The 71,505-nt window shown below is 43.2% G+C and overlaps 4 protein-coding genes across 4 annotated transcripts; 1 reads left to right on the top strand and 3 right to left on the bottom strand.

Annotated features, from left to right (window-relative positions):
* Window positions 1-5,055: 5,055 nt before the first annotated feature.
* LOC118361596 (metalloreductase STEAP2-like) lies at window positions 5,056-14,629 on the bottom strand. The gene is made up of 6 exons (XM_035741649.2): window positions 14,429-14,629; window positions 12,808-13,244; window positions 12,569-12,727; window positions 10,576-11,103; window positions 6,854-7,018; window positions 5,056-6,576 (listed from the first exon to the last, which is right to left on the bottom strand). The coding sequence occupies exons 2-6, from the start codon at window positions 13,195-13,197 to the stop codon at window positions 6,292-6,294; spliced, it is 1,527 nt and encodes a 508-aa protein (XP_035597542.1). The 5' UTR covers window positions 13,198-13,244; window positions 14,429-14,629; the 3' UTR covers window positions 5,056-6,291.
* Window positions 14,630-15,211: 582 nt separating this feature from the next.
* On the bottom strand, window positions 15,212-28,953 carry LOC118361597 (STEAP family member 1B-like). Its single transcript, XM_035741651.2, has 6 exons — window positions 28,882-28,953; window positions 26,487-26,605; window positions 25,419-25,776; window positions 23,038-23,204; window positions 16,560-16,724; window positions 15,212-16,273 (listed from the first exon to the last, which is right to left on the bottom strand). The coding sequence occupies exons 2-6, from the start codon at window positions 26,595-26,597 to the stop codon at window positions 16,010-16,012; spliced, it is 1,065 nt and encodes a 354-aa protein (XP_035597544.1). The 5' UTR covers window positions 26,598-26,605; window positions 28,882-28,953; the 3' UTR covers window positions 15,212-16,009.
* Window positions 28,954-29,425: 472 nt separating this feature from the next.
* LOC118361598 (uncharacterized) lies at window positions 29,426-35,642 on the top strand. Its single transcript, XM_035741652.2, has 6 exons — window positions 29,426-29,778; window positions 30,375-30,552; window positions 31,249-31,357; window positions 32,234-32,353; window positions 32,542-32,620; window positions 32,712-35,642. The coding sequence occupies exons 2-6, from the start codon at window positions 30,404-30,406 to the stop codon at window positions 32,801-32,803; spliced, it is 549 nt and encodes a 182-aa protein (XP_035597545.1). The 5' UTR covers window positions 29,426-29,778; window positions 30,375-30,403; the 3' UTR covers window positions 32,804-35,642.
* Window positions 35,643-52,315: 16,673 nt separating this feature from the next.
* Window positions 52,316-55,572, bottom strand: dtx3la (deltex E3 ubiquitin ligase 3L a). Its single transcript, XM_035741655.2, has 5 exons — window positions 55,352-55,572; window positions 55,120-55,202; window positions 54,857-55,011; window positions 52,983-53,194; window positions 52,316-52,657 (listed from the first exon to the last, which is right to left on the bottom strand). Exons 2-5 carry the CDS (start codon window positions 55,193-55,195, stop codon window positions 52,588-52,590), a joined length of 513 nt encoding a protein of 170 aa, XP_035597548.1. The 5' UTR covers window positions 55,196-55,202; window positions 55,352-55,572; the 3' UTR covers window positions 52,316-52,587.
* Between the last annotated feature and the right edge of the window lie 15,933 nt (window positions 55,573-71,505).

Below are 71,505 nucleotides of genomic sequence, written 5' to 3' on the forward strand. Positions count from 1 at the left end.
TATATTGTGTTACCTTTGAGCACATTAGTCTCACGTCCATAAAGCACACTTTAATAATCCTCATAAGATCTTAATTAGTGCAGTAGCAGGGGGGTCAGCCCTTCCTACTCATCACCAGGCTGTTCGGAGCAGCTGCCACCCTCCCACTCCTCTGCCTGATCAACTGTCACAGTGATTCTGTCACACATAGCAACAGCCTTTCAAATGCCACTCCCTCCCACTGCAGTATAGTCTGATGGCTTGGTCACAAAGTGACAAACATCCTGTTTTGAAGATTAGCATCCAACAGATATCCATAATATTCCATGCTTGATTGTCTGCGCATACATTTTAATGGGTGTTTTGCTTGCTATTGCTCTCACTGCCTATAGGGTCAAAAAGCACAAAGGTCTATGTCTATTGTTGAAATGAACACTTTCCATGAGTGATGCTTTTGTGTCTAGAAGGGACAATGTACCCTTGGATGTCCTCTCTGAGGCTGTCTTTTTGACATGCTCTCTCCCCCTTTCTCTCCATCTCTCTCTCCCCATCTCTTTGTCTTTCTTTTTCTCTCTGTATCCGGGGGCCTCTCCTTTACACGCTCTGATTGCCTTTATTGGCAGTTGTTCAGAAGTGGGATGCAGGCAAGTTTCTTGATGCCCTGCATGATAAAGATGGATCTGCACATAACATTAGGCAAAGCAGTTTTATTTTCATTAAGAGGATGGGCAAAAGATCAGAACAAAAACACCCTCCATGGCCAAAATGGACCCTGCTTGAGGGGGTATAGTGGGGTCCGCTAAATGTAGTTTGCTGTAACAAGAACTCAATTGCACAACAAACTACAGTTGGTTTAGATGTAGAGAGAAGAGAAATGTTTTTTTTTTTTTAAGTAGTTAAATATTGAGAAAGACACCGTGAGAGTGACAGACAGACATAATGGATGCCAAGATGAGTGTGAGCTAGAAAACAAAATCAGAGGAACAAGACAAAGAGGGAGTTGTCAGTTGAGTACAGGAGGAAGGCTGTCCTCTACATTGTGTGGGCTGATGGTACAAACTGTGTCATGGCATAGTGAGTGATGAGAGCGGGAGGGAAACAGTGAAAAAACAACGCTCCAACCACCCACAGCTAAACAGAGAGGAGCAGGGGTTGTTGCAGACTCACCACGCACTTCAACAAGATGGGAAATGAAGTCAGGCTGTAAAGAGTGATCTGGCGATGGAGAAAGAGAGTGAAAAAGGGAGAGAGGGGGGGGGGGAGAGGGAGAGAGAGAGAGAGAGAGAGAGAGAGAGAGAGAGAGAGAGAGAGAGAGAGAGAGAGAGAGAGAGAGAGAGAGAGAGAGAGAGAGAGAGAGAGAGACAGACAGACTGGAAGAGAGAAAACAGACCCACCACAGACAGACAGACAGACAGACAGACAGACAGACAGACAGACAGACAGACAGACAGACAGACAGACAGACAGACAGACAGACAGACAGGGAAAGGGAGGAGGATTGAGTACAACAATACCAAAGATGCTCTATAAAATGTGTGGCACTACGCTGATAGTAGATTTAGTAACTAGATTAAGTAATTAGAGGACTAATCTGCCTTCTCTTTTCTACGTGGACAGTAGGTGAGAAATGCTATACGGCCAGCCATCGATAATAAAGAGAGCCACTGTTCAGAATAGTGTCCTTCCACCCACAGTCACTCTACAGTGAAATAGTTGTTTGCAGTCAAAGACCGCAAATCAACATCCACAAAGCACAGCAAGGTCTGATCATTTAAAATGAAGTATAAAGTTTTGCATTGTTTTGCTAATGTATTTGGTATGGCAGTCCACAATATGACCAGTCAACAGGGCATTGATGGCGTCCATTTGAGCTAAGTGTCCAATAGGTACCGCTTCAGCCAGGGAAACAGTGTTTGTATCAGAAGAATGCAACCCTTTGTTTTGTACTGACCACAAACGTTCCTGTCATTGCACTTGATCATTGGGCTTGCTATCAGGAAAAAGTAGGAAAAAGTATTGTTCAGGTAGTTAGGGCAGGGGTTTCGGGTCAGAGGTCAGATCTCAATATAGTTATTAAAAAATATTATAATAATTACAACAGATTTTTGTATGAATATTGCTAGCAACAACAGATTAAACACATTTTGGACAAGGGATCCATTGAATGGGTTTAGGGTGCAATATAATGCAACATTATTCATCCACAATGTATGTTCTTAACGCCTTAGATGGACATGGGCCGGGAGGCTCACAGGGATATTGTTATCCACAGTACTCTATCAATGCTACATTTTTTATTGTATTCCCCCAAAATTTCGTTTTTTTACTTAAAAGCACTGTAATTTAAGCCTAAAAACGTTCTGCGCCATAGCAAAATGAGCAGAATTGCAAGAAATTAGCTTTAAAACTGCTAAATGATCTCGCTGCCCCAGGCAGCATGGCTAGAATTGCAGGAAATTAGCTTTCAATTGTTTAGAATTGCTCGAGACTTGAGTCAAGCCATGCACTGCAGAGCTCATATTAAAACTGCTTATATGCTATTTTTAGCGCACTCCTGGGTTAGGGCTTGGCAAGAAGAATATATATATAAAAATATAAAAAAAGTTTGTTTTCAGAGTTCCATTGAAACGCAGCATCTTGTTATTTCATTGTAACGTTGAGCACCCATCCAGGCTTTCATTGTGGGCCCATTATTGTCGTTATTAGGGGTTTGTGTTGCTAACCTGCGGCGGAGGATAAGAGGAGGCCCATCTCTTGTTGTTTGTTGATCACAAGCATTAATTAAGACTAATCTCTTCCCCCGTCTCTGCGTGGCGACAGGAAGCATATTTGTGTCCATGGCAACCCGCTCGATCCAACCCGCTCTCCCAAATCGTGACACAGTGTAGAAGTGCGGCCCCTCTAGTGTGTGTGTGTGTGTGTGTGTGTGTGTGTGTGTGTGTGTGTGTGTGTGTGTGTGTGTCTCCTCTACCCACAGACTCGTCCTCATTATTTGTAGAGGAATTATGGGACAAATGGAAATAGAAAAGTAGCATTCACTATGGGGCTGGTATAGCTAAAGCACAATGACATGACAATGTCTCGTACAGCCAGCCCACTTCACATGAGGAGCTGCTCCACTAGGACTGAGAGAACACTGCAGGTGTGTGGTGGATGAGTTGGAGAGCTGGTTGTCGAATTGTTGATGGTGACGATCAAAGGTATTACAAACAAACAGCCTCTGATCGTAGACTTTAGGCTTGTACAACTGCTAGCAGGGGGTTGAGGTCAAGCGCACTTGACACCATGACCAGAATCATATAGTTATTGTCCCAAATGGCACCCAATTTCCTTTAAAGTGCATTACACATTAAACAACAGTAGTGCAAAGTAGTGCACTATATAGGGAATAGGGGTCCATTGGGACAGATGTATATGCTTGGTCCATGACCTACATTCACCATTCCTTTATGTTAAGATGCAGGCTATGAATAGCATGCATACAAAACATATTATCACAATCATTAGCCGTAGCTGCTTTTAGAGGGGCATTTGTTTCCACTGCTGTCCAGTAGAATTTACCAGCCTCTAAAGATAAGCTGCTTTTCAGGCATAATTCAAAAGGAGATGGAATTAAGCATGTGTGCGAGACGCTCTAAGCGGGGACAGGATAGCTGGTATCAATAAATTGACTGCTTTCTGTGAGAAACCAGTTAGAGATAACTTGTTTAGAGGGTGGGAATCCATGAGAGGTATCAAGTCCATCAATGTTGTTAGGCACTGACCCCTAGTGGTTAAGGTGAAGTACTGGCCTGAGTGCATGCAACGCTCCTCTCTGCGCTCCTCTCCGTCTCCTCTTTTCTCTTCAGAGTAGGTAGTTATTCATCAATATATTAAACAATTGGCAACATTTTGTAATACACGGCAGAAGACAGTGAATACAGAGAAATACACAGTAAATCATATTTATACTGAACAAAAATATAAATGCAACATGCAGCAATTTCAAATGTTTTACTGAGTTACAGTTCAAATAAGGAAATCAGTCTATTGAAATACATTCATTAGGCCCTAATCTATGGATTTCACATGACTGGGAATACAGATATGCATCTGTTGGTGACAGATACCTTGAATAAAAAGGTAGAAGCTTCAATGGCTGTGTGATTCTGCTGGATATTGGAGGGAACTGGAACACGTTGTCGTCAAGTCGATCCAGAGAACTAGGACATTTTCAGCTTCCAGGAATTGTGCACAGATCCTTGCGACATGGGTCTGTGCGTTATCATGCTGAAACATGAGGTGATGGCGGCAGATGAATGACACGATAATGGGGCTCAGGATCTTGTCAGGATCGTAATTGGTTTTTGAAGTGGGGGGACACATATATATATATATAATTATCTTCTGTCAGATAAACACTCCAAACAACTACCCGACTGCTCGGAGGCGTCCACATGGTCCTGAGGCACAACATTTCCTAGTTTTGTATCACATTCCAATGATAAAACTGGGGAGGACAAAAATGGAATTTCAGAATGTGGTGGGGTACATGTCCCCCCCGTCCCCCGTCCCCAGTGAAATATGCACCCCTGGATCTCGTCATGTTATCTCTGTGCATTCAAATTGCCATTGTAAAATGCCATTGTGTATGTTTTCCGTAGCTTATGCTTAACCATACCATAACCCCACTGCCACCACGGGGCACTCTGTTCACAACCTTGACATCAGAAAACTTTTTGCCCACACAATTCTATACACGTGGTCTGCGGTGGTGAGGCCGTCGTTGGACGTACTGCCAAATTCTCTAAAACTAAATTAATTTTCAATTTTCTAGAAACATCTCTGGTGGACATTCCTGAGGTCAGCTTGTCAATTGCATGCTCCCTCAAAACTTGAGACATCTGTGGCATTGAGATGTGTGACAAAACTGCACATTTTAGAGTGGCCTTTTATTGTCCCCAGCACAAGGTGCACCTGTGCAAGTATCATGCTGTTTAATCAGCTTTTGATATGCCACACCTGTCAGGTGGATGGATGATCTTGGCAAAGGAGAAATACTCACTAACAGGGATGTAAATAAAATGTGTGCACAAAACTTGAGAGAAATAAGCTTTTTGTGTGTATGGAACATTTTGGGGATCTTTTATTTCAGCTCATGACACATGGGACCAACACCTTACATGTTGCGTTTATATATTTGTTCAGTGTATTTTCAAACATGTTGTCACACATGCTCTTTGATAGCTGATATGTTCTCCTACTGACTAGGCTTTTAATCCAAGCAGAAGAACTAGGAAATAAACTTATCAATAGTATAAAAACATCTGGATCAAGTCTTTGTGGATTGTCACATTATTCACTACTGATGGTTGTGTTGCTGTGAAGTATGCCTACTGGTAAATACGTTTTATACCATAGTGTCATGAAATGATCATTTTTAGGATGCATGTGTATGATACAGTACTGCATTATCAATACACACAGTATACATGAATGTTGTTCCATAATTACATGACTTCAATTGACAACAAATAGCTTGCTTCAACAATAACCTGCTACATCATTTCTATTGACCGTGTAAAAAATACATCTTTTTTTTTTGGCACATTTTTCTGTCTGTTGAAGGCAGTGACACAGATCATGGAAATATGTTTTCTCAAGTGTGTGATTCTCAGTCAACATTCTTACATTGATTTCACATTTAATACTATCTTCACATATATCAGAATTCCTAAAAGTACATATCTAAAAATACATGGTACTTGGGCTGAACATAATTCCATGATGACTATTATAATTCTACAACAAGGAAATTGGCAATTTGCAGACAATACTCAGACAAGTCACAGAACCACATTGTGCCTTTTGCAGCACTGACCGAACCACAGATTCAAGGGCATATAACATATAGGCTAATTATCCTTAATATATATCGTCTGGAACTAGGGGCTCATTAAATGCTGTTGGAAATGTTACAGTATGGTTGGTCATGGCAGCGTGTCATCAAAGTGTCACTGAAGAGTAAAGACGTATGTCTGATCGATCATTGGCAGGGCAGTGGTAGCTAGCTAGAGAACTGGCAGAATATCGATAGCTAGATAGGCTATGCTGCAGTCTGGCCCAGTCTGGTTGTGTGGCCCAACCAACCCAGGACTCTGGCTTCACAGTCCAGTTCCACAATCCAATTTCTCCTCTGAGGATCAATAAAGTTAATTCATTCATTGATCCATCCAGTCATACATCTGCCTGTCTATCTACACATCCACCTATCATCCATCCATCCATCCATCCAGCCAATCCATCCATCCATCCACCCCTCCACCCATTCATTCACATGATAGTGACCCTCTCTGGTGAGACGTGTGCTGCTGCCCCAACAGGGTCCTGGCGCAACTGGCTGCTCTCAGCTCCCCGTTTGATCCTGTGGAGCCTCCGTCCCACACAGGGGATCAGCAGGAACACCTTCCCCAGGATGACACACAGGGGCAGGGCCAGGGCCACCACGAAGTTAGGGGGTAGGTAGAAACGGTAAGCCTCCTCCTCAAAGGCCCGCTTCCAGCCGAACAGCAGAGCATGGAACGTAGCGATAAGCAGAGCGATGTAACCCAGCGTCGACTTGGGGAGATGGAGAGCGGGAGAAACACATGCATGCATCAACAATACATTACATCACAGCTTTTACATCTACAGTAAAAACATGATTACAAACAACATGAAGAAGACTACTCAGAAAACAAACAAGTGTTTTACCCAGAGGTTGACAGCTTGTTATTATTTCTTAGTCAGTATTATTAATCAGAGAACTTTCCATAAGAATGTTCATCATCCTCGTCACCATCTTCATCCTCACCATCACCATTATCATCATCATGAACAGTGTCTGTCTGAGTACCTGAATAAAGCTGAACTCCCTCCAGTTGAGGGCGCTGTTAACAGAAGGAATGGAGGTGACGGCCAGGAGAGAAAGGAGCCCGAGGCTCATGATACCAAAAGACAGGTACATCTCTACTCTCCACACCTCCTCCTCATTCCACGAGTTCTCCACGTTAGCATGGACCTGCAGAGAGGAGACCCCAGACACACATACATTCAGTAAACACATAATGTATGAATAGAAAACAAAGTCACACAAGCATAGTGTATTCACAAATAAACACTTAACATGAAATAAACTCTCACAACCACACACACACACACACACACGAGTAAAAATGACCAAGAAAATTAACTATCATCCCTTCAAAAATGCTGCTGCCTGATTTATCTAAATGAGGAGACCTAGTTTTCGGTTTAAATTTGGCAGTGTTCATTCATTAACAAAAGCCTCTACAGTCCACTGGCTGTGTCAGTGTGTGCGCGCGTGCGTGCGTGTGTGTGCGTGTGTGTCGTGTGTGTGTGTCAGTGTGTGTGTGTGTCAGTGTGTGTGTCAGTGTGTGTGTCAGTGTGTGTGTGTGTGTGTGTGTGTCTGTGTGTGTGTGTGTGTGTGTGTCAGTGTGTGTGTGTGTGTGTGTGTGTGTGTGTGTGTCAGTGTGTGTGTGTGTGTGTGTCAGTGTGTGCGCGCCTCACACAAGGTGAAATAAAGAAAAACCGCATGTGGCATATCAAGGAATTTCAATACAACTGAAGGAGCACCTCAGAGGCCATATGGGTGTAACAGGCCTGAACTAGAGGACAGGCTGACAGGGTGAGGTGGCCTGGATTCACACACACACACACACACACACACACACACACACACACACACACACACACACACACACACACACAGAGGTGTGTTTGAGAAGCAAAACACACAGCGAGAGATGTGCTTGAGAGTGCAGCTGATTGTGTGGCCTGGATCGTCAGACACACAGCTAGAAGGGTTTGTGTGTGCGTGAGAATGAAGGATGCTGGGAAACGGGGGTTGCAGTAAGAGACCGATGAAGGTCAGAGGAGGACGTGAATGAATAAACTGAGATTAAACCGGTGAAGAGGCAGATATGACACACTACGGTATGCCACACAGATCAGTAGATAAATGTTGGATGTACAACCTTTACATATACTGGAAGATGTATGTTGTTCACAATACCCAATTAGAATGAGAACATAGCTTATAGTTTCACTTATATGAACAAGAAGAAACACCATCAGGAAAAGATGCATTGCAATTAGTCTGTGAAGAAGAAGATGTGTACTATATGGTAACCGAAGGATCTACAGTATGTGCATGCTGTTTGTCCCTCTGTGGTCTTCCCAGTGCAGCTGGCTGGCTGTCGTAAGTGTTGTTTATGGCCATGCCTCAGGAGCCACAGCACAAATAGATGAGTCACTCTGAGGCCAAACATCCAATCACTTCCATGTGGGTCACTCTCAAGATTAGAATTATAGAGGAGAATAAAACTGCATTACGGTTACAGTGTTGCTGCATTGTTGCTGATTCACGATTCCAAAGTGAACTTAAATCTGATAAAACATCTACAGACCTCAATGACATAAACAACAGCATTTATGAAGGGTGTCTTTGACCTGACACAAACACTATTCTTCAGATATACTAAATGTTCTATCCATATACTGTCCATATTGTCTATACTTCCCATTATACATACAGTACAAGTCAAAAGTGTGGACACACCTACTCATTCAAGGGTTTTTCTTTATTATTTTTTTTTTACTCTTGGCATTCTCTCAACCAGCTTCATGAGGAATGCTTTTCTAACAGTCTTGAAGGAGTTCCCACATACAGTGCATTGCAATAGTATTCATCCACCTCGGCATTTTCATATTTTGTTGCATTGCAAAATGTAATTGAAATGGATTTTTATTTGGATTTCATGTAATGGACATACACAAAATAGTCCAAATTGATGAAGTGAAATTTAAAGAGTGACTTTTTACATGTTTCTTTTTTTTAAATATAAAAACGGAAAAGTGGTGCGTACATATGTATTCAACCCCCTTTCTATGAAGCCCCTAAATAAGATGATGCAACCAATTACCTGAAGTGGTGCAAGCAATTACGTGAAGAATGGGCAAAAATGCACGCTAAAGTCTTCAGTATTGTTTCGTCTTATTAGTTAATTTCACAATAAAATATATTTTGAATCTTCAAAGTGGTAGGCATGTTGTGTAAATCAAATGATACAAACCCTTAAAAATATATATTTTAATTCCAGGTTGTAAAGCAACAAAATTGGAAAAATGCCTAAATGGGGTGAATACTTTCACAAGCCTCTGTCTGCTGAGAAGTTGCTGGCTGCTTTTCCTTCACTCTGCGGTCCAACTCATCCCACACCATCTTAATTGGGTTGAGGTCAGGTGATTGTGGAGGCCAGATCTGATGCAGCACTCCATCACTCTCCTTCGTGGTCAAATAGCCCTTACCCAGCCTGGAGGTGTGTTGGGTTGCTGTCCTGTTGAAAAACAAATGATAGTCCCACTAAGCGCAAACCAGATGGGATGGCGTATCACTGCAGAATGCTGTGGTAGCCATAAGGGTTAAGAGTGCCTTGAATTCATCATAAATCACTGACAGTGTCACCAGCAAAGACCCCCACACCATCACACCTCCTCCTCCATGGTTCACGGTGAGAACCACACATGCGGAGATCATCCGTTCACCTACTCTGCATCTCACAAAGACAGTGGTTGGATCCAAAAATGTCAAATTTGGACCAAAGGACAGATTTCCATCAGTCTAATGTCCATTGCTCGTGCTTCTTGGCCCAAGTCTCTTCTTCTTACAGGTATGCTTTAGTAGTGGTTTCTTTGCAGCAATTCAACCATGATTTGAGCTATCTCCTCTGAACAGTTGATGTTGAGATGCGTCTGTTACTTGAACTCTGTGAAGCATTTATTTGGGATGCAATCTGAGGTGCAGTTAAATCTAATGAACTTACCCTCTGCAGCAGAGGTAACTCTGGGTCTTCCTTTACTGTGGCGGTCCTCATGAGAGACAGTTTCATCACATCGCTTGATGGTTTTTGCGACTGCACTTGAAGAAACTTTCAAAGTTCTTGACATTTTCCAGATTGACTGACATTCATGTATTAAAGTAATGATGGACTGTTGTTTCTCTTTGCTTATTTGAGCTGTTCTTGCCATAATATGGACTTGGTCTTTTACCAAATAGGCCTATCTTCTATATACAACCCTTACCTTGTCAAAACACAACTGATTAGCTGAAGTGCATTAAGGAAAGAAATTCCACAAATGAACTTTTAACGAGGCACACCTGTTAATTGAAATGCATTTTGTTTAAGACTTTTTTGGATACTACATTATTCCATCTGTGTTATTTCATAGTTGTGATGTCTTCACTATTATTCTACAATGTAGAAAATTGTTAAAAAAATATATATATATAAAAAAACCTTTGAATGAGTAGGTGTGTCCAAACATTTGACTGGTGCTGTATATATACACACAGTATATATATTTATACTCTGGACTCAGACATTGCTTGTCCTAATTTCCATATTTCTTAATTATGTTATTTTACTTTTAGAGTTTATTGTTCGATATTACTGCACTGTTGTTGCTAGGAACACAAGCATTTCATGTGTATACGACCAATAAAATGTTAATTGATTTGACACACACACACCCTCCCTCCCTCTGTCCATCACCCACCTGTTGGTAGGCCATGTTGAGGAGCAGGTATCTCTCTGACCTCCTCATGGGGAGACAGAGGCTGTAGAGAACGTGGACACACCCCAGGAAGAAGCTCAGGAGCCCCAGCTGCTTCCTGCTCTGTAGCCAGCCCTCCAGCCAGTGAGGGAACCTCCTGTACTTAGTCCTATAGTACAGCTGGTGGACCGCGGCTAGCTGGCCCGCCAGGTAGACTAGAGCGAGTAGTGTTATGGCCACTGTGGGCAGAGTCCTATTCACCATCTCTATAGGGATCTTATAGAAGTCACTCTGCTTGCTCTTCACATACGGGTGGATGATGTCCCGGACAAAGGAATAGGCGAAGAAGAAGATGGAGAGAGCCACAGTGGCTAGCACAGGGCCTTTCCAGTCGGGGAAAAGGCGCAGGGGCATGTTCTCAATCTCTCTGGAGGAGGAGAGGGCTCCCATGTCCACTGGGGTGAAGTTGAGCTGCCTGGTCAGCTCCATGATCTGCTGTCTGCCCTCTACAGAGTTACTGCAGATGTACACCTTGAGGAATGGGTAATCAAGCAATAATAAATCAAGGTAGTCAATCAGTCAGTCAATCTAATATGTATGACATGGTCAATGTGCATTGCATGTATTGTGAATGTGATGTAATGTGTACATTTTTTTCTAAACAATCTCACGGAAGGCTTACCTTGTCAATCATAGGCATGAAATAACAAATAATTAGCAGATATAATTATGTTAAAGGAAAACATGGTTGTGGTTGTTTCTACCCCTTGTGACTGAGACAAACACAATCTGATTCCCTGGTTCATAATATTGAGCTTGTTTTTTCATTGTCCTAATTGTGTTAATTGAATTTACTGTGTGCATTTTCTGTGTGTGTGTGTGTGTGTGTGTGTGTGTGTGTGTGTGTGTGTGTGTGTGTGTGTGTGTGTGTGTGTGTGTGTGTGTGTGTGTGTGTGTGTGTGTGTGTGTGTGTGTGTGTGTGTGACTAGAATGGTTTTATTTGAAGGATGGCAGCGTAAAATGTTCTTCTCAGTTGTAGAGTCTCACTATAATCCTTGCATAATATTTGGAGGAATTAGTCTCCCTCCCAGGCAAGCACAGACCAGACTGTTAATGCTTTAACCAGCTCAGTAGCCTGCCTTACACTCCTTCTAGTGAGGATATCATAGGAATAAAGACGAGGGTGCAGTGACTTTACCCTGAGATGTGATATGTCCTAATCATGTTTGATCTGTCCCCCGCATATGACATCATCATGCCGTAGGGGGAGGGTATGTATTGAGGAGAATGTCAGTGCACCTCTTTGAAAGGTCAGCCAATCAGATTGTGTCAACAACAATGGTTTGTAACAACTGACATTGAACAACTGAGAATGATGTAGAGAGATGTAGCTGCTGTTCAAAAGATCACAACAAACGAGTGTTTAGGACAATGGATGCTTAAAGACTATCAGCAGCCATTTGGCTGATCCTGTTGCAGAGTCTGATGCTGCCATTTACTTTCTCTGTAGACGGATGTTAGCCTAACTTGGTTCCAGATCTGTTTGTGCGGTCTTGCCAGTTTGGCACCACAGCGGTAAGAGATCTGGAACCATGCTAGACAGACAGGTCAACATCTATACTGCCTTGGCTGCCAACAATGTTATTTCAGCAGATTCAGCTCTGGGTCCAACTTTAATAGACAGTGGTTTGTTACCTGCAACAAGTCTGTACAAGGGGAGACATTCTATTTATGTAAAAATACTAATTTAGTCCTAAGTCGCTCTGCGTGGTTTATGCAATACAATATTTATAAGTCAGAAATGAATGACTAACTGTGCAATGAGTTAGAGTGGGACAGTGTTTGATCCTGAATTAATTCTGAATAAGTAACTCCTGAAATGAACCTTTGTGTGTCCCAAATGGCACCCTTTTCCCTAAATACTTCACTACTTTTGAGCAGAGCCCTATGGGACACAGGGAGCCATTTGGGACACAGACCTCTTCTTCCATCCTACCTGCCTGCTGGCATCTTTGGGTCCAGACTGCATAGCCCAGGCAGATATGACATTAAAGCCCTTCACAACTGTAGAGTCTGGGAGCAGGGAGGCCAGGTACTCAGCGTTGGACTCAGGGTACTGGTTCACACGGCGGTTGTTGCTCACATCCACCAGAACCTTAGAAGAAGAAGAAGAATGGAAATGTGTCTTTTTGCTCACAGCCCAATCCCCTGAAACACACACACAAACACACACACCTTCCCTGCCAGCAGATGCTTGAGGTCCCAGAGAACAGAATAATGCTCCCTGCGGATAGCGAGGAAAACCACAGAAGCTTTACCCACAGCGTCTTCATGGTGGGTCACATCAACAACATGAGGGAAGAACTCAGCGGCCCGTTTGGGTTGGCGGCTCCCCACCACCACGTGGAAGCCACAGCGGAGCAGACGGATGGTCAGGCACTTGGAGAAGTCACCCGAGCCCAGGATGGCTACGACAGGCTTGGGGAGGGGGCCGTGGGGAGGAGGGTCCCTGGGGCCATTCTTCCTTACCCCATTGGGGAGGAACAGGGAGGGGGTGGTAGGGTGGGCTGTGTCGGTGTAAGCCGGGCTACTGCAGCCGCTGCCCAGCATGGAGATGGTGTCCATCCTTAGGCTCCAGACCTCTCCTGTCCTTTAGGAGGACATCTCAGGTTCTAGGATGGTGGAATATGGTCAGTTAGTTATGTACAGTACTTGATTTGAGCATAGAGATCGATGGTGTCTGGCTATAACTTTACATTATAAGTATAAAAGTACACTGAATATTCACTGTGTAGTACATTGCCTCCAACTGTGTCAACTGCGGTTTGCTTGCTCTCTGACCAGAAGAGAGGAAGTACCCTTGGTAACATCTATCCACCCAGCTGCCTGGCTCCCTAGCCTATCAAGAAGGAATTCCTCCCTTTTACTCTGCAGGATGAAGCAACAGCTTGTTTGGCCAAGCACAGTCACAGTGGAGACATTCATTGCAGTGTTATTAGTTTGGGATGCTGATTGTTCCTTCTTTGGTGGTCTGGACATTTTAATACTGGAAACACATTATGATGATGCAAAGCTTGGGGACCTTAATTGGTTATATTAAATTATCAAACTGCCTGCAAATTGTAGATGCAATCAAATGAGATATATCAGATTAGATAAATCAGGGTGGAATCTAATATATGTAGTTTATGTACTGTATGTCTAACCAGCCAAAAAAGATCATATGTTGTCTAATTCATATTAAAATTATATTAACCTACTAGACTACCAACTACAACATGACATTAAATTAGTATAGTAGGCTATAGGTTGCTTTCAGGTTATAAAAAAAATAATTCTCAAAATGTCACCATATTTTGTAATCTTATCATATAGAGATCATACTATTTTCAATGATCTAACCTGACATATTTTGCGAAATACAGTATAATCTACACATTCAACATTTTTGAACGGCACTAGCATGTCACAATATGTCCTTTGGTGACTTTGAAATATCTTCTCGTAAAATGTGCTATTAATTAACCTGTAGAACTATTACTACTAAACAATTTACTATATGCTAAAAAATAATTCACAGTAAACCATGTATTCCTAATGTTAGAAAAATAATCCCGCCAATCGAGGTTTAGACAACATGACTCATCTCATCCAGAATAGATTGCTGCTAGTGCAGAATAACCAGGCTCCACATCGCAGAGGAATTATTTAGCTTCAGACTCCACTATACAATGTAATACATCATTACGCTTTACAAATACAGCCTACTATAGCTCACAGGTGTATGCACATAGATTGTAGGCTGCGTGTCAAGTGTGTGCAAATTCGTGCGTTAATCGCAAGGTTACAGCCATACCTTTCATGGAGCTGGTAAGGACACCACTGCACGAATAACACACATCCAGCCAGCTGATCGCCACAGGTCTGTCTGTCGGACTCCCCTCCCTCTCTCTCCTAGGTGGATCTGGCTGTGGCTGTGCTTCGGCTCAGCAGCGATGTCATGCATACAGACACTGAGCGGATTCCCGTCTTGCAGGCAGAGCACGTACCAGCGACGAGCATCACACCACGCACAAAGGGGAGGTAGCGCCACGCACAAATGCAACGCAGGTAGTCATCAAAACGAGGTCTCCTTCAGTTAGGGACCGAGGTCATATCCTTTTAGGATTTGTGTTGGAGTAGCATCATTCATTTGCAAAGGCTAAATCCCATGTGAGGTGGAATTTTGATGAAAGAAAAGGACCAGTTGAGCATCCTCAGATCGAACCGTGTCATACAAAAAACGGGCCAAGTCCCAGTTAGAATAGTCATATTTGTCAACATTACTCACCTTTTTATACATTAGAAATGATAAAGAATACAGAAGTAATTATAAACAAAGTATGACTTGCATTGGTATTCTCTCTCCAACATCTCCATCATGTTTATCCAGTCTGAGGATAAAGTGGAACAAAACAAAGTGGAACAAGGAAGGGCACAGACCAAGAATTATAAACAAGAGTGTCACTGTACAGCTAGACACATTCATCTAAATCACCTCTGACTCTGGTACTCAGACAAAGAACTATAGTCATGTGTTTAAAAAACAAAAACAATTGTGAATGTCAAAAGTGAACTGTACTCATGAAAGGGCAAGCAGTTGAACTCTCATCATGTTCAAATCTTTATTTCAGACTGAAACGGAGGGTAGTTCCTCTACCTTCAACTGCATTTTGGGATATTTCAGCACTTTTTGCTGCGGTCTTGATACAACATATTCTAATGGATATCGTAGCGCCAGAGAAAATACAGTTGACAACAAGCACAAAGTAAACTTCAAAATCATTCATACAAATTATCACGGGCCTACTTAAATCAGAATTATGATGATGCTCTCAATGGCTGCTTCCTGAACAGCACCCTATTTCCTATATAGTGCACTACATTTTACATTGTCTACAGGGATTGTCTACAGCCATTGTCTAGTCTGACATTAAATAACATTACTATGCACTAACTACTTACTTATAGAATATATGTCTAAGAGGAGCAGGCTTTGGTTTCTCCATGTTTCCCTGACTGGGTGCAAACATGCCACAAGATGGTCATTCGTTTTACTTTTACCTTCAACTGATCTTCCTCAGTAGCCTTGTGAAACCAGTCTGATCTTGCAATATCTCAATTAAACAAAACATGAGCACAGCGGTCAGTCTGCTTAACCAGGCTATGTTCTCAGGACATCAATTCAGTAAGCACACTGTGTGTAGACTACAGAGTATGTCACCTCAGATATCTGTATAATAAGCAGAAGAGTGGAACTGTGCAGTGGCCACTTTATGTTGCCCATCAACCAGCACCGATTCTCCTTGAGGTCCAGAGACCAAGCTTCCGGTCTTATCCCAAAATTGAAACAATTTATCAATCGTCACTGCTGCATCCAAGGTTGACGCGTCTTCTTTCAGAGAGAGTCTTTTTCAGTCACTCCCCTTCCCCTTGGGGTGCGGGGACTCTCCCAGCCTCGACGAATCTGCCCCAGTCGCCGGTCCAGGCAAGGCAGCAGCAGCATAGCCTTGACCAATAGGACGGTGGCTGGGAGGAGCGAGGCCAGGATAAAAGATGGAGGGGTGTACCACACGTAGTGCTTTGGCTCCACCCACTTCCTCCAGCCATAGACCAGAGCATGGGCTGTACACAGGACCAGGGCAGCATATCCCAGACTCCTCTGCAGGATAGAAGGACCAGAAGATAGGTAAACAAAAAGGAGGCCTGTCAACAGCTACTAAGAAAAGACAGACGGACAGAGAGACAGACATTAGGAGAATTGGTAAACAAGGAGACAGTTCCACAAGGTACTGACAGACTGACAGTGAAATTCAGGGTCATTGACACAATAGATACTGGAGAGGAAACCCTGACCACTTAAGTCATAGATAGAAAGACAGACGGGTGGATGGAAGGACATACAGACAGACAGATCATTATTTATTTTTCAGAGTCAAAAGATTCACCTGCATCCAGGTGAACTCTCTCCAGTTGAGGGCGTCAGAAATGGAGGGAAGGGAGGAGATTGCTAATAAAGCCAGGAGACCCAAACCCATGATACCCAGGGAGACATAGATCTCCATACGCCACACGTCATCTGCTACCCATGAGTCCTCCTGATTCTGCTGGACCTGATGGAGAGATTACCATATTATAAATTAAAATGATGCAGAAAAATGTATCCATGCTTTTGGTCACTTCTATGTTAGACTACTGCAATGCTCTACTTTCCAGCAACCCGGATAAAGCACTAAATAAACTTCAGTTAGTGCTAAACACGGCTGCTAGAATCTTGATAAGAACCAAAAAAATGTATCACATTACTCCAGTGCTAGCCTCTCTACACTGGCTTCCTGTTAAGGCTAGGGCTGACTTCAAGGTTTTACTGCTAACCTACAAAGCATTACATGGGCTTGCTCCTACCCATCTTTCTGATTTGGTCCTGCAGTACATACCTACACGTACGCTACGGTCACAAGACGCAGGCCTCCTTAATGTCCCTAGAATTTCTAAGCAAACAGCTGGAGGCAGGGCTTTCTCCTATAGAGCTCCATTTTTATGGAATGGTCTGCCTATCCACGTGAGACATCGACTTGGTCTCAATCTTTATTGAAGACTCATCTCTTCAGTAGGTCCTATGATGGAGTTTAGTCTGTCCCAGGAGTGTGAAGGTGAACGGAAAGGCACTGGAGCAACGAACCACCCTTGCTGTCTCTGCCTGGCCGGTTCCCCTCGCTCCACTGGGATTCTCTGCCTCAAATCCTATTACAGGGGCTGAGTCACTGGCTTACTGGTGCTCTTCCATGCCATCCCTAGGAGGGGTGCATCACTTGATTGGCTTGAGTCACTGACGTGATCTTCCTGTCCGGGTAGGCAAAGTGGGTGGGGTTATATCCTGCCTGTTTGGCCCTGTCCGGGTGTATCGTCAGACGGGGCCCCAGTGTCTCCCAACCACTCCGGTCTCAGCCTCCAGTATTTATGCTGCAATAGTTTATGTGTCGGGGGGGGGCTAGGGTCAGTCTGATATCTGGAGTATTTCTCCTGTCTTATCCGGTGTCCTGTGTGAATTTAAGTGTGCTCTCTCTAATTCGCTCTCCTTTTCTTTCTTTCTCTCTCGGAGGACCTGAGCCCTAGGACCATGCCTCGGGACTACCTGGCCTGATGACTCCTTGCTGTCCCCAGTCCACCTGGTCGTACTGCTGCTCCAGTTTCAACTGTTCTGCCTGCAAGTATGGAACCCTAACCTGTTCAACAGATGTGCTACCTGTCCCAGACCTGCTGTTTTCAACTCTCTAGAGACAGCAGGAGCGGTAGAGATACTCTGAATGATCGGCTATGAAAAGCTAACTGACATTTACTCCTGAGGTGCTGACCTGTTGCACCCTCTACAACTACTGTGATTATTATTATTTGACCCTGCTGGTCATCTATGACCATTGAACATCTTGGCCATGTTCTGTTATAATCTCCACCCGGCACAGCCAGAAGAGGACTGGCCACCCCACATAGCCTGGTTCCTCCTCTAGGTTTCTTCATAGGTTTTGGCCTTTCTAGAGAGTTTTTCCTAGCCACCATGCTTCTACACCTGCATTGCTTGCTGTTTGGGGTTTTAGGCTGAGTTTCTGTACAACACTTTGTGACATCAGCTGATTTAAGAAGGGCTTTATAAATACATTTGATTGAATCATATAATTGTGATTGTCTAAAGTTGCAAAATTCCAGTAACTTTCCCATAAAAATAAAAAAAACATTGTTGGAAGATTTCCGTAATCTTGGCTATATACACGGTGTACCAGTACCGGGTCGATGTGCAGGGTTACCAGGTTATTGAGGTAGATAATATAAATATAGGTAGGGGTAAAGTGACTAGGCAACAGGATAGATAATAAACAGTATCAGCAGTGTATATGGTGAGTTAAAAGAGTGCAAAAAGTCAGAATACAGATGGTCTGGGTAGCTACGGTGGCTTGCAAAAGTATTCACCCCCTTGGCATTTTTCCTATTTTGTTGCCTTACAACCTGGAATTAACATGAATTTATTTGGAGGGGGGGTTGTAGCATTTGATTTACAGAACATGCCTACCACTTTGAAAATCTAAATATTTTTTTGTGAAAGAAGAAATAAGACCAAAAAACAGAACTTCAGCGTGCATAACTATTAACCCCCCAAAGTCAATACTTTGTAGAGCCACCTTTTGCAGCAATTACAGCTGCAAGTCTCTTGCGGTGTCTCTATAAAACTTGGCACATCTAGCCACTGGGATTTTTGCCCATTCTTCAAGGCAAACCTGCTTCAGCTCCTTCAAGTTGGATGTGTTCCACTGGTGTACAGCAGTCTTTACGTAATACCACAGATACTCAATTGGATTTACTAGGTCATTCCAAGACATTTAAATGTTTCCCCTTAAACCACTCGAGTGTTGCTTTAGCAGTATGCTTAGGGTCATTGTCCTCAATGAAGGTGAACCTCCATACCAGTCTCAAATCTATGGAAAACTGAAACGGGTATCCCTCAAGAATTTCCCTGTATTTAGCGCCATCTATCATTCCTTAAATTCTGAACAGTTTCCCAGTCCCTGCCGATGAAAAACATCCCCACAGCATGATGCTGCCACCACCATGCTTCACTGTGGAGATGGCGTTCTCGGGGTGATGAGAGGTGTTGGGTTTGTGCCAGACATAGTGTTTTCCTTGATGGTCAAAAAGCTACATTTTAGTCACATCTGACCAGTACCTTCTTCCATATGTTTGGGCAGTCTCCCAAATGCCTTTTGGTTAACACCAAACGTGTTTGCTTATGGCTTTTTTTCTGGCCACTCTTCCGTAAAGCCCAGCTCTGTGAGTGTACGGCTTAAAGTGGTCCTATGGACAGATACTCCAATCTCCAATGTGGAGCTTTGCAGCTCCTTCAGGGTTATCTTTGGTCTCTTTGTTGCCTCTGATTAATGCCCTCCTTGCCTGATCCTTGCGTTTTGGTGGACGGCCCTCTCTTGGCAGGTTTGTTGTGGTGCCATATTCTTTACATGTTTTAATAATGGATTTAATGGTGCTCCATGGGATGTTCAAAGTTTCTGATATTTTTTTATAACTCAACCCTGATCTGTACTTCTCCACAACTTTGTCCCTGACCTGTTTGGAGAGCTCCTTGGTCTTCATCGTGCCGCTTGCTTGGTGGTGCACCTTTCTCAGTGGTGTTGCAGACTCTGGGGCCTTTCAGAACAGGTTTATATACTGAGATCATGTGACACTTGGATTGCACACAGGTGGACTTTGTTTAACTAATTATATGACTTTTGCAGGTAATTGGTTGCACCAGATCTTATTTAGGGGCTTCATAGCAAAGGGGGTGAATACATATGCATGCACTCATTTTCCGTTTGAAACAAGTTATTCTTTTTCATTTCACTTCACCAATTTGGACTATTTTGTGTATGTCCAATACATGAAATCCAAATAAAAATAAATTACAGGTTGTAATGCAACAAAATAGGAAAAACGCCAAGGGGCATGAATTATTTTGCAAGGTACTGTATTTCATTAACTATTTGGAAGTTTTATGGCTTGGTGGTAGAAGCTGTTCAGAGTCCTGTTGGTTCCAGACTCAGTGCATTGGTACCTCTTGCCGTGTGGTAGCAGAGAGAACTGTCTATGTCTTAGGTGGCTTGAATCTATTCCAATTTTTAGGGCCTTCCTCCGACACTGTATAGAGGTCCTGGATGGCAGGGAACTCAGCTGACCACCCCTCAGAGCCTGGTTCCTCCAAGGTTCCTGCCTTTCTAGGGAGTTTTTCCCAGCCACCATGCTTCTACATCTGCATTGCTTGCTCTTTAGGATTTTAGGCTGGATATCAGTATAAGCACTTTGTGACAACTGTTGATGTAAAAAGGGCCTCATAAAATACTTTTGATTGATAAATATGGCATATATTCAGTCAAATAAGCATTTCACATGCACATACAGTGGGGCAAAAAAGTATTTAGTCAGCCACCAAGTTGTGCAAGTTCTCCCACTTAAAAAGATGAGAGGCCTGTAATTTCCATAATAGGTACACTTCAACTATGACAGACAAAATGAGAAGAAAAAAAAATCCAGAAAAATCACATTGTAGGATTTTTAATGAATTTCTTTGGAAATTATGGTGGAAAAATAAGTATTTGGTCACCTACAAACAACAAGATTTCTGGCTCTCACAGACCTGTAACTTCTTTAAGAGGCTCCTCTGTCCTCTACTCATTACCTGTATTAATGGCACCTGTTTGAACTTGTTATCAGTATAAAAGACACCTGTCCACAACCTCAAACAGTCACACTCCAAACTCCACTATGGCCTAGACCAAAGAGCTGTCAAAGGACACCAGAAACAAATGTAGACCTGCACCAGGCTGGGAAGACTGAATCTGCAATAGGTAAGCAGCTTGGTTTGAAGAAATCAACTGTGGGAGCAATTATTAGGAAATGGAAGACATACAAGACAACTGATAATCTCCCTCGATCTGGGGCTCCACGCAAGATCTCACCCCGTGGGGTCAAAATGATCACAAGAACGGTGAGCAAAAATCCCAGAACCACAGGGGACCTGACCTGCAGAGAGCTGGGACCAAAGTAACAAAGCCTACCATCAGTAACACACTACGCCGCCAGGGACTCAAATCCTGCAGTGCCAGACGTGTCCCCCTGCTTAAGCCAGTACATGTCCAGGCCCGTCTGAAGTTTGCTAGAGGGCATTTGGATGATCCAGAAGAAGATTGGGAGAATGTCATATGGTCAGATGAAACCAAAATATAACTTTTTGGTAAAAATTCAACTCGTCGTGTTTGGAGGACAAAGAATGCTGAGTTGCATCCAAAGAACACCATACCTAAGCATGGGGGTGGAAACATCATGCTTTGGGGCTGTTTTTCCTGCAAAGGGACCAGGACGACTGATCCGTATAAAGGAAAGAATGAATGGGGCCATGTATCGTGAGATTTTGAGTGAAAACCTCCTTCCATCAGCAAGGGCATTGAAGATGAAACGTGGCTGGGTCTTTCAGCATGACAATGATCCCAAACACACCTCCCGGGCAACGAAGGAGTGGCTTCGTAAGAAGCATTTCAAGGTCCTGGAGTGGCCTAGCCAGTCTCCAGATCTCAACCCCATAGAAAATCTTTGGAGGGAGTTGAATGTCCGTGTTGCCCAGCAATAGCCCCAAAACATCACTGCACAAGAGGAGATCTGCATGGAGGAATGGGCCAAAATACCAGCAACAGTGTGAAAACCTTGTGAAGACTTACAGAAAACGGTTGACCTCTTATTGCCAAAAAAGGGTATATAACAAAGTATTGAGATAAACTTTTGTTATTGACCAAATACTTATTTTCCACCATAATTTGCAAATAAATTCATTAAAAATCCTACAATGTGATTTTCTGGATTTTTTGACGTGTACCTATGATGAAAATTACAGGCCTCATCTTTTTAAGTGGGAGAACTTGCACAATTGGTGGCTGACTAAATACTTTTTGCCCCACTGTATCAAAGTCACATCTGACAACTATGCCTGATTGTGAACTGGCACATTGGGATGGGTAACAGAGTCAATATAAAGTTGGCTTTCAATAATAGCTGTTCTTCATATTCACATAAGATTCCACACTGAGAAGAGTACAAAACGATCAGGTTGTTCTGTTTATTCTGGCCAGCATACAGCACATACCAAAACTCCCACACCTCAATACCAACAGAAACCTGGCACCGTAATTTGTCATGTAAGAATTGGTTTACCCTGTCATGAAATGTTATACCAATATACAACCCTCTCTCTCTCTCTATTTCCCCACTCTCTCTATTTCTCTATTGCACCTGCTCTCTTGACCTCTGAAGCCTTGGCTATGAAAAGCCCACTGACATTTACTCCTGAGGTGCTGACCTGTTGCACCCTCTATAACCGCTGTGATTATTATTTGACCCTGCTGGTCATTATGAATGTTTGAACATCTTGAGGGCCTTAATGGCCATGTACTCTTATAATCTCCACCCAGCACAGCCAGAAGAGGACTGGCCAACCCCTTGGAGCCTGGTCCCTCTCTAGGTTTCTGCTTTAGGTTCCTGCCTTTCGGTTGGGTGAAATGCAGAAGACACATTTCAGTTGAATATATTCAGTAGGGGGATACCTAGTCAGTTGTCCTTTCTCTTTCCAGGTAGTTTTTCCCAGCCACTGTGATTCTACATCTGCCCTGTTTGCTCTTTGGGGTTTTAGGCTGGGTTTCTGTACAAGCACTTTGTGACAATTCTTGATGTAAAAAGGAATTTATTAAATACATTTGATTGATTGAGTTTGATTGAATATATGCCATACTGCTAAAATAAGCAACCATCTGTTCATCATAGTATAAAACGCATATCAAGTTATACAACTAAAATGCAATTTTTGATACAAGCCTGGTCTAGCCAATAGCCATCTACCTGTTGGTAAGCCCAGTTGAGCAGCTTGTATCTGTAGGAGCGTCTCATAGGGTAACAGAGGCTGTAGATAGCATGGAGTGCTGCTAGGAAGAAAGCTAGCAGGCCCAGCTGTTTCCTCATAGACATCCACCTCTCCAACCAGCCTGGGAAACTGCTGTACTTGGTACCTGACAGAGGGATGTGTGTGTGTGTGTGTGTGTGTGTGTGTGTGTGTGTGTGTGTGTGTGTGTGTGTGTGTGTGTGTGTGTGTGTGTGTGTGTGTGTGAGAGAGGGGGGGATTAGTAGTGCTTCCCAACACATTTTTAAAATGGCTGACAAACTGTCAGGCTACAAAAGGCTTACAGTTGTCTGGGAAAGTTGTTTTTACATGGTGGATCTACATCTCGTCTGCCTGGGAGAACAACCTCAAGATAATGCGTGTCATCATGTCAAAACCAACACCCTAGCTCTGGTTTGACACTATCTTGCCACATCCTGGCTGTGTGGCTCTCACTGGAACCCGAATATAGACTAACTTCAGTACTTTTCATATGATCCATCAACCTTTGTTGTAGAGAAACCGATGCCCCCAAAAAATCCCATGTGTTATCCTATCTATGAAGCTTATTCCATTGTGGCTGGCTGCATATTTTCAACCCCCTATAATTGCATTGCACTAAGGAAACCTCAACCTATATTTATACACTGCAAGGCTCCAATTACCCTTATGAATAGTGACTGGACAGAGAGAGAGAGGGAGAGAGAGATGAAGAGGGGGAGGGGAGATTGAGGGGAAGGGTCAGACAAGGATGGGGGGGCTAGTAAGGTCAAACGGGAACATTTTTTTGACTAGGGTGTTGGTGTTGACCCAATGATACACAATATGTTGAGGTTCTTCTGCCAGGCAGACAAGAGTAGACCTTCCTGCAGGGAAAGAACCTTGGGCTAATTCATAACTATAAATAGGATTTAATTTATTCTCTAAACTTAAATAAGTAAATAAATCCACTCTGACTGCGCTTATGCAAACTGGGTGTCTCACTGCACTGATTTCATGTCAGTGTGTATTTGTGGGAGTACGTGTATGACTTTGCACTCCAATGACTTTCAAATCGAATTGTTTGTGGTAGTAGGCCTAATCGAGCATTTCCATTGACAATTCACTTTCCAAATGTTCAGTTTCCATCTATGCAGGCCAGCACCCGTGTCTCATGGCTCCGGCAGACCTGCTCTAACTTCTGTGACATCTCGTGTGGCTCAGCTGGTAGGGCATGGCAATTGCAAAGCCAGGGTTGTGAGTTCAATTCCCGTGGGGGACCAGTACAAACAAAATATTAAAATGTGTCCACTCATTACTGCATGTTGCTCTGGATACGAGTGTCGAGAAAATGCAAACGCTTGTTTGGATTTTAATATTATTTGTGTATTGTTTGAATTTGTTTTTTTTTGTCTAGTTATTACTATACTGTTGGAGCTAGAAACAAAAGTACTTTGCTGCGCCTGTGATACCATCTTCAAATGTGTTCACCACAAATAAACTTTGATTCGAGCTGTTCATATGTCATTTACATAACAATTGCCAATTGTGAACTTTAACACCTTCTCACAAAGCAACAGTCTTGAATGATGCAGAGGTTGTTGATTCTGCTTGCCATAGGTCTTTAATGGCACACTCCTGATATAATAAGACTAGAGGTAACATTAACATAAAACACTGGCAGCCCAGTTGTGTGGGGGGAAAGGTATAAGCATGCTTTGGTTGGCGGCTAGCCGAACTGAACGAGTATGCTCGCATACTACTCCAAAAAGACCTTCGCTTGAAAAACGAGAAAAAAGCAGCAATAGTTTGTCCATTTTGAGACGCCGTAGCCAGACTATTCCTCAAAAGACTGAGAAGGAATCTAAGATAACTCAAATTCTGTCATTAATATTGACGTTTTTGCAGAGATGTTAGTCGGGTAATTTTAAATCTAATTAAGATGTTTGGTGCATTATTCCACAACAAAAAAAATGTTAATGACAACTAAGACTATTGAAAAATCGCTACTCTTGACCAATCATCGATGAAGGGGCATAGACTTCGGCTTGCCTCCAGAAAACAGGTTGTGTGCCAGAACAGCCCAAAACGAACAAAAACATCACAAAATGTCACCATAATACATGCACAAACTCTTCCGAACTGTTTCGGCTGGGAAGCATGCAGACGCCTTAAGTCTCAAAGGAAAAACACCACTTGTAGCACATAGCAATGGGCAAATTTAAGTTTAGGACTTTGAGCATACTTAGGTGTATATGTATGTGCTTGCCTGCATATTTGTGTGTGTGTGTGCCCATGCCTGCAAGTGTGTGTGTGTTTGTCCCTGCCTCCATACAAACAGTATGTGTATGCGTGTGTAGCCTACCTCTGTGCAGCTGTAGCAGGGCAGCCAGTAACCCAGGCAGATAGACCAGAGCAAGCAGAGATATGGCCGTCCATGGCAGGGTCTTATTCATCACCAGTATAGGGATCTTATAGAAGTCACTCCTGCTCTGAGACACAAAGGGCTGCAGCACATCCCTTGTAAAAGTGTACAGGAAGGTCAGCGCCATCAAGATGGCCATCAGTTTGAGGGGTAGGTGCCACTGGGGGAAGAGGGGCATCTCTTCTAAACAGACGCTGGAGGGAAACTCAAACTCCTCCAGGGCGAAGGAGACCAACAGAGGGCGATGTTCAGGATGTTTAGCCCCGTTCAACAACAGAGCCTCCTGGTCCTCTGAGTCCTTCGGGAGGAGAGGAGAGGCAACGTCACGTTCGAGTGATACGCACACATTCCCCGACCAAAAATCTCTGTAGAACAATAGCTAACGCTAAAGTCGGAACCTTGACAAACTTAACAGTGAGTGAGTGATGACCATGAAAAAAAAACAAAGCTATGTTCAACATGCATTTTATTCTTCTGGCTTTATCTAGCTCTATTTGTGATATTTTACCTCGCTTCGCTGGCTTGCTATGTAATCAATCCTCTGATGACATCTGCAATATTGTAGACAATAACCATTTGATTACGTATTTTTTAACTGTCATGAGCTATTATTTATATTATATATGAGCTGCATTTGAAGTTGCATGTGATCGTATCAACTGCTAGGGAAACAAAGAGCTTTCTGATTCTGGGAAATGGGCCGGGAAATGTGTCTATAAGCTTCCTCTTCTAAAGCACAGTAATACAACAGCAATGTATGGCCGACATACAACTAACTGACTATATATTTGGTTTTCTGTGGTGGTAGCTTAAATGCAAACAAACGGTTCCCATTCTGTCTGAGTCACAACCAGTTGAAATGACAAATAACAGCAAACAGGGTAAGCAGGACAACTTTTAATGAAACAAGTGCCCCTATTCACACGGCATATTTCCCCTCGGGAAATGCTTTTCCTACTCACCAGAGTTTAGCCTGATTCACTGACATGGGCAATGGGTGTGTTTTACCTTGTGTACCAGGTGTGGTTTGTCCACTGGGTCCGTTATAGCTAGCTCATGCCATGTGTCTTGGTCCTCCACCACAGTGTTCTGTGAATCCGCTTGTCTTTCCTCCATCATTTCAGAGACTGGGCAGACAGGAACAGAGACATCACCATTTATTAAGGCATTTCAACATCCTGGGATTACACGTCTGGAAACACCCTTGGTAGTTCCTCTTAATTGTAGTGCATAGTTTGGCCAGTACTACTATAGAGTTGACTATGTGGTCTTACTGATCAATAGAACATTATTAAAAACAAGTGAGTGGGAATAAGTGAGAAGAGGCATGGGTCTGAAGCCCAAAAAAAAGTCAGGAAATTCACACATGCATCACAATGCTCTACCAAGGTTTTCCAGCACCTAGCTTTCACCTACAAAAGTAGCTATGTTGGTACTGTACTTCAAACTATTGGTAGGCAGGTTGCTTATGATTCAAACCTACTCAAACAGCTTAATTCATACTCTGAGAGGTGCTTCCACAATAGTGTGAGTTGTACCGCATGTGGTGCATTTCCATAAACCTTTATTTTATCCCAAAAACATAACATCCTTTTTTTGGGCAGTAGGCACCCAACATAAACACAGGTGGTGGTGTGTTGGACACAGTAGCTCAGATTGATCGAGACGGTCTGCATTTCTGATTTCTGCAACTGTTAACTTATCTGTGTAATATTGACATAAGCTCATTGATCAGCACAGCAATTGATACAACAGGAACATGTTTCAACCATGGTCCTGTTTTATCAATTGCTTTGCTGATCAATGGACAGTGCATTACCTCTGTCAAAATAATGTGTAGCTTAAGTTGTGTTTACACTTGTTAGTTTAGTTTTGGGTTCAACCATTTACTATATGCAGTTCAACATCTCATTTACTGTTTCGTATTAACAAAGCAATTTGTTTTCTTGGCTACGGTTTGTGTTGTGGTCTTGGATGTTCTTGGTCAAGGAAATATAGCAGCTAACTGCAGTGTTTGTCCCGTCCGAAATCTGGCTACCTCGTTTTAACGTTACTGTAGTTTGGCCTGTGCAATGCAAATTAACGTGATCAGCGTGGCAGTTTGTCAAAATTTGCTGGTTTTAAATTTAACTAGTTAGTTAACATTAGTTCTGTTTTGTGTAAGAAAGTATAATATATTGTGGCGCATGTACTGGCCATACACGTTAACTAACGTTACAAATCAACGCTGGCTAAGGTTACTTAGCTAGCTAAAGTTCATTGGATATCATAGCAGCCAAGGACGTTCGCTAGTTGTTGTGCTCCGATTATACGCAAGTGTCTACATCAGCAGTTTACACATGATGACTTCAGCCTTATGCGAGGAAAAACCTTACTTGGCAAAATATAGATAGCTAGCTTTTATATACACACACACACAGTAGCCTAGGTTTGTTCGCAAACACTTCTTATGACTGGCAGCATGGGGCAAGCAGCTGATTTTGTCAATCCGGTATTTATTTTAAATTGCATGGTCACTTTATGGACGCTATAGTCTAGTTGTAATCTGACCTCTAGAATTTGAGCTAGATAGGCGCAAGAAATACTGTTAAAACTCAGTTGCTAAAGACCCTATTACAAATATGGTATGTGGTTCTCGGTAAATGACGGACGGCTGATGACGATGGGCGTGGAGTGTGTTGTGGACCGCCAATCAAGTTGCTTTGCAAATTTTAATCGAGACTGGTGTCATATTGGCTTAGATAGGATACGGATATTTCAATTTAACACCGAGCTTCAACCAATGCCTATAATAGACGCAACTATCGTGAATATCATGGGTTGTATGTTGTCACATTATTGTTTTGAACCGATTGATGAGCATTCTACTCAATGCATCGTCAATGAGTGCGCTTACAAAAAAATATTGCCGTTTTGAAACTGCAGTAAAAGTTCCGTAATTGCAGTCGGCTGTGGTATTTTGGATGCAATAATGGCAGAACAACTGCAATGTACTGCAGTTGAACTGAAGTTATACTGCACTCTAACTGCAGTTTACACTGCAAAATTACCGCAGTAAAAAAAATATTATTTTGGATGCAGTATTTGCGTCATACTGCAGTGACTTCAGTTATACTAAACTCTTGACTGCAATCTTTACAGTTGCTTGGAAATACAATGGCATTCACACGGAGGCAAATAATTTGTTGAAAAACCTTCTGTCATCATTTTGATGTCACCAAATTGACTGTATATGCAGTATTGACAAACTTTGCTGGCTAATGACAACGTTGCCATCTGTCTCAAGTCAATTTGACGACATGATAATGCTGACGAAGTGGTTTCCTACTAAATATTTGACGAATGTTGAAATATCATCGTATTTCCAGGAATTATAGAGTAATTTAGACAAAACAGTAGTTACCTTCACCCAGAATGACTGACTGGGTTTGTAACCTCTTTATAGCACCACCGATAGAGGGCGGCTTGGAGAACGTTCATAATAATGTAATGACGTGACGGACGTGAAATCTGTGAATAATTAGCCCGTTCCAATCAGACTCTCCTGGGTTTAATTCACAAGATGGAATGTGAAGAACTCGAGATCTGAGAGCAGAATCCACATGACTTTCATTCCCACGGCATTAAACCGAAACAATTAATACCAGAGGAAAAAAAACGACTGGCAAAAGACAACACAATAACATAATTGTGACAGAAATAGATTAGGAAGAAAAACCGTATTACATCTGTAGCCTAGTATAGTGCAGTGTAGCCTACTAAAGTAGAAAGCAAATATGGAAATGTTATACCTATATAAATGTCTTATTGGTTTACTTGAAGATTTCGTTGTAACTTTTTTTTAAAAGTGTCTATAAAATCCTTACCAGAGAACATATGCGCAAATAGCATTAGTAAAAGCAAATAATGGCATAAATGTGGACAATCTGTCAACCTACTGTATGTGTGTTATGTCAGTGACTTACTGGAAGTTTAGGTCATCTACAAATATTTATCCTGCCGATGGACGGGTCCAAAGGGATGAAAGTTGTGGGGGAAAACGGAAGCTGCGTGGAGGACACGGGGATAATTATTTACATTATGAAGAGAAGTGTCCAGTCCTCGACGAGCTCGCGGCTCGGGCTACATCTATTTAAAAGCTCAACAACCTACGTGTCTTCAAAATGACGCGGACGTGGGGCACTGAGCGTTCTATAGTGAAAGGACCGCGGCAAGGAGGGGGTCTGGCAAATTCTGTCCACGGATTGGAAGTTGGATTTGGAAGGGGCGTGATATATTACACACCTCTGGGCAAGGATAGGTAAGTACACCCGTGAGGCGGAGTGAATACGACATTTCGGGGCGGGTCTAGGATATAATTCACAGCCACACATTTTGAATGGTGTATTTACAATTTCTGTAATATTTAGTTCCTTCTAGAAGACATGGGCAAACATGAACAACGAACACATACAGTCACCTCTAGGAATAAAACAAGTTATATTATATTCTAAAGACTGAGTTAACCAATATAGAAAATAGATTTTATTTGCACCAAAAAAACTTTCAACAACCACACTGTATCTTGAATGTCCTATTCATCCTCTTACAACAACTTGAATAACTTTTTTCCTCTCCTTTTTGGAGAGTCTCCAATTCATTATTGAACCCTGAACATGCACTTGCCTGGAATGTATGGCTGTAATGTATGTTCATTGATGAAGCAGTTTACAAGTTCACAGTGGGTGCTTTCATTTCAACGACCCCTAGATGTCTCTCTAGTCTTGCCCTCTGTAGCTCTCTCTCTACTCTGTAGAATGATGGATCTTTTTTCTAAATTTAATTGAGTTTAGGCTGTTTCCTTTCCTCTAAACGCACATGACCATCCTGTGATTTTCTATCCGTCTCCCAAAACAGGCCTCAGAACTTCGTTGTTGGTGTTGTGAATGTGTTACTTGGATACTGCTTCAAAAAATATTACTTTTCACAAGATGCATTTGGCAGGGTGGATCCTTGCGGTGGCACTAGTTTTTGGGACCTCAAATCTCAAGATCACATCCGCGGGACCTCTCCATGCACAATGCAAAGTAGAATGGTAAGCTACTGTTTGACCATTACTATGCTATTACTATATGTCTATGTTTTGACCAGATGGTGCATGCTGTTTTTATTGCGGTGCTGGATGTTAGTAAAACAAATTGTTGCTGTTGTTCACTCTTGCTGTTTTATGGTCTGACCCATACCCGAGTGGCGCAGCGGTCTAAGGCACTGCTAGAGGTGTCATTACAGACCCTGGTTCGATTCCAGGCTGTATCACAACCGGCCGTGATTGGGAGTCCCATAGGGCGGCGCACAGTTGGCTCAGCGTCGTCCGGGTTTGGCCGGGGTTGGCTGTCATTGTAAATAAGAATTTGTTCATAACTGACTTGCCGAGTTAAATAAAATAAATACAAACATATGATCTGATGGACATGCCCCTCATGATGACTAATAATTTATTATAGCTCTTTGTGCAAAATGACTCCAAATAAAAATCTATATCTTTACAAAGTGCTGATTTATTACAACCACTTGTGAATTGAATTAGCAGTTCTGTTAGGCCCAGTTGAACACTACCCTCTGTTTCCACAAGATGGTGCCAGTGCCATTTTACCTGAAATGACTGTGGTGGACACTAGTAATGAGTAGCTTCTGGGGCCCAAGCTTCTCAACTAGACAAGCTGATGGCCCGACGAGACTAAGTATTAAGCCTCGTCATCGATGTGTTTCTATGTTCTGGGTCCTACTACAGGTATTTTGGGATCCCCTGTAGACAGGTCTATGAAGGTCTGGTCACTCAGATCAAGCATTGGAGGACCATGTCCAGCTGTGTGATGGGGGGACAGAGGTGCCTCTACAAGGTATGGTGTGTGTGTGTTTTTATATCGTATAATTACTTGTGTGTGTTTAGGGTTGCAAAAGAAGAGTATATTACTGGTAACTTTCAAAGTTGAAACGTTCACAAGCCTTTTATGGAATTTTCAAAACATGTAAAATATATAAAATCATAAATTGAGATTATTTGAATCTAAAATATTGTAACAAAGCTGTAAAACATGATCCTAAATCAGTGGAGGCTGCTGAGGGGAGAACGGCTCATAATAATGTCCAGAATGGAGCAAATGGAATGGCATCAAACACCTTGAAACCGTGTGTTTGATGTATTTGATACCATTCCGCTCCCGTCATTACCACGAGCCCATTCTCCCCAATTAAGGTGCTACCAACCACCTGTGACCTAAATATAATCAATCAACTTAGTGAATACCGTTGGTGTTTAATGTGAGGGTTTCGCCATGAATTATCCTTTATATTTTTACTCAACTTTATTTACTCTGTCAATATGTGATTGTTGTAAATGTTTTGGTGCCAAACTGGTGGCAGTTGTCAAAAAAGTAAGTTGTTGGAAAAGTTCATTTGAAATTGTCATTGTTTAGATGCTTTTTTAAAATTAATTTAGCTGTTTTCTCTTGAATTCATATTTTATATGAATATATATTTTCAGTTATTTAAGTATAAATTGCCAAAGTTACCATATATTACCATAGATTGCCATAGATTACCTGTTAATGACCAAAAGTAGAGAAAATTCCAGTAACTTTGGTAAAATACTGGTAGTTTTACAACCCTATGTGTGTTGCATATTTCCGACTACAGACTATGACCCGTCTACAATCTCTCTCTTGATCTCTTTCTCTTTATCTCTTTCTCTTTATCTCTTTCTCTCTGCTCCCCAGCTCCAGGCAGCCTCTATCCACTTCATAGCAGCCAAACACACCACACCATTTAAGAAGACTGTCGATGACCTGACGTTCCGTCTGGTCTCCTTTGAGTTCTTCACCCACTGTCACGTCTCGGTAGGAGGGATATTCTCTGATCCTGTTGTCATTTCTATACATCCATATGACATATAAGGACAATAATATAATGTGTAGGCTTACTTAGGGATCACATCTCTTTTTGTGGGTTATCTGTAGCTAACACTACCGTAACATGTCTCAGGTCTTAAACACTTCTTCTAACCAGAATCGTTCTTTCTCTGCAGGCCATGTCTGTCTCAGAGAGCTGGTATGCCATTAGAGATCACGGCACAAACTACTGCAACCTCTATAATCTCATGGAAGGTGAGATGGTTAACTCCAATACATATATTGGATCATCTGCACATGAATGATAAAATGTTGTCACTAATTGTTCTCCTTGTAATTAAAACAGGAAGTGGCCTTACAGATGCCCCTGGATACAAGGAGATAACGAGTGACTTCCTGTGTACCCAGCGGTCCTCTGCTGACTGCACTGTATACTGACACCATGATGGCCCATGGTTCATATTGCATGGCAACAGCTTGCTCACCGTCAGATCAGTCCTCATCATCTGACAGTGTTAGCAGCACCGCATTTTATACACACACTGCTTTTGTTTTCTTTAAAGGTCTTCTTTTTTTGTTTGATCCATTAATTCTTATGCTGTATCTTTTTATCCTTGTTATTTTTTTTTTAACTTATCGATTTAAAATGATTGTTATTGTACGGTAACTGCCCATCTTGTAATGAAGCAATGAAGTCAAAAGGTTCAAGTAAGGAGTAGTGAGGTAAAAGTTTAATCTGTAAGGTCTTTCCTGCTGTCTCAAGCCGGGAGAAAACGTAGTTGTAAATATAGTTCTCCTTTCATTCTATACCTCTTGAGGTGAGTCGCGTTCTGAGGGGCATCGTTCTTTTTGACACCTAAACCAGTTTTCCTCTTAAAAGCAATGGTGCCGGGGTAAAAAAAACAAAACACAGTGAGCTATGTGAATTGCAGGGCAGGTTTTTATTAGCACAGCAATATGGTCAGCTGGGCTTTGCCATCCATCACAGCGAAGGCTTTTCAGATCACTGCTAGAAGACACTTTGCCACGGACATCAATGTCTATGGCTGCATCCCAAATGTCAACGTATTCCCTATATAGTGCACTGGTTTTGACATAGGCCCACAGGGTGCACTTTATAGGTAGATGGTGCCATTTGGGAGTTAGACAGTCTATGCTTTAGTTTAGCCATATAGCTTTCCTCTCTTGCCAATAGGTGGCAGTGTCTGCAAGCTCCTTTGTCTTGTTACGGTTATCTGCACAAATGGACTTTTTATTATCATTAAACCACAGCAATTCCAACATTTCAAAGAAAAGTTGTATGCATTTCACTATGGATAGAGTAAGTGGACTAGGAAGAGAGCAGACATTGCATAAAGACTATTGCTTTGACTTTTCATTTTTCCAGCACATACGAACCACCACGCTTCACAGCTTAAGGGCATAGATTTCCCTGCTTTCTGAAGAAGTGTAACATAACCGAATGATGTGTACTCAAAGAGATCAACAAATTGTTTAATTCTGATAGTAAGTAGACTATTATTTTCTGTCACTGTGTTATCCAATATAATGATTGAATTGAAACAGCTCTTCAGCTAACACGGACACTACGGTAATATCAGGGCTTAAATTGGGATAGTGGTCGTGGAACTGACTTCAAAATGAATAGGCTCTGAGAGATCATTTTTAATTGACAGTTTTATGTCCATCTGACAGTTAGCATCGTCCTGTCCTCCATCCAAATGTGGATGAACGCTGTTCCACTTCATATTCCATCCGGTCCAATTTAACAGCTGTTTATTTAATGTGTATGTTGTAACACATGCAAATAGTTTTTGTTTTACGTGTGTCAAGTTACAGATATTTTGAAAGCATGGCCAAACTCTCATTCACTATGTTTTTTGGGGGGAACAGGATGTATTATGACTTCTTCCCTGTGGCATCAGTATTTTGGAGTGCATATGATCCTACGCTGTGTGCATATGATCCTACGCTGTGTGCATATGATCCTACGCTGTGTGCATATGATCCTACGCTGTGTGCATATCTTCATGCGTACGTTGTTGTATGTGCCCTTTCAACGGGTGCTTTACATGGTTAGACAGGACAGGCCCATGAGAGTGCATTCCCTTTTCCTGCCCACATAACACAAAGAGTGGTGAATTCCCTCTTATTAAAACTGAAATGACCCCAAAAAATCATAGCCTGGAATCTAAACTGATATGCTCAATTTCACCATTAAAACAGAACATATCAGTTTGGATTCCAGGCTATCAAAATCCTGCCCAAAACAACGATTTTGACAAGGGGCCCCAGGGACATCAGGGGCCTTATAGTCCCTGTCTGAGATGTCTGCCTGGTGCTATGTCCGAAATGGCACCCTATTCCCTATATAGTGCACACATGTTGATGAGAACCCTATGGGCCCTGATCAAAAGTAGTGCACTACATAGGGAATAGGGTGCCATTTGGAAGGAAGCCATGACAAGGTCCAGAGTGGCAGGGGGACGAGGTAATTACAGGCTGTGTATTGAACAATATTGAGAAGCACAACAATACCATCTATAAATCACCATTGAGAGTATGAGAGCCACGCTGGGTCCAGGATCTCAAGGACAAAACAGGCTGTCCCCTCTAGCCGGAAGGGAACCAACCTTGTAAAAAGTGTCTGCTCGCTTTATACAAGGCAGTGTTATTGTTGTGGACTGTAACCCACATACTACCTTTCCTTAATGGTTAAACTGTTAGGATTTGTTTTGGTGTAATTCACAATTAAATATAGTTGATGCATAATGTTTTACAGTATATGAAGAGAACTAGGTTTCTTTCACAAACCGTTGGCTCAAAGTAAGAAAGGACCTAACATGACACAAGCTAATAGTAATTAGCGAATGTGTCTCCCTGTATTATACACATTGACACACAACACCTCCCTATAGGAGTCTAAGGAGCAGAGATCTCTATCTCCACTACACTGAGTGTATGCTAGTTCTCTGTGAGGAGATGCCAGAGCGGATCCATCACTCTGGTTCCACCACTCTCATTAGCTGTGACAGAACATTAGCTCAGTGGAGGAGTGGAGAATGGAGCTAGTATGGTTCTAGAGCGGGAGGGTTCCGTTACATATGACCATGTGACCCAGTCACTAGCATTAAGGATCACCCTGCCTCAGATCACCACATTCATACTGTGACGGCTTGTGTGTGTGTGTGTGTGTGTGTGTGTGTGTGTGTGTGTGTGTGTGTGTGTGTGTGTGTGTGTGTGTGTGTGTGTGTGTGTGTGTGTGTGTGTGTGTGTGTTAATGCCCCTTGAGATCCATCTGAGTTGGTATGGATCTATTGTATGATATGATCTTCCCCAAACCTCTCATTTACAAAATGTCTTCGTTCTTTTGACGCCCTTATAGCAGCAGTGCAAATGATATGTGAGAATAGAGCCATGCAGCGTGGTGTGTGTTCTTTAACACAGTGGGACACAAACATACCTGACAGTGTTTAAGCTGTCACCTCCAGCTAGCTAACCCCACTTGGCTTTCTTCCACTGAGTGTGTTTGTCACACACACACACACACACACACACACACACACACACACACACACTGTCTTCTTATAATTTTGAACTCTTGTATGGCTCTGTCTATTAATTTGAGTGGTAGCATTTCTCCAACCCCATCCCAGACGTTTTTACCTAAACAGTGGTGGGGGTGCCAGCTTTGTAATTTGATTGAACTGCAGCTCTGTTCAAAAAAATATCTACCGTATGTATTATAGGTACAGTAACAGTCTGTCTGAAAGGCTAACAGTTTTAAATACAATTTGTTGTCCTTTTAAAGAAGACAAATAAAGTAATACATTCCTTAGAAAATGTTTATGAATCAAGTTGACTTAAAATAAGTTATATTGGTCTTCTAATATTTCAACTATAATGCATTTTTTTGTGGCTCTCAACACCTGTTCACCTTGTACATTGTATTTCATTCAGCCTATTTATAAAGCCGCTGACACCTTTCAATGACTCAATATTTCCGCATTAGAAGTGTTTGTATAAAATCCAATTCAATCCAAACATTTTGATCTAGTCATTGATTTATGTCTTGCTTATTGTGGCCTAAATAATAAAGGGATGTCCTTCTGAATGTTTTATAGCCATGGCTACACTGCAACGATCATACCAGTTCCACATTAAAATGCAGAACAGCATTCCAGAACCCTGAGTGTTCCATGTCTGTCTGTAGGGTCCCATCGGTCATCTAGGACTGGGATCGCCTCTCCAGTGATTTCTCCTTTCCCCATCTGTGGTAACTTTAATGAAATACCTCTTTCACATGATTTCATTTAGCCAGTACGCTAATGGCTAGGGAAGTAATAATTACATTCAAATATTAATCTGGGGCCGGAGGACAGAGTGATGAATCATACACACGCCCTGTTGTCCAACATGGCCTTACCGTCGTCTTTACGTCTCCTTCTGTCTGACTAGACAGATTAGAATGACAAATAATTGTAATTCCTTATTAAATCGAGGAGGGCTGGGCCAAGGCGGAGATTTGAAAAACCCTATTGGAGGGGGTGTGGCAGGGGAGGGGTGTGTGTGTGCGCATGTGCATATGTGTGCGTGTCTATTCTTTGGGAGAAACCCAAATGGGGGCCTTACTCTGTGGGTGCTGTAGTGCACCCAACAGCACAACTTCAAAAACAACAATCCCACAGCCACCTTGCAAAGCTGGGCTGGGGTCGTATGTATAAAGCATCTCAGATTAGGAGGGCTGATCTAGGATCAGGTTCTTTCTGTCCATGTAATCTTATTAATTTGGATCTCAAAGGAAAAAACTGATCCTAAATCAGCACTTCTACAGTACTTTGAGATGTTTGATACATACGGCCCCTGGGCTTATCAGCTTCTGTGATCACATAAGTTGTAATAAACTTTCCTCCTCCAGACAAGCCGGGAGCCTGGGAGACAGCCACGTTGAGGACTCATTACCGTAGGCCAGCATTACCCAGGAGACAATGCGTCACTCCTCCCCAACACCACAACCAGTGCTCCAAAACCTTCGCCTGTCAGTCGTCATCGGCAATACGCTGTCAGAACCCCCCCTCTCCCGCCCCCTTCCGTCTGGTTGATAACTGTCCAGCCCGAATTTTAAGGCGGATTAAAGCTATTATGACTACTGGTGGTTGTGTCTTCCATTTAACTCTGTGTTGTTTACCACAGCTTAGGGATCAATACCTTCCAGAGGGTTGCTAGACTTGAGGGTGACGTTGACACCTAATTACCAATATGTGAGTATGATTATTGTCCTGTAAACAGTCTGTTGTGGTTTGTTTGTGTGGGCGGACCTGATTGCACACAGGAGGTTCTTCTGAATCACTTCAACTGGAAGGAAATGGTTTGCTACAATGGCCAGGGCCAGGTGTGAGTTGGCAAAAGACTACTCAGAGTACTCATAGTCATTTTATCCCCCAACTTACTCAGATATACTGGATCACTTATACCGACTAACAACAAATATGTGTTATTGTCACATACACCAGATGGGTGCAGTGAAATGTGTTTTACAGGGTCGGCCATAGTAGTACGGCATCCCTGGAGCAAATGAGGGTTAAGTGCCTTGCTCAAGGGCACATCGGCAGATTTTTTACCTTGTCAGATCAGGTATTCCAACCAGCAGGCTTTTGGTTACTGGCCCAACACTCTAACCACTAGACTACCTACCGTGCAAATATTATGGTGTTCTATTAATGCATTTATAATGTGTTAATTAGGTCAGATTTAATGTACGTTGCATAAAGTGATTCTACAAAATAATGACTTATCAGCCTTAGAAAGGTATGATACAAGGTATGATAATGTTAGATAAGTCTAATAATCTTGCTTGTGCTGATTTGGTAGGATCTGAGCTGCAGGACAGGGTAGGTTTGGCTGCTGCTCTATCCCTCCTCTCCCCAGCTCTGTCTAAATACACACCCTCTGTTCTGTTACCATGTGGTCCAACAGCCATCATTCAGTTTCCCCTCGCAGACACAGCGCTATCAGTCATCTGCCACCCGTGGGCCTGAATACCCTAACACCCTAACACGCATACGTTCGGGCTGGGGGATCACTCACAAGGAGTTTGGAAATGATTGCATCTCCGCAATGTCTTTAAGGAGGGGTTGAGGAGGTGGTGGGCTGGGTGGAGGGATGGATGGATCCGAGAAGAGGTGGAGAGGTGAAGGGGTGGAGAGTTGAAGAGGGGGGGGGGTGAGTCGAATGGGTAAACCTAGGTGAAGGCTGGACACTCGTGCAGGGAGAGAGCGAGAGAGCGAGAGCGAGAGAGTGGGAAGGAGGTATTGGAAGGTATGGACAAAGGGAGGGAGGAATTGAAGGGATGTATTGTTGCTGTCTCATGGAGGTGTGGGTGTAGTTCATCACTCTGGACCCTTGGTGATAGAAGGGCCTTGTTCAAGCCTCCATTTGAAATCTGTGGGTCAGATGTCCAGGTTTGCCCGTGTCCCCTGCCCTCTGGGGTGGTCAGAACACAGGTGACAGGAATGGAGATTGCTCTTTTGTTCCTCATTAAAAACACCTTACGCTCCCATGTCACCTTACGCTCTTACGCCTGATCCCTATGGATGAGAATAGGATGGATCTCTCATTTTGTCAATTGCTTGTGTTGCATTTTGAATGCTGGGTTCTTATAATTGATTGACTCAGAGACTAAACAAATGTCTTCAGCTTTGCAGGAAACAAATGCAACCCAAACAGGATGGACAAAGCCTTTATCTATGTGTCTCTGTGGTGTATTATAGTCCTTCTGAGTAGTGTCAGGGTGAACAGGATATTCTAAACCCCCAGCAGGAAACAGCATGGTGAGTGACCTCATCAGTCAGTCACTAATTGCTATGATTTTCTCTGGTTTGATAGGACTTCTGCCTCACCCACACAGAGCTGATCCTGGTCCATTAATCACACATGAATACCTGTCACTGTGAGAGGCTGCACTCGTCCAACAACCCTCTGACAGCCAAGGTCCTGACGACCAGGGAAAATGAGCATGGGAGAGAGTACTGGGGAAGAAATGACACCCTATTCATTACACTCTTTAGAAAAAAGGGTACCAAAAGTGTTCTTCGGCTGTTCCCATAGGAGAACCCTTTTTGCTTCCAGGTAGAACCCTTTTTGCTTCCAGGTAGAACTCTTTTGGGTTCCATGTACAGGTTTCTACATGGAAGTAAAAAGGGTTCTACCTGGAACCCAAAGGGTTCTTCAAAGGGTTATCCTACGGAGACAGCTTAAGAACCCTTTTAGGGCCCATACGGCTCTGGTCAATAGTAGTACACTGTGCAGAGAATAAGGTGTCATTTTGGACGTAGCCATGGAAAGTTAAACGGAGGGTTATGGGTAACAAGTGTCACTCCTTGAAATGTAGTTTTGATCTCTATAAGTAAGGTCACCAGTGTGTGGATCGTTCATCAAGAAAACAGATTTCAGGTTTTACTGCTCTTGTTTTTTATTATATTTGGCAGCCTCAAATAATCTATCATCTTTGTTTATCTCGCAGGTCATTCCTGCAGTGGGAAATAGTCATTTGCGGAAACCTCTTCATACCTCCATGCCTCTAACCTCCCCTCAACCTTATCTAAAGAGTGTCTCACTCTGCCTATACCATGCCTCTAATATCACCCCATCAACTCTATGAAAACTGCCTATACCAGTGGTGAGTTATGAAGTCCCTCACACATGGTAAATATTACCTCTGCCCACCCCCTGCAACACCCCATAAGCCCTCCAGACAAATGCTAGCTTAGCGAGACCATCAGGGCTTTAAATGCTGGCCATAAAGAAGGAGAAGACAGAGAGAGAGAGGTGGAAGAGGAGGAGGAGGTGGAGGCAGGGAGCTAAAATGAACATATGGAATATTATGGTGGAGAGGTGGAGATTCCTCAGGCCAAACACACACACACACACACACATAGATAGACCTGAGAGAGAGCGAAAAATGGGGTCTGTATGTTCCGATTTATGACTCGTCCTTTAAGTCGGGGTTTCAAATTGGCCGGTGGTCAGAGAGTGATGAGTGCATGACATTTATTGGAGCCGGGGGACCTGGGTAAACTGTCAGTGAAGAGGGCGGCTCTGCCCGGGCACCATGTGCGGCGCGCGGCTATTGAAGGTTATGTTGAAGTCTGTGTCATTAAGAAGACAGACCCACTGTCAGGAAACATATCCTCCTCGGGTTTCCCCTCTCCTCTGCTTCTCTCCAGGCAGAAACAGGCAGAAATCTATCAGCCGTCGGTGAGAGAAATCCTTTTATTAAGAAATAAAAGGGAGAAGTGGTCTACCCACCACAGTGTCATCCATTTTGGCAGCTCTGCCTCTGTAATAACTTTGTCTCTGAGGCTGCCTGCTGCCCAGCCCGGCTGCACATAGAGAGAGATATGACATTTACCCTGGAAGCATGTGGGTCTATCTCAAGAGAGAAAGAGGGAGTTTTGTTACAGTACAAAGCTGAAACCTTGGCGCTGATTTAAAAGTCTCACAAATAATGATGTTGTCAGGTTGGTTATTTATAAGAATTGTCAAAAGGAATGTGGCCTATTTCATTTCAGGTGAAAGAACTATGTCTTTAGCTCAGCTAGCCAAGTGGCAAACATTTTACGTGTCACTGGAGTCCCCTGAGCTTGTATAATGTTGACAGCATATCGTAGAACCCCTAAGTTCTCCCCCTGACCAATCAGATGTCCTGTTTGTTTAACATGAAGCAGTGTCCCAGCGAATGAGAGCAGGGCCATCAGAGAGAAGATGATCACATTAATTATTCAATATAGAAAAGCCAATTTTCTCTCAGATCTAACCTTTACCCGGCGAATCGCCTCTGCCCGTGTGTGTGTGCGTGCGTGCGTGTGTTTGTGTGTGTATATGTGTCTGTGTACACTCTGATTACGTCCTCGTTGCCACTGTGCGAATAGCTTTTAATGTCCCCATTGCCAGCTCACACCTCTCCACCCACTCTGTTTATTAAAATACGTCCATCGTTAAGAGAGCAAATAGAACCAGGATATTAGAATATTATGGCAAGGGTTGGGAAGTGTAAATATCAAGGTTATTGCTTTGATAACGCATAGGGGTTATGCGTTACATCCTCAATGGGCAACATAATATTAGTCAAGTGAGTTTTCCATTTGGGCTGAAAATGGGTTGAGTACATTGAAATAACACAAAACCTCCACAAAAACACTTAATGGGAAAGCATAAAGGCTGCACACGAGTACATTGCATTCTGTCAGATGAAATTAGTGTGTCAAAAGTGTTGACAAAGGAGATTTTATTCTCTGCTTTGTTGTGATATCACTTTGAGAGAGAGGGGGAGAGAAAGAGAGAATGAAAGAGGGAGACAGAGGGAGACAGACAGAGAGAGGGGGGTAATAGAGAAAGTGGAACGAAGAGAGAGAAACAAAGAGAGAAAATGAGGATTAAAAAAAAAGAAACATTGCAGCATGGATTGCATGGGTGGCGATGGCCAACGTATGATGCGCCCTAGTGCTCGGTCCCACAGCTGAGCCACAGGGGCGATTTGTCACCTTAAAGCTCATTAATCACTGAATCGAGTTTTGAGGGGGGCTGTGCTGTGCATTGAGGGGATTGGGGACTAAGCAAGCAGGGTCACCCCATCCATCCAGGACCCATGCTGGAGCACCCAGGGACCTGCAAGGTCAGGATCAAGGCAGGGAGAGGAGCTGTATGGGCTGGGTTGGGGCTGGGTTTGGCTGAGCTGGGGCTAAGGCTGGGCTGAAGCTGGGATCACACTGCCAACTCAACCCAGATCCTAAGGTACCTGTCACTTTTCCACTGTGTGATATTTGGTGTAGTCGGCAAGATCTGGGCCTCAGAGTGGGCAGTTGTAAAGTAGGGGTTCATTTTATATGCTTTTTCTTTTTTGTGTTTTGTCTCTACTGCACTCTGCCTGCTCAACCCAGATCCTAAAGAACCTGTCAATGTTCACCTTCTGACACATGTACTGTACTGTACTGTATTGCACTGTACGTGCAATGACACCTTTTCTCTATGGGCAGCTAGCTACTGTATCCACAAACGCACTCCTCTCTATGTAACATGGTCCCCTTTCTTCGTATTATTCTGTCTAAATGGCAGTAGAGAACACCACCAGCAGAGTGGTCCCACTGGTCTCATCTGAAAACAGAGCACTACACAGGAGCTTTATTGGGGTATCGAGCCAGAGCAAGGGGCTCTCACTAGCATGGCGTGTAAGACATACGGTAGATGTGGTTGGTCTGACAAATGTGTCTTGTGGTTTCCTCTCTTTGTCTTTACTGCCTGCACTAAATATGCAAAAGTATGTGGACACCCCTTCAAATGAGTGGATTTGGCTATTTCAGCCTCACCCGTGGCCAGGCCTAATTGCCCAACATCAGTGCCCGAACTCATTAATGCTCTTGTGGTTGAATGGAAGCAAGTCCCCGCAGCAATGTTCCAACATCTAGTGGAAAGCCTTTCCAGAAGAGTGGAGGCTATTATTGCAGACAAACTCCATATTGTTGCCCAAGATTTTGGAATGAGATTTTGCGACGAGCAGTTGTCCACATACTTTTGGTCATATCGTGTATCTATTTAATGGACTTGCATTTTTTTTAAACAGTGTCCAGAGAGCATGAAGGCAACGTGAAGTGCGTCACTGGGTTTTGAGTGAGTGACCCAAGTGGGAGAAAGACGACAACTCTAGGTCGACGGTATCACAGCCCTCCATCTCTGGCCTCTCAAAAGACTGAATGTTAGCTAAAAGGAGGAGTGCAGGCGAGGGGCCAATGAAGGTCTGTACTGTATCAGATCTCTGACTCCATAGAAGCATTGCTCTTCGGGGCTATAGAAAGATATCAACACACTGTAGTGTCTCTGTATGAGAGTAGCAAACGGCTAACCTTAGTATACAATCGGCCTGAGGGCTATCAGGTCGGACCATCTCTGAGTCTTTGGCTAGCGCTGTAAGAGGACAAAGTGGGGACACTGGGGGCACAGAGTGTGTGACAGGTCTCTGTCAGAAATGAAAAGAGCACAGCCTCAAAGAGATACAGGGGAAGGGAAGGGTGGAAAGAGTCAGGGTCTAGATATGATATGAATGGCATTGTAGGGATTGAGTGGGTCTGTGACGAGTGTTGCCTTTTCAATGTGTGTGTGAGACAGAGGTTTGTGTGGTGGCTTTTTGAAAGCATGGAGTCTGGTACCTTAGAAATCAAATCAAACAAATTGTATTGGTCACATACAAATATTCTGCAGATGTTATTGCGGGTGTAGCTAAATGCTTGTGTTCCTAGTTCCAGCAGTGCAGTAATATCTAACTAAATGCTTGTGTTCCTAGCTCCTTCAGTGCAGTAATATCTAACTAAATGCTTGTGTTCCTAGCTCCTTCAGTGCAGTAATATCTAACTAAATGCTTGTGTTCCTAGCTCCAGCAGTGCAGTAATATCTAACTAAATGCTTGTGTTCCTAGCTCCAGCAGTGCAGTAATATCTAACTAAATGCTTGTGTTCCTAGCTCCTTCAGTGCAGTAATATCTAACTAAATGCTTGTGTTCCTAGCTCCAGCAGTGCAGTAATATCTAACTAAATGCTTGTGTTCCTAGCTCCAGCAGTGCAGTAATATCTAACTAAATGCTTGTGTTCCTAGCTCCAGCAGTGCAGTAATATCTAACTAAATGCTTGTGTTCCTAGCTCCAGCAGTGCAGTAATATCTAACTAAATGCTTGTGTTCCTAGCTCCAGCAGTGCAGTAATATCTAACTAAATGCTTGTGTTCCTAGCTCCAGCAGTGCAGTAATATCTAACTAAATGCTTGTGTTCCTAGCTCCAGCAGTGCAGTAATATCTAGCAATTCACAACAATACACACAAATCTAAAAGTAAAAGAATGGAATTAAGAAATATATACATATTAGGACGAGCAATGTCGGACTGGATGTACAGACATTATATACATTATGGACAGTATGTAGATAGAATATTTAGTATATCTGTATAATACGTAGTATAGAATAGTATATATACAGCAATAGGATGGCATTAACTAGAATACAGTATATACATATAAAATGAGTAGAACAGTATGTAAACATTATTAAAGTGACCAGTGATTCCATGTCTATGTAAATAGGACAGCAGCCTCTAAGGTGCAGGGTTGAGTAACCGGGTGGTAGCCGGTTGTGACAGTGACAAAGTTCAGGGCAGGGTACCGGGTGGAGGCTGGCTAGTGATGGCTATTTAACAGACTGATGTCCTTGAGATAGAAGCTGTTTTTCAGTCTCTCGGTCCCAGCTTTGATGCACCTGTACTGACCATGCCTTCTAGATGATAGCGGCGTGAACAGGCCATGGTGCGGCTGGCTGGTTGATGTACTTGATGATCTTCTTGGCCTTCCTGTGACATCGGGTGCTCTGGGTGTCCTGGAGGGCAGGCACTGTGCCCCCCGATGATGCGTTGGAATCTTGTCTTTAGCAGAATGTTGTAAGTCACAGACATGTTCACAGAGGGCTGGTCTCCCCCATCCCTTAACGTCTCACACACACATTCACTCCTCTGTACGCTGTTCATTAACCTTGTCCTATGTACACAAATCTTTTTCCATGTGCAGGCCTTTTCAGGGATTGTCAAAGTTCATTTCCACCTCTATTATGGAAGAAGCCTACCTCGTTGTACACACGGATCCTGTGTGTCCCTGTTCTATCTGGATCAGCCAGCTAAATAACTCTTCTTTTTTTTTACCTTTCTGTTTTGATAACCTCAGGGAAAGAGGAGAGGACATCCCGTAACCTCCACAGGACCGGAGATGTCTCCACGCTATCCACCTCTCTCTGGAAGATTTATCACACCGTAAACCATTTTCCTTCTGAGATTGACTCGGCTCACCTTTGTGGCATCAGCCTGTTTTTTTTTTTTACGGACACCATTCAGGTCTAATTGATGGCTTACCATCTCTTTTCCCCCTTGTCATGGAGGGTTTATAGGGCCTGTAAAACAGGAGACACAGTGACACAAATGGGATGCAGCGCAAACTTCTGTCAGACGGACAGGGAGGGACGCGAGACTGGCTGTTCCCCCGACGAGACACAATAGCTCATATGACAGCCCTGACGATTCAAATCTATGTTGTGTTTTCATTCCTCTTTTTTTTTACACTGTTTTCCCAAGAAACCCACAGGCACTTTCCGTGTGGTTCAAGCTCTTGGTTGCTCCAAAACCCTGGACACAGGGCATAACTTCATTACTCCATCTTCTCTATCCCTGATCAATAATGCACACAGCTACTGATTGCATGTTTGTCCGGAGGTATTTGTTTATAATAATGGGTTTGGCCCCGCTGAGTCAGTTCTATGAACAACCTGACCGTCATCAAACTTTATCATCCCTATTGTTTGATAGGATAACTAAAATATTAGATCTGTTCGCATGGTGCTAGCTAATCACACTAACCAAACAGCGTTTTACATTCACTTTATCTTCTCTTAACAATGTGACATAATTATCACTGTTGTCACGCCCTGGCCATAGAGAGGTTTTTATTCTCTATTTTGGTTAGGCCAGGGTGTGACTAGGGTGGGCAGTCTAGTTTCTTTATTTCTATGTTTTCTATTTCTTTCTTTGTTTGGCCGGGTGTGGTTCTCAATCAGAGGCAGCTGTCTATCGTTGTCTCTGATTGAGAATCATACTTAGGCAGCTTTTTCCCCACCTGTGTTTAGTGGGTATTTTTGTATTTTGTGTTTGCACCAGACAGAACTGTTTTGTGTTGTTCCACGTTGTTATTTTGGTTCAGTTTGAATACGTATCATGAACACGTGCAGCGGTTTAATCCTCTTCTGCAGACGAGCGTGACAACTATTGCATGAGAAAAGTGTGGTGTTTTCAACATCAACACTTTTACATAGAAATGAACTGTTTCCTTTTACCTGCTTTTTCTACTAAAATCACCACCGTTTCTCTGCCAGTGTTTGAACTACAGAGTAAAGAGGGGAAAGTTGCCTCATGGGGGTTCAGTTCAGTAAACTGTGAACAAGGCCCAGACTGAGAGACCCAGGCCAGTGAAACCAGAGGCATCCATCTTCAGTGTTTGTGGCCCATGTCTTTTAATGAACTGTCTGGGAATCTGCTTTGTCTTCTAAAAGGGATTGCATCTAATTGTGGTTCAAATTAAAGACCCTAATGAAACCAGCTCCACAGCCCATTCATCACCACTAACAAGGGGAACTGTACACCGCTTAGTACAGAGAGACATTGGTTGCATCCCAAATGGCACCTATCCCCATAGGAGTCGATTCCAACTTAGGCGTGTATGCCTTTCCTATGCACTTCTCAGTCGTTGGTATTCAGACTTAGCCTACCTTATTCAGTTGTGTAATGCGCTCTTCAGGTGTGGCTACCTTGCACACTCTGAATACATTTCATTCAACTGCTGAAAACCCTCCCACTTGCTGGCCAGCAGATTTTGTGGTGGCGTTTTCATTGAATAGGTTTTTCGGTACATTTATCTTAAGCCATCCCTTTAAATACAGTGTGCCTTTTACATAGTTAGACTTTTTTTCTACAGACTCACTAGATTAGGGAAGTGAACAGGTTGAGAATATCAGGGATCAATGAAAGAAAGCCATACAAAAATATAAACGTAACATGCAACAATTTCAAATATTTAACTGAGTTTATTATAAAGGTGAATTTCTATGGTGAAAATTATCTTCCCCAAACGTGAAACTCACACGCTGCTTATGTGTGCAGTTAGGCTCTACAGCCCCTGTAAAGCCCATTCATGTGCGGCTATGATTCTAAAAAAGCTGCCAAAAATATTGTCACCCATTCAAACTATTCTTGATTTTCTCTTTACATATACTAAATAATATATTTGTGAAATTTCTTTTCATTTAGAATGCACCATTATCATGCACTTGTCTCCAAACAGGGGCAGTGGGGGAAAAATATGTCATCTACGCACTTAAATAGCGAATGGAGGAGCTTTTCTCATGGTTCATTTTCATGCCAGCCAGGTAGCCTATACTCCTGTTGTTAAGATAAGCAATGTGCTTAATATTAGGAAAGTTGAAAAATAAATATATTAGGCCTAGTCAGAAAGCTGATGGGATCCTCCCCTTTTTAATAGAGGTCATCACTCTGTTGTCTAGCTCAATTGCATAGGCCTATAGAAACGTTGCACAACATGAGCTCATAGGCTCTCATGAAGTGTTTGATTAGATTTTCGATCACATTTGCATTGGTGTCAGAGTGATTAGAGGGACAATAAAGTGCTGAGTACCAGGCAGTTAGCAAGTTTGGTAGGCTACTAATGACCAATAACAGCATCAGAGGTTTGAGAAGCCTAATTACTAAACGTTCACGTGGAGTTTGACTGCCTTCATGACTCGTGATCACCAGTGTGGCGGTAATACGGTCACCGCAACAGCCCTAGTGACCACCATTTGCCTCATGCGGCACGGCACATCTCCTTCGCATAGAGTTGATAAGGCTGTTGACTGTGGCATGTGGAATGTTGTCCCACTCCTCTTCAATGGCTGTGCAAAGTTGCTGGATATTGGCGGGAACTGGAACACGTTGTCGTACAAGTCAATCCAGAGCATCCCAAACATGCTCAATGGGTGACATGTCTGGTGAGTTTTCAAGGCCATGGATGAACTGGGACATCTTCAGCTTCCAGGAATTGTGTACAAATCGTTGCGACATTGTGCCGTGCATTATCCTGCTGCACCATGAGGTGATGGCGGCGGATGAATGGCACGACCATGGGCCTCAGGCTCTCATCACGGTACCTCTATGCATTCAAATTGACATCGATAACGTACAATTGTGTTCGTTGACCGTAGCTTATGCCTGCCCATACCATAACCTCACCGCCACCACGGGGCACTCTGTTCACAACGTCGACATCAGCAAACTGCACGCCCACACAACGCCATATTATTATTATTATCTTATTTTTTTTTGAGGGGAGGGGGGTCGAGTTGAGGAGGAAGATTTTTTAAGATACTGTTTGAAGAGGTCGGGATTCAGATGTTTTTGGAAGATGAGCAGGGACTCTGCTGTCCTAGCTTTTGGGGGAAGCTGGTTCCACCATTGAGGTGCCAGGACAGAGAAGAGCTTGGACTGGGCTGAGCGGGACCTGCTCTCCTGTAGGCTTGGGAGGGCCAAGAGACCTGAGGTGGCAGAACGGAGTGCTCGGGTTGGGGTGTAGAGTTTGAGCATAGCCTGAAGGTAGGGAGGGGCAGTTCCTCTTGCACCATGGTCTTGTAGTGGACATCAGATAACTTGGGAAGGTTGAAAACCAGGCGGGCTGCAGCATTCTGGATAAGTTGCAGGGATTTAATGGCACAAGCGGGGAACACAACTCCACTGGTGGAGACACAACTCCACTCCACTCGGAAGGAGCGGCCTGCCAGAGCAGTCTCGGTTGAGTGACCCGTCTTGAAGCCTGACTTGTTAGGATCCAGAAGATCGTTATGAGAAAGTTGATCAGAGACAGCAGGCTCAAGTGTTTTGTAAAGAAAATAAATAAGGGATACAGGTCTGTAGTTTTTGACCTTCAGATAAGTCAAATGTTGGTTTCTTGAGAAGGAGCAACTCGGGCCATTTTGAAGTCAGAGCTTCTCTGACTTCAGTTTCTGCAGAGATTCTTCGGTTTTGCAAACCCACAGTTTCATCATCTTTTATTTTTTTATTTGACCTTTATTTAACTAGGCAAGTCAGTTAAGAACCAATTCATATTTTCAATGACGGCCTAGGAACAGTGGGTTAACTGCCCATTCAGGGGAAGAACGACAGATTTGTACCTTGTCAGCTCTGGGATTTGAACTTGCAACTTTCCGGTTACTAGTCCAACACTCACACAACACAACACTCACACAACCACTAGGCTACCCTGCCGCCCCTGTCCGGGTGGCTGGTCTCAGATCATCCCTCGGGCGAAGAAGCTGGATATGTAGGTCCTGGGCTGGCGTGATTACATGGGGTCTGCGGTTGTGAGGCAGGTTGGATTTACTGCCAAATTCTCTAAAACGACGTTGGAGAAATGAACATTACATTCTCTGGCAACAGCTCTGGTGGATATTCCTGTAGTCAGCATGCCAATTGCACAATCCATCAAAACTTGAGACATCTGTGGCATTGTGTTGTGTGACAAAGCTGCAAATTTCAGCGTGGCCTTTTATTTTCCCCAGCACAAGGTGCACCTGTGTCATGATCATGCTGTTTAACCAGCTTCTTGATATTCCACACCTGTCAGGTGGATGGATTATCTTGGCAAATGAGAAATGCTCTCTAACAGGGATGTAAGCAAATTTGTGCACAACATTTGAGAGAAATAAGCTTTTTGTGCGTATGGAACATTTCTGGGATATTTTACTTCAGCTCATGATTATTTAGGTTTAGGAAAGTACTTATGATTCATAAAAAAATCGGTTGGAGAGCCAATAAAGAAAACGGTGGTCTGACATTCTGAAAATTGCCACATTATGTTCTTCAATCCATGGTAATGTTGAAAGATTAGTTTACATTTCATTGTAATAGAGAGAATAGTGTGCAATAGTAGACTATAGCTTTGTCTATAGTCTACTATTGCACTAACAATGGAACTGCACTAACAATGGAACTGTGTGATGACACGGCCAAACAAGGTCGTAACCCCCCCCACACACACACACATTTTGAAATAGCATTTTGTCCCCCAGTTATATAATTGGAATGTGATACAAAATGAGGCAACGGTGTGCTTTACGACCATGCGGATGCCTCTGAGCGGTCTGGTAGGCTGTTTGGAGTGTTTATCCAGAACCATTGAATAATAATAATAATAATTAATAAGGCTAGGTCTGCGCTCCGCTACATAACGATTTAATTAGCCTAAGTCTTTAAAAAAACATATTATCCACTGTTACTTATGTACCTCAGCAACAGTCAGGAGGAAACAAATGAAGATAAATGAAAGAATGGAAGGAAATGGAATGATAATGTAGGCTAAACCAACTGAAGGGAACTAACAGTACAATGTCAGTTGAATATGTGTGGTTATTAGGCCTACTGACGGTTGATACTGATAGTGGCAAATATTTAAAATGATAGCAATAGGAGACAGAGAAAGTCAAGGTAGCCTATAATTAAGACATTCGAGAGTGCCCACCCCTGCATGTTAAAAGGCAGTGCAAATGTGATGTTGCATAATGGCACATTTTTTCATCAACTTTACAGTGGGAAACTTTATATGTTGATGTGCTTCAGTTTGCTGCCAATATGACTGGTTACACATTTGTCTCCAGCGATTATAAGGTCAAATATATCTAAAACAAGATTCATTGATATTTACAATTCCTTTGTCCAAATGGATTATTAATGTACCTTGCTCTTGTCAATGGCGTTTATCAGGTTGTAAATTGCAGTGTATGGAGAACGGTGTTATTTCTATCCTCCAAAAATAAATACATGCCTTTCCCACTTGGCACTGGAAGGTTCGCTAGACCTTATTACAGTTTCCTTGCGCGTAAAGGTGGAGGGAATTAAGTGAAAGTCACCTTAATTTACTTGATCTCCCCCCAAACGAATAAATTGGTCAGAATACGCATAGACGAAAAGTGCATCAAAAGGGAATTATGTTCCATTTATGACAGCTTAACTCTGGTCTGAATCGGGCCCATAGGGCTGTGGTAAAAAGTAGTGCACTAGGTAGGGAAGAGAGGGAATAGGGTGCCATTTGGGACTCATGCAGCGAGAGGAGAGGAAGAGGAAGAGGAGGAATTAATTGAGAGAGAAAATATTTCTGCTGAGAATTCAAGCTTTCTATGGCTGATTAAAAAAAAGTGTTTTTTGGCTTTGGTCTAAGGCGTAGTCATGATTTGTCAATGATTTCTGGCCATATCTAACAGGGCTGCCTGCGTCACAAAGGCTAATACAAAACACTGCTAACAGAGACAGAGACACGATCACTCACATACACAATCTTTCTTTCCCTCTCTCTCTCTCTCTCTCTCTCTCTCTCTCTCTCTCTCTCTCTCTCTCTCTCTCTCTCTCTCTCTCTCTCTCTCTCTCTCACACACACACACACACATTTGCAAACACACACAATGCAAACACATGCACACACTGAGCATCAAGTCATCTCTTTTCCTCATGGGTCTTTCTAAGAAAGACAGAGATAGGAGGCTTCTGATGACAGGGGAAGTGGCGACGATGGGGGCCAGAATGTGCTGGAGGATACGAGCCTGTGAGGTGCATGGGAGGGGGGACTTGAGTGCCTCAGTGAGACAGATTTGATAGCTGTCGTTGCGGTGGCTGTGGCTGCCGCTCCAGCTCCAGACCCTGACAGTTGGGACGGATGACTCTACTGTGAAACGTCCAGGAGAAAGTGGTTTAAGAGGCGCCCCTGGATGACAGACACCTCCCTAATGGGACCAGCCAATGAGATTAGACTTTATTGTCTGTATGAAGCCCAGGCTGTAATTCAGTTTGAAAAGAACAGAGGGCCTTGCCGTCACCCTGGGAAAGTTCACACTCGGCAATCTGGACCAATAACACGCTAGGCCAGCAGGAAGGAAGGAGATCAGAAAAATAATAACTATGAGAGGGTACACTTTTTTCTCAGGAAAAGGGGCTAGGGCTTAGGGTGTTGTTGCAGGGAGGTAGACAAAGGTTGGGAAGCATCCTGTGCTTAAAAGTCATTTGTGTGGTTTGGAGAGACTGGTGTGTAGATATGTGACAAACCTTAGTTTTCAAATGAATGCTGTTATCTTTATGGAACCACTAACATATGTCAGACTACTATATCCTGAAGAACACACCTCCTATTCAATATAAGTAGTCAGTATATAGGGAATAGAGTGCCATTTGGGACATGGCCCTGGTCAAAAGTAGTGCACTACATAGGGAACAAGGTGCCTATGAGCTGGTTTTGGAGGGAAACACAGTGAGTGTAGAGACATAAACAACCACAAGAGGGAGTGTACAGCAAACAGCTATTTATTGTACATTCTGCACATAAGGACCCTGTAGTCTAAAATATGAATATATTATCAAAGCTTTCAAGAAACAAAACCGACACGATATGATACAGCAGCTAATAAACTTGTACATAATCCTGCTGTAGAGGTCTAAAATAATTGTACACCGGGACCTGTAGTAGGCTACGACAGAGCATTCAGCACCTTTCAGACATTACTGTTGACGTTGACAGTGTTGATAACTGAGGTTGATTGGATCTTCGTCGCCTCTCATTCGATGCCTTTGTCTTTCAGTATTTTCCTCGCTGTTTTCAGGTAGTCCGGGTCTGGATAGCTGTGACTGAATTATCAGAAAAACAAATGAATGTCTATGACTAAAGTAAATTGTGTGTACAGATGCAGAGTTAATATAGATGAAACACTGGGTCAGACTGATTACATAGATTTACAGACATAATAGATTTAAAGTGAGTATTTAAAGATAAATCATTTAAGGCTTGATTCAATCTGTATCACCAACGTTTAGTGTTATAGCATGATTTAAATGTGAAGGTAATTTCCGATTGAGACGAAATGTATGGAGGGTTTACCGTGAATGCAGAGTCCACTAACATGGGAACTTTGCCTTTTTCTATTGCTCTGTAGCACACACATCCAGCACTAACCTGTCTTTTCCTGCGTCAGGGGTTGTTTTATGGGGTATATCTGCCCATGTGACCATATCCTCTCCATTCTCATTGGTTGCTACAGTAAAGACCAGCCTCTGGTAGAAGGCCTTATCCAATAGCCCCAGGATCCTCCTTCCATCGCGGTTGTCGGGCAAATACGCCAATGTCCTCATTCCCAAAAATGTCTGCCCTGGATTGGGATGCTTGTCCTGTAAAATCAGAATATCTGAATAAATCCAAAATAATCATGGATCTGTGAAATACCTCTAAAACTTCCATTTTTACAGCCGATTTCCTGCAAATCTACACATTTTGCCATAGGTTGGAGGCAAGTGTTTGCAGTTTATAGTATGATAACTGATGATCAATGGGCCCCACCCCGTTCGCTAATTCGACCATGATTACTACAAGTTTAGAAAGCTGTCCGCTGCACTCTTTAAATTAAAAGGGGTCATCCAGAACCTAAAAGTGTTCTTCGGCTGTCCCTGTAGGAGAACAGTTTGAAGAACCATTTTTGGGTCCTTGTAGAATGCTTTTGGTTCCAGGTAGAACCGTTTGAGTTCAATGTAGAACCCTTTCCACAGAGGGTTTTACATGGAACCCAAAATGGTTCTAACTGGAATCAAAAAGTTTTCCTATAGGGTCAGCCGAAGAACCCTTTAGGAAACCTTTTTTTAAGAGTGTAGACTGAACAATCTAAATCATTTTAGCTGACATGGGCTAATTGAGCGACTGCTGATGCAATCCCCCCCTGCAAAAATAAGGCTGGCTTAAGTCATGGACAAATGTATAGAATTGCAGCATACGTGCTTAAAAACTGCAACATTTTCTCTACGCCCCAAGGCAAAGTGTGTAGAAAACAACTCTAAAACTTCAATTTAGTCTCTCCGTCATCAATAGGTGGGCCACTAAAACGCATCGCCAAAAGGTGGGTGGACCCAACAAAATGTTACTTAGGGCCCCCAAAAGGCTAGCAAATAGCTGGCATGAATGTCTGTACCTCCAGTTTCAAATCGGAGATGCAATACTATGTACACTCCTGTCTGTTTGATGTTTTCCTTTTTATTAGTGGTAAAGTTAAAGCCAGGTAACCGGTCGTGTTTGTTCCTTTTCATTATAAACTAACGTAAATTCAACGTGAAATCAATAAAAAATGTCACCATGACATTGGAATTAGGTTAGAAGTTGGGTTAAAATGTAGGTTAGAAGTTGGGTTAAAATGTAGGTTAGAAGTTGGGTTAAAATGTATGTTAGAAGTTGGGTTAAAATGTATGTTAGAAGTTGGGTTGATTCAACATCATCACATTTACTTTTTTTGTTGAAATGACATGGAAAGAATGCTGATTCAGCCAGTTTTTGCCCAGTGGGGCGCACCTGTTCTGAATACATTCAAAGATATTTGATTTCCTTCATGCTAGTTGCTGAATTGTAGTGAATGCATTACATCACCCATTCTGTGCTTCCTCCCCGGTGGTATGCAACATCTCAATGACTAGCGACTAGCCTAACCTGATTTACCACATCATCACATCAACAGGACGGAATGTCACCAAACTCTCTATAAGCACCTGTAGAATGCGTTTCTCTTTCCTCAGAACACTCAGAAGTGGAACACACTTAGAATAGAACAGTATGAGTGAGTAAGGGAGTAAAATATCCAACACATGGCAAATACACTTCAAACTTGAATTTGAAATTTGAGCTATCATGCCAACTCCTCCTGTCACTCATTGGCATGTTTGGCTTGACAAAGACAACAATGGAGTTGGCAAGAGTACAAACAGATCTGGGACCAGGCTATATGATGTATGCTATTCTGTATAATAAATACATGCTAAGTACTGAAGCCTTTTGTTTTAACACTAACTTACTGTTTGTATTCCATCTGCAAAAACATAATTGATCTGTATGGTGTTGTCCCCTGGGTAACCAGGGAGGTCTCTGTGTAGAATGACCCATGTCATCTGTCCCTCTGGCTGGCTGCCCTCTGACACCCCAGCATAGCTCCCCTTCACATCCCCATTAGCTGGGGGCAGACACACACAACCAGGTAGGGTCAGAGTTCAATCTTAAGCATTAGCGAGACAAAGAAAGGGATGAACGAGAGAGAGAGAAGAATATCCAGGTAGTGTACCTTGGTCTATCAGTGCTGGGGGTCCCTGACCATCCAAGTACCTGGTGCAGTACATTTTCTCTTGTTTAGCACCCATAGCAGGGCTGTGGGGGGAGAGAAATAACACAATGTACCTTTCAGTAAGAGAGGATTTTAAACTATTTCAATGAAGACATTGTAGTATTAAACTGTGAAAACATCCAGCAAGTCTGATGGTTGGCGATTGCCAAGATCTATTAAACTTAGTCCTCACCTGTGTCACTCAACTTTGTGATGGTCTCCGCAGCCTTGTTACTCCAGGGACTTATTTTCTCCTCTGGTCCTGTAGCTCAGACCACGTTCATTCAGCTCGTCCCAATACTAACCATTACGGTCTGGGACTGGGTCTGAGTAACTCTGTTTCCTCTACCAAGCTGTCAACTGAGTACTATGCTGCGGTCAAATGTTTTTGACAATAGTGCTGGCAGTCCTGTCATGTGTGTTCGGGTGGGTGTGGCGGGAGGTACTTTTGGCAAGTATATGCACAGGGGTTGAGGTTCTTCCTTGTTCAGCCTCACAACAAAAGGAGGCGTGGCAGAAAGTAGACATTATCATGTGGTTTATTGTTGGTTCCTTCTTAATCACATTTAGATGGGTTGGTGTTGATGCCTTAAATGCCTTAATCTACAGTAGATTGTTATTCTTCACCTTCGTTACAATGTTCTTGAGCTCTTGTGTTCCTTGAATTGTCAACTGAGTCATCAATGACCAGGCTACACTTTCTCCAATGCCATTTCTCAAAATGTGTTTTACGGGTGTTTTGGTGGCATCGACAATTTAATTCGACTGATAAACGAATGGCTATTACAACAGGAAATGGGACTTTCTATCAGTACAATGACAAATAGATGTCAACGTAGACCAAAACTCTTTCAGACCGCTCCAAACTCCCCAGACAGGTCAAGTCATGCATGATACGGGTTTTGTGGGTCACTGGGTGTGGCAGACTGGTCCTATTGTGTTTGAGGAGTAAGTGTGATGGGGACATAGATTACCATGTCAGTTAGTATCATGCACTGGTTGAAATTACAGTGTTGTTTAAATGTTTCCTTTAAATGTTTGGTGAATGGGGTTATGAGCAACCTTCAATGGAGATGTTGTTAACATGCACATTAGCTCTATAAGTGAAGATAGGAGCAGTCACTGACTGACTGATAGACAGTATACAGTACTTTCGTTATTAGACATTCTGACACACCATTACAAAATTGTATTGTCTCACACCCGCTGACAGACAAACTAACACCCTGACGAGCGCACACTACTACTCCAACGAAGACAGAATAGTGTATATTTACATTTTTAAGTTGCTTTCTTTTGCCAGTGTATTTATTTTGTATACCTCTGCCTGTAATATTGCAGATTTTAAATGTAGATTACTTTTTTACACAGTGGTACATGTTTTCTTTTGGGCAGTGTTTCGTTCTCGTCTATACCTTGGTGCAAGTGTTGATACAAACAATAACTGGAGTTGTATCCCTGGGCTATAAGTCAAGTCCTATGGGACAATAATAAGTGCATAGGAGGAATGGTCGAATGACGAAGAGAGATAGGCTTTTTCTCTGCCCTCAGCTGCCTTTAAGTCCACAGCTCTGAGTGGGAGACGGGGAGCGGGGCTCTACAGTACTAGTTCGCTACCGACCTGGATCAACAGGAATAGTTTTGTTGTCTGGGTGGTGATGCTTTGAGCGCCTTCAATGTTCCTGAAGGAGATTCCTTTGCCCCCACCCTGCTCAGCCTTTTTTGTTACTTTCACTTTCTATGTCTAAATTTTTTAAATATTCTTTGTCTTCTTTCTCTTTCTCTCTCTCTCTCTCTCTCTCTCTCTCTCTCTCTCTCTCTCTCTCTCTCTCTCTCTCTCTCTCTCTCTCTCTCTCTCAACTCCCGTTGTTTCAAACTTTATGCATACAGTTTGAAACCCCACTCCTTTGAAAGCGATATAGAAAAAATAGAAAAGAAAGAGAGACAGAAGAGAGAGGGAATACTGTACCTCAGTGTGGCTGACAAATGATTAATCTTTCTAACAGGTTAAGAGGGGTTGGTCAGTCAGTCAGTAGCCAATTGGAGGAGTCACTGTGCATTGATAAACAATAGGCTACAATGAGAGAGAATGACAGGTACTCTATGGATTTGAATCACATTTATTTCCTTTTATTTCCAATGATGTATGTGGGGTTACACTTTATAGATGACACAATATAGCTAGATAGAGGTACCACACACAAGCAGACCGACAGACAAGCAGGCACATACACACAGACAAACACAAACGTAGATATACATAAATGATTGACGTCCTTGATAAAGATGAGAAATAATGACTGTACGAAATAAATAATTTAAATACTGAGCTAAACTCAGCAAAAAAGAAATGTTCTCTCACTGTCAACTGCGTTTATTTTCAGCAAACTTAACATGTGTAAATATTTGTATGAACATAACAAGATTCAACAATGTGTCCCTGAACAAAAGTCAGTATATGGTGTGGCCACCAGCTGCATTAAGTACTGCAGTGCATCTCCTCCTCATGGACTGCACCAGATTTGCCAGTTATTGCTGTGAGATGTTACCCCACTCTTCCACCAAGCACCTGCAAGTTCCCAGACATTTCTGGGGGGAATGACCCTAGCCCTCACCCTCCGATCCAAGAGGTCCCAGACGTGCTCAAAGGGATTGAGATCCGGCCTCTTCGCTGGACATGGCAGAACCCTGACATTCCTGTCTTGCAGGAAATCACACACAGAACGATCAGTATGGCTGGTGGCATTGTCATGCTGGAGGGTCATATCAGGATGAGCCCGCAAGAAGGGTACCACTTGAGGGAGGAGGATGTCTTCCCTGTAACGCATAGCGTTGACATTGCCTGCAATGACAACAAGCTCATTTTGATGATGCTGTGACACACCGCCCCAGACCATGACGGACCCTCAACCACCAAATGGATCTCGCTCCTGAGTACAGTCCTCGGTGTAACGCTCATTCCTTTGACGATAAATGTGAATCCCTGGTGAGGCAAAACGGCTACTCGTCAGTGAAGAGCACTTTTGGGTTTGTGCCCATAAGCGACATTGTTGCCGGTGATGTCTGGTGAGGACCTGCCTTACATCAGGCCTACAAGCCCTCAGTCCAGCCTCTCTCAGCCTATCGCGGACAGTCTGAGCACTGATGGCGTAATTGTGCGTTCCTGGTGTAACTCAGGCAGTTGATGTTGCCTTCCTGTACCTGTCCCGCAGGTGTGATATTTGGCTGTACCGATCCTGTGCAGGTGTTGTTACACGTGGTCTGCCACCGCGAGGACAATCAGCTGTCTGTCCTGTCTCCCTGTAGCACTGTCTTAGGCATCTCACTGTACGGACATTGCAATTTATTGCCCTGGCCACATCTGCAGTCCTCATGCCTCCTTGCAGCATGCCTAAGGCACGTTCACACAGATGAGCAGGGACCCTGGGCATCTTTCTTTTGGTGTTTTTCAGAGTCAGTAGAAAGGCCTCTTTAGTGTCCTAAGTTTTCATAACTGTGACCTTAATTGCCTACCATCTGTAAGATGTTAGTGTCTTAACAACAGTTCCACAGGTGCATGTTCATTAATTGTTTATGGTTCATTGAACAAGCATGGAAAAAGTGTTTTTAACCCTTTACAATGAAGATCTGTGAAGTTATTTGGATTTTTACGAATTATCTTTGAAAGACAGGGTCCTGAAAAAGGGAGTTTATATTGCATGCTAAACATATTCCTAGCATGCAATGACAACATCAGTCTTCAAACTTGTAGGATGCATTTGCAGTTAGTTTTGGTTCCGTTTCAGATGTATTTTTATTTGCCCAATAGAAATGAATGGTAAATAATGTAGTGTCATTTTAGAGTGCCTTATTATAAAATAAGAATTGAATTGTGAATAATGAGAAAGTTACAGAGGGTCAAAGATCATACACCCAAGACATACTAACCTCTGACCGTTACCACTAACAGAATAGGTTAACATGTCTTTTGGGTATGATCTTCGACCCTCTGTGTAAGAAGAGGTGTGTTATGATGAGCTTCTATTGGCTGTCAGAAAAAAACAACTTTGTTCATTACTTTAAAACATATACTGTATATAATCTAGTGTAAACAGATCTGGTTGCTAAAACCATTAAAATCATCATCATAATGGCCTCTAAAATCATTGACAGGTAGCACCATTGACTTTTGGCATCCGTAATTATCTTAAAATAAATTCAGATTTTTTTGGAAAGAATATCTGTCAAACAATTTGCATACAAGGAGGCACCAGCTAATCTGGTCACAATGCAGACACAGTGGACAGAGAGAGGCATTTTATTACAATGTTTAGAAACGACAGACCTTTATCAGATAGTGATTGGATTATCATGATTGGATCAAGAAACTCACATTTTAGCACAAATTGTAAACAAGGCTTTAATCTCCCTTGATCAGGGTTGCAGATTATGTAAATAATACATTCGAAAATATTAAGGCTAGAAAATATATCACTGTAGATCTATGTCCCACCCTAACCCCAGTATAGTGCACTGCTTTTGACCAGGGCCCATAGGGCTTTGGTTAGAAGTAGTGCTCGAAATAAGGAATAGGGTGCCATTTGGGACACATCCTCAGGGGTCATTGGTGAGCTATAGTCTCTGGGGAACTCCTTCTCATCAATTGAGTTTCCTAGCTACCTACCTTAGGGCTATCCATACTATTACTCAGGGGTTAGAACATTTAGGCCTTGGTGAAAATACATTCTGTTTTGTGGAATATCAGACCCTTTAGTAACCCTGCATCTTAGCCCAGGGCTAAGGCTGATGCCACTGTATTGCTAGAGACACACTCAAACATACAACTACATCTGGTATGTAGATAGAATACAATGACAAAACACAAAAAGACACTACAGTACAAAAAGATACTCATGCATGAGCACCCACGTCATTATGCTAGTGCTGATTCTACGCAGGTCTCATTAACAGTTGGAAGAAATTAATGTGATTCATGATTATCTCTACCCAGACGGAGTCTAATCAACAATAGAATACCCTAAAGATACTCTGAGAGAGATGGAGAGGGGGGAAATTAATACATTCAAAATCTTTGTTTTAGCTACACTCTTAGAAAAAAGGGTTCCAAAAGGGTCCTTCAGCTGTCCCCATAGGATAACACTTTCCACAGAGGGTTCCACAAAAAAAAGAATGTCCTACCTGGAACCAAAAGGGTTCTACCTGGAACTAAAACCGGTTCTTCAAAGGGTTCTCCTATTGGGATAGCTGAACAACCCGTTTAGGTTCTAGATAGCACCTTTTTCTAAAAGGGTACTTTTGACCTCCATGTTACAGTCTCTGCAGTATTTTAAGAGTCCAACAACACAGAGAAGAGAACATGCTTGTGTGCACGGCAGCACAACTGACTAACACCTGTACAGTGGCCCTGCGTCCTGCCGACAACCTCCAATCTCTCAGAGAGGCTGTCTGATCTAATGTCTGTTTTCCAATGGTCTATTTATAACCACCTGGTACACTTACTGGCCCGGAATGCGGGAGCACCAATTTGCTCCTCCAACTCCGACTCAGGATGTGTCTATAGCTTGAATATGTCCCAAATGGCACCCTATTTGCTATGTAGTGCGTTGCTTTTGACCAGGGCCCATAAGGATCTGGTCAAAAGTAGTGCACTATATAGGGAGTATGATGCCAGTTGGGATGAAGACGGTCTTTGGCTGTATCTTTCCATAACGCCTCTGCTGTCGGCGTTGACAGGCAGGCACCTGGGTTAAACTGAGGGCATGGTTTAGGTTAACCCGTGAGACAATAAGGCCACTGCTGCCACCAGAGTAGTCTATAAAGGGGAGCAATAAGCTCACATACTAAGATAGCCTATGACACGGGTAACTACTCAAATCTAAACCATTGTTTTGTGTTTCAGTATCCACATGAACTAAAAAAATCCTTTGGGGTCATTTTGACCCCAGCCAAAAACACCTAATTCCACCTATAGTAATGTAAAAGATAGGACCTTAATTTGAATCTAGGTTTCTCTGGATAACAAGTTATCCACACCACCAGAGGTGGAGGGGGACCTGCATCAGTGATTTTGACCAGATAGACAGATAACCTGCAGAGATATAACTTCCCATGTACTCACCTAAGATTGTACTTTTCTATACCACATATCGTAAGACTGTGTACATAACCAAAAGTACCTTATTTTTGTGTATCTATACAAGTCTGCCAATAGTATAAATACTTCATAGAACTGCAATACATGCAGAACCTTTTCCACAGACAGGCGAAGAACCCTTTTGTAACCCTTTTTTATGAGGGTGTAGTTATTCAATGGGCAAATATAAACAAGTATTTATTCAATCCAGGTTTCTCTGGTGACGTAATTTTAAGTTGTACATATCGTCAGAGGGTGGAGGGGGACCTGTTGGAGTGATTTTGACCTGATATACAGATCCCACAAACACTCTCTCTCTCACACACACACACACATACATATTGTAATATTGTTGTATTGTGTTATCGTACATGTTATGTTGTAGAGGTGTAATAATAGCATAATAATGTAATGATGTCACGTATGACTTATTGTGCTATTAAGGATGTAGGCTGTTGTGTTTTGTTGTAAAGTAATTGTTTTAATCCTGTTTGGACCACAGGAACAGTACAGTAGCTGCTGTCATGGCAGCAGATAATGGGCATCCTAATAAATACAAAAATAACTGCAGTGATGGAGCACCTTATGTACTCACCTCGGGTTATAAATGGGTATGACGTGTACAAAATAGAAATTACTTTAGATATATGCATAGTTGCAGTCTAAACAGCTCATAAAAGTCTGTCAGCACTATGAATACTTAGTAGAGCTGTAATACAGAAACCAGATACCCTCTGAATGTCCATATAGTGCTGTAATGGTGTGTATTCCCCCGAAAAAGAGTTATCCTACTGAAAATGTTATATTAATATCAGAATTCCTATAATACCCACCAATATTATATATACGCATCTTGTTATGGTATGTTGGTTGCTATATCATTTGGGTTCAAGTGACTTTGGGGATTTGGGCATGCTTTTTGAAGCATCCTGCCACAGGCCCTACCATTCCCATTGTTTCACTAGCAGCGATGCTAATGCTGGCTGTGGGGTATGTCAATAAAGAAAATGAATATTTTGGTAATTGTCTCAGGATAAAATAGATGAATCACTCTTTGTCAATACATTTAAAGTTTATTTCCAATTGTGGTGTACTGCCCCTATACATTGCAGTAGTTTTTAATAACATAAATATGGAAATAATTATATTTACTTCAAAATTCCAAAAAGCAAATGATATTAAAATTGAATCGCACTACACTGGCTCCGGCGTTCGACAGATGTAGCAGGGCTTACAAAATATTGCGGACTGCAAAGGGAAGCAAAGCCGCGAGCTGTCCAGTGACATGAGGTTAACAGATGAGCTAAATTACTTCTATGCTCGCTTCGAGGCAAGCAACACTGAAGCATGCATTACATTTACGTCATTTAGCAGACGCTCTTATCCAGAGCGACTTACAAATTGGTGCATTCACCTTATGACATCCAGTGGAACAGCCACTTTACAATAGTGCATCTAAATCTTTTAAGGGGGGAGAAGGATTACTTTATCCTATCCTAGGTATTCCTTAAAGAGGTGGGGTTTCAGGTGTCTCCGGAAGGTGGTGATTGACTCCGCTGTCCTGGCGTCGTGAGGGAGTGTGTTCCACCATTGGGGAGCCAGAGCAGCGAACAGTTTTGACTGAGCTGAGCGGGAACTGTACTTCCTCAGTGGTAGGGAGGCGAGCAGGCCAGAGGTGGATGAACGCAGTGCCCTTTTTTGGGTGTAGGGCCTGATCAGAGCCTGGAGGTACTGAGGTGCCGTTCCCCTCACAGCTCCGTAGGCAAGCACCATGGTCTTGTAGCGGATGCGAGCTTCAACTGGAAGCCAGTGGAGAGAGCGGAGGAGCGGGGTGACGTGAGAGAACTTGGGAAGGTTGAACACCAGACGGGCTGCGGCGTTCTGGATGAGTTGTAGGGGTTTAATGGCACAGGCAGGGAGCCCAGCCAACAGCGAGTTGCAGTAATCCAGACGGGAGATGACAAGTGCCTGGATTAGGACCTGCGCCGCTTCCTGTGTGAGGCAGGGTCGTACTCTGCGGATGTTGTAGAGCATGAACCTACAGGAACGGGCCACCGCCTTGATGTTAGTTGAGAACGACAGGGTGTTGTCCAGGATCACGCCAAGGTTCTTAGCGCTCTGGGAGGAGGACACAATGGAGTTGTCAACCGTGATGGCGAGATCATGGAACGGGCAGTCCTTCCCCGGGAGGAAGAGCAGCTCCGTCTTGCCGAGGTTCAGCTTGAGGTGGTGATCCGTCATCCACACTGATATGTCTGCCAGACATGCAGAGATGCGATTCGCCACCTGGTCATCAGAAGGGGGAAAGGAGAAGATTAATTGTGTGTCGTCTGCATAGCAATGATAGGAGAGACCATGTGAGGTTATGACAGAGCCAAGTGACTTGGTGTATAGCGAGAATAGGAGAGGGCCTAGAACAGAGCCCTGGGGGACACCAGTGGTGAGAGCGCGTGGTGAGGAGACAGATTCTCGCCACGCCACCTGGTAGGAGCGACCTGTCAGGTAGGACGCAATCCAAGCGTGGGCCGCGCCGGAGATGCCCAACTCGGAGAGGGTGGAGAGGAGGATCTGATGGTTCACAGTATCGAAGGCAGCCGATAGGTCTAGAAGGATGAGAGCAGAGGAGAGAGAGTTAGCTTTAGCAGTGCGGAGCGCCTCCGTGATACAGAGAAGAGCAGTCTCAGTTGAATGACTAGTCTTGAAACCTGACTGATTTGGATCAAGAAGGTCATTCTGAGAGAGATAGCGGGAGAGCTGGCCAAGGACGGCACGTTCAAGAGTTTTGGAGAGAAAAGAAAGAAGTGATACTGGTCTGTAGTTGTTGACATCGGAGGGATCGAGTGTAGGTTTTTTCAGAAGGGGTGCAACTCTCGCTCTCTTGAAGACGGAAGGGACGTAGCCAGCGGTCAGGGATGAGTTGATGAGCGAGGTGAGGTAAGGGAGAAGGTCTCCGGAAATGGTCTGGAGAAGAGAGGAGGGGATAGGGTCGAGCGGGCAGGTTGTTGGGCGGCCGGCCGTCACAAGACGCGAGATTTCATCTGGAGAGAGAGGGAGAAAGAGGTCAGAGCACAGGGTAGGGCAGTGTGAGCAGAACCAGCGGTGTCGTTTGACTTAGCAAACGAGGATCGGATGTCGTCGACCTTCTTTTCAAAATGGTTGACGAAGTCATCTGCAGAGAGGGAGGAGGGGGGAGGGGGAGGAGGATTCAGGAGGGAGGAGAAGGTGGCAAAGAGCTTCCTAGGGTTAGAGGCAGATGCTTGGAATTTAGAGTGGTAGAAAGTGGCTTTAGCAGCAGAGACAGAGGAGGAAAATGTAGAGAGGAGGGAGTGAAAGGATGCCAGGTCCGCAGGGAGGCGAGTTTTCCTCCATTTCCGCTCGGCTGCCCGGAGCCCTGTTCTGTGAGCTCGCAATGAGTCGTCGAGCCACGGAGCGGGAGGGGAGGACCGAGCCAGCCTGGAAGATAGGGGACATAGAGAGTCAAAGGATGCAGAAAGGGAGGAGAGGAGGGTTGAGGAGGCAGAATCAGGAGATAGGTTGGAGAAGGTTTGAGCAGAGGGAAGAGATGATAGGATGGAAGAGGAGAGAGTAGCGGGGAGAGAGAGCGAAGGTTGGGACGGCGCGATACCATCCGAGTAGGGGCAGTGTGGGAAGTGTTGGATGAGAGCGAGAGGGAAAAGGATACAAGGTAGTGGTCGGAGACTTGGAGGGGAGTTGCAATGAGGTTAGTGGAAGAACAGCATCTAGTAAAGATGAGGTCGAGCGTATTGCCTGCCTTGTGAGTAGGGGGAAGGTGAGAGGGTGAGGTCAAAGAGGAGAGGAGTGGAAAGAAGGAGGCAGAGAGGAATGAGTCAAAGGTAGACGTGGGGAGGTTAAAGTCGCCCAGAACTGTGAGAGGTGAGCCGTCCTCAGGAAAGGAGCTTATCAAGACATCAAGCTCATTGATGAACTCTCCGAGGGGACCTGGAGGGCGATAAATGATAAAGATGTTAAGCTTGGAAGGGCTGGTAACTGTGACAGCATGAAATTCAAAGGAGGCGATAGACAGATGGGTAAGGGGAGAAAGAGAGAATGACCACTTGGGAGAGATGAGGATCCCGGTGCCACCACCCCGCTGACCAGAAGCTCTCGGGGTGTGCGAGAACACGTGGGCGGACGAAGAGAGAGCAGTAGGAGTAGCAGTGTTATCTGTGGTGATCCATGTTTCCGTCAGTGCCAAGAAGTCGAGGGACTGGAGGGAGGCATAGGCTGAGATGAACTCTGCCTTGTTGGCCGCAGATCGGCAGTTCCAGAGGCTACCGGAGACCTGGAACTCCACGTGGGTCGTGCGCGCTGGGACCACCAGATTAGGGTGGCCGCGGCCACGCGGTGTGGAGCGTTTGTATGGTCTGTGCAGAGAGGAGAGAACAGGGATAGACAGACACATAGTTGACAGGCTACAGAAGAGGCTACGCTAATGCAAGGAGATTGGAATGACAAGTGGACTACACGTCTCGAATGTTCAGAAAGTTAAGCTTACGTAGCAAGAATCTTATTGACTAAAATGATTAAAATGATACAGTACTGCTGAAGTAGGCTAGCTGTCAGTGGCTGCGTTGTTGACTTTGTAGGCTAGCTGGCAGTGGCTGCGTTGTTGACACTACACTAATCAAGTCGTTCCGTTGAGTGTAATAGTTTCTACAGTGCTGCTATTCGGGGCTAGCTGGCTAGCTAGCAGTGTTGATTACGTTACGAACGACAATAGCTGGCTAGCTAACCTAGAAAATCGCTCTAGACTACACAATTATCTTTGATACATAGACGGCTATGTAGCTAGCTATGTAGCTAGCTACGATCAAACAAATCAAACCGTTGTGCTGTAATGAAATGAAATGAAAATGTGATACTACCTGTGGAGCGAAGCGGAATGCGACCGGGTTGTTGAGTGCGGAAGTTCTATTCAGTAGACGTTGGCTAGCTGTTGGCTAGCTAGCAGTGTCTCCTACGTTAAGGACGACAAATAGCTGGCTAGCTAACCTCGGTAAATTAAGATAATCACTCTAAGACTACACGCTCTAAACTACACAATTATCTTGGATACGAAGACAGCAAAGACAACTATGTAGCTAGCTAACACTACACTAATCAAGTCGTTCAGTTGAGTGTAATAGTTTCTACAGTGCTGCTATTCGGTAGACGGTGGACGTTTGCTAGCTGGCTAGCTGCTGGTCAGATAGCAGTGTAGACTACGTTAGGACGACGAAATACGAAGTTGCAATAGAAGTGCTGACTGTTTCACTTTGTTGTCCTCTTTCTTTTCCTTTTTCTTCTGTCCTTCTTTTGTCCTTATTTTGTCTTCCTTTCTTCTGTTAACTATATATTTTTTGTTGTTATTCTTTGTAAGCTAGCTAGCTTCTTCCAGGAGAGTCCCTAGCAACATGCATGAGAGCATCAGCTGTTCCGGAAGACTGTTTGATCACGGTCTCCATAGCCGATGTGAGTAAGACCTTTAAACAGGTCAACATTCACAGGGCTGTAGGGCCTGATGGATTACCAGGGTGTGTACTAAGAGCACGCGCTGACCAACTGGTAAGTATCTTCACTGACATTTTCAACCTGTCTCTGACCGAGTCTGTAATACCAATATGTTTCAAGCAGACCACCATAGTCCCTGTGCCCAAGAACACCAAGGTAACCTGCCTAAATGACTACCGACCCGTAGCACTCACGTCTGTAGCCATGAAGTGCTTTGAAAGGCTGGTCATGGTTCACATCAACACCATTATCCCAGAAACCCTAGACCCACTCCAATTTGCATACCACCCCAACAGATCCATAGATGATGCAATCTCTATTGCACTCCACACTGCCCTTTCCCACCTGGACAAAAAGAACACCTACGTGAGAATGCTATTCATTGACTACAGCTCAGCATTAAACACAATAGTGGGGTGGCAGGTAGCCTAGTGAATAGAGTACTTGGTCAGTAACCGAAAGGTTGCTGGATTGAATCCCCGAGCTGACAAGGTATAAATCTGTCATTCTGCTCCTGAACAAGGCAGTTAACCCACTGTTCCCTGGTAGGCTGTCATTGTAAATAAGAATTTGTTCTTAACTGACTTGCCTAGTTAATTAAAGGTAAAATATTTTTTTGCTCATCACCAAGCTAAGGACCCAGGGACTAAACACGGATTCTGGACATACTGGATTCTGGACATACTGATGGGCTGCCCCCAGGTGGTAAGCGTAGGTAACAAATCATCTGCCACACCATGCTGATCCTCAACACGGGGGCCCCTCAGGGGTGTGTGCTCAGTCCCCTCCTGTAAACCATGCCTGCATGGCCAAGCACTACAACACCATCATTAAGTTAACAACAGTGGTAGGCCAAATCATCAACAACGATGAGCCCGCTTGTAGGGAGGAGGTCAGAGACCTGGCCGTGTGTGTACAGGTTAGGTTACTGTAGGTAGCAGCAGTGTACAAAGCAAATGGGGGGTCAATGTAAATTTTCCGGTGGCCATTTAATTAATTGTGATTCATTCTTGGTGTGAAAATAACCCCAGTTGGTAATCAATGTACTGTATGTAAAATATGCTGTTAGTTTGAAGGTTCATTTGATGTAGAAAGCCAAATAGGTACTCACACTCAAAACCATGACAAGGAATAACCCAAGGAGGCCGAGATGCAAAAATGAAATTATTTATTTAAAATAATTTAATCCATGCTCGAAAGAAAACAAAAAGTGAGAGTGTAAGGTGCTATATACACTGAACAAAAATATAAACGCAAAGTGTTGGTCCCATGTTTCATGAGCTGAAATAAAAGTGCATGAATTTGTTTACATCGCTGTTAGTGAGAATTTCTCCTTTGTCAAAGGATAATCCATCCACCTGACAAATGTGGCATATCTAGGTAGCTGATTAAACATTGTTTTAGAGAACTTGGCAGTACGTCCAACCGGCCTCTCAAATGCAGATCTTGGCTATGTGTGAGCAAGTGGTTTGCTGATGTCAACGTTGTGAACATAGTGCCCCATGGTGGCGGTGGGGTTATGGTATGGGCAGGCAAAAGCTATGGACAACGAACACAATTGCATTTTATCGATGGTATTTTGAATGCACAGATATACCGTGATGAGATCCTGAGGCCTGCAGTCATCACCTCATGTTTCATCATGATAATGCACAGCCCCATGCCACAAGGGTTTGTGCACAAGATATCCCAGTTCTGCCATGGCCTGCATACTCACCAGACATGTCACCCGTTGAGCAGGTGGGATGCTCTGGATCGACCTGTACGACAGCATGTTCCAGTTCCCGCCAATATCCAGCAACATTGCACAGCCATTGAGGAGGAGGCCACAATCAACAGCCTGATCAACTATATGCAAAGGAAATATGTCCCACTGCATGAGGCAAATGGTGGTCACACCTTCAGGTTTTTCTGATCCACACCCCTACTTTTTTAAAAACCATTTTTTCATGATATTCAATTGGTAGTTACAGTCTTGTCCCATCGCAGAAATATCTGCATGGACTCAGGAAACACAACCCTGCCAAGCCACACTGCTTCTTAACACACTGGCCACTTAACCTGGAAGCCAGCCCCACCAATGTGTAAGAAGAAACACTCTACAACTGGTGACTGAAGTCAGTGTGCATGCGCCCGGCCTGCCACAAGGAGTTGCTAGAGGACGATGGGTCAAGGACATCCCGGCCAGCCAAGCCCTCCCCTAACCCGGACGACGCTGGGCCATTAACCCGGACGACGCTGGGCCATTTGTGCACCGCCTCATGGGTCTCCCAGTTGTGGTCGGCTGCAACACAACCTGGGATCAAACCCAGGTCTGCAGTGACCACTCTAGCACTGCGATGCAGTGTCTTAGAGCACTGCACCACTCGGGAGGCCCCTACATTTTTTAAAAAGGTATCTGTGACCAACAGATGCATATCTGCAATCACAGTCGCGAAATCCATAGATTAGGGCCAGATTGTCTTATATGAACTGTAACTCAGTAAAATCTTTGAAACTGTTGAATGTTCCGTTTGTTCAGTAAAAAAAATATAAAGAATAAAGGGAACGAAGCATACGTTTCAGCCTTATGCCTTCAGTGCTGTACAAACAAATTAAGAAGACACTTATGAAGACACACCTGCTGTGCATAACAGGCACAACAGTTGCACGCAGATAGTTGATTAGAGACTGGCTAATCGGGAGTCAATGCACATTAACAGGGAATATATATGACTATCAAAAATGGACAATTCAAATGTCACATATAATTGGAAAGAGACAACAGTCTGGGTTACAAAACAATATCAGAAGCAATAGATATGACATACTCAGAGAGCAGTGGGAGGGGGCTACATGTGCGTGTAGACAACACTACTGGAAACATACAAGGTCCAAATCCTCATTAAGCCGTTGGGGGTGTGAGTTAAGTAGAAGATCCATCGGGCCTCACACTGGAGAAGGCGCTCATCCGTATTGCGGTGTCTGCGGCTTGAGAAAACACGGTCAATGGCACAGAACTTAAGATCTGTCACGGCATGATTAGCCCCATGAAAATATATTATTATCTCACACTGGTGAGGCCACTTCTCGCTAAAAAAATCAGTGGCCAGATACTTTCATGAGGCTAATCATGCTGTGACTGATATTAAGTTGTATTGTCTACACGCACCAGCAGTTGCACCTCCCCCTCTTCCTACCCCCCTTGTACTTTCACTTTTTAAATTATTTTGAGCATAAATTAATGATATTATAATTTTTGCATCTCGGCCTCCCTGGGGTATCCTATTCATTTACCTTTATGCCAGGTTTATTGACTCAAAGCACATCTTCATCAGCTCCTGCATCTCAGTGCAAGAGGTGTCACCACAGTCCCTGGTTCAAATCCAGGCTGTATCGCATCTGGCTGTGATTTGGGAGTCCTGTAGGGCAGCGCACAATTGGCCCAGTGTTATTTGGCTGAGGTAGGCCGTCATTGTAAATAAGAATTTGTTCTTAACTGACTTGCCTAGTTAAGTTAAGGTTATATGTATTTTTTTTAAATCTTTACAAAACAAATTAATCTCTTGACCAACACCTGATTACTCTCATGGTTGTGTAAGTGTTTCAAGGGGATAAAATGTTCATCTGTTTTAGTTCAGTTGTCTTTGGAAATTGCAGATGGGAGCAGACACGAGCAGATTTCAGCCAAAAGCACTTTAATCAGTATTCAGAAATTAGTTCTGCTTGAGTCCTGGCTGGTAAGGTCAGAGTGGTGAAAAGCAATTTCCATTAAATGAGAGAGGTTCAGATTATTTAGATTATAGATGAGAGTTAAAAATATCTCTTCACTATATATCAGCTCTATGTTGAGCTATAGCTATCCATGTATTTTGTTATTAGTGTGTGACAGCAGGGCCAGCTCTAGCCTTTTGGGGGCCTTAGCTGCAAACCATTTTCTTGGCCCCCCTCTTGATGATGGACAGAACATTTGAAGTTTTAAAGTTAATTTCCTGCAAATTTACACCTTTTTACGTGGGGTGTAGAGAAAATGTGGAAATTTTAGAACAAATTTCATGCAATTCTACTCATTTTGTCATGAGGTAGAGAGAAGAAACGTGCAGTTTTAAAGCTAATTTCCTGCAATTCTACACATTTTGGAATGACTTATACCATATTAATATGATACAGTCTGAGATACAATCAGAGTCTTAGTTGCATATTCCTCGCGTTCTCTCCTCTCTCGTCACCTCCTTCTCTAAAATGAGATTAGAGCGGGGAGTGACCTCTGGCTTTCTCATCCAATGGGTTTAGAGAAGGAGAGAAGGAGGACAGGAGAAAGAAGAGAGGATGTGAGGCGTATGCATTTGAGATTCTCACAATGACTAACAAAATCAATGTGGGCACCCTGGAGCTCAGGGCCCATGGGCAAATGCCCTGCATACCCGGTCAGTATTTCGGCCATGATTACTACAAGTTTAGATAGCTGGCTACACTACCTACCAATCTAAAAAGTGTTAGCTGACATGGCTAATTGAGTAACTCCGTGATTGATAAAACAAAATAAAACAACTGCTGATGCACAACAAATTTTCAAAACTGGTTGTATTATTAACCTGATGTCTAGTGACCAGGCTGCTGGTATTATACTATTCTTACTCGCAATAGTAAATTAAGACACCAACTGAGATTCTAAAAAATGTACAGTACCAGTCAAAAGTTTGGACACACCGACTCATTCAAGG

Source organism: Oncorhynchus keta, chromosome 28 (genome assembly GCF_023373465.1).
Source record: "Oncorhynchus keta strain PuntledgeMale-10-30-2019 chromosome 28, Oket_V2, whole genome shotgun sequence".
Classification (NCBI taxonomy): Eukaryota; Metazoa; Chordata; class Actinopteri; order Salmoniformes; family Salmonidae; genus Oncorhynchus; species Oncorhynchus keta.

Bases quoted from the DNA above. Each gene is read 5' to 3' on its own strand.
- LOC118361597 (XM_035741651.2), bottom strand. From the start codon at position 26,597: ATGATGGAGGAAAGACAAGCGGATTCACAGAACACTGTGGTGGAGGAC. The intron at 25,777-26,486 runs GTAAAACACACC...CTCCTCCCGAAG, and splicing joins AACCACACCTGGTACACAAG to GACTCAGAGGACCAGGAGGC. The intron at 16,274-16,559 runs GTGAATCTTTTG...TCTATCCTGCAG, and splicing joins GAGAGTTCACCTGGATGCAG to AGGAGTCTGGGATATGCTGC.
- LOC118361596 (XM_035741649.2), bottom strand. From the start codon at position 13,197: ATGGACACCATCTCCATGCTGGGCAGCGGCTGCAGTAGCCCGGCTTAC. The intron at 12,728-12,807 runs GTGTGTGTGTTT...TCTTCTTCTAAG, and splicing joins AGCATCTGCTGGCAGGGAAG to GTTCTGGTGGATGTGAGCAA. The intron at 7,019-10,575 runs GTGGGTGATGGA...TCCTCTCTGCAG, and splicing joins TCAACATGGCCTACCAACAG to GTCCATGCTAACGTGGAGAA.
- dtx3la (XM_035741655.2), bottom strand. From the start codon at position 55,195: ATGGGTGCTAAACAAGAGAAAATGTACTGCACCAGGTACTTGGATGGT. The intron at 55,012-55,119 runs GTACACTACCTG...GTCTGCCCCCAG, and splicing joins CCCAGCACTGATAGACCAAG to CTAATGGGGATGTGAAGGGG. The intron at 53,195-54,856 runs GTAAGTTAGTGT...CTGATTTTACAG, and splicing joins TTGCAGATGGAATACAAACA to GACAAGCATCCCAATCCAGG.
- LOC118361598 (XM_035741652.2), top strand. From the start codon at position 30,404: ATGTGTTACTTGGATACTGCTTCAAAAAATATTACTTTTCACAAGATG. The intron at 31,358-32,233 runs GTATGGTGTGTG...TCTGCTCCCCAG, and splicing joins GACAGAGGTGCCTCTACAAG to CTCCAGGCAGCCTCTATCCA. The intron at 32,621-32,711 runs GTGAGATGGTTA...TAATTAAAACAG, and splicing joins CCTCTATAATCTCATGGAAG to GAAGTGGCCTTACAGATGCC.